Genomic DNA, 72,089 nt, shown 5'->3' on the forward strand with positions numbered 1-72,089 from the left:
CCTGGGCAGAGGGCAGGAGGCCCAAGGCCTGTGTTCCCAGGGGCGGGAGAGGGCCCTGTGAGTATCAGCCACTGGGGTGAGAGTGCTCTGGGTCCTTCCAGCCCAGCCTTCGCTGTCCCTGTCAGCTCACTCTCTCCCTGCTTGGGTGTCTCTTCTCTGCAGGAGAAACAGGGGAGGAAGGAATAAAGGGGAGAAAGAGGAAACAACACAGAGCCTTTCAGAGCTGCCTGTTCCCCCAACACACATGCGTGCACACACATGCACACACATGCACACACATGCACACACCTACACACGCACACACACTCTCCCTATCTTCCACTAGGCAGAAGAGACTAGCTTCCCCCTTACAGGACCCACCCGCACTCTGTGTAAGCATTCCCACTTCTGGAATGGAGGGGTCTTCCGGGTGGTCTCGGTGGATCCCAGGTCTGAGGCCTGTGTGGCAGTCCTGGGGTGAAAGAATCCCTTATATTGACCGCGGCACGCTCTCAGAACAATGACTACATTACTGCAGAGCAGAGCGGAAAGGGGGCCAGGTGACACGGTTCTCCTGGGTGTGTCCCCACACCTACAGGCCCTGCATCCCCTACCATGTAGAGGAGCTCTGGTCCACACTGCCTTCCATTCTGAGTTGTATGAGACTCCGATGAGGTGACGCACGCACGCCCCGCTCTGCCCCATAAGGCCCATGGAACTGGTGGGCTTAGGACCCTGTGTCTTCCCTCAGCAGAATGTCAGGTGAGTTCCCGCCCCCCAGCTGTCTCACACTTGCACTCCCTGGTCCAGCTGTGAGGATTCACGCCCTTTTCTCACACAACTGGAGATAACAATTGGTTCCACTGGGAGAGGTGATGGGCTCTCATCCAGGACATGGTCACCCCACGTGGGCACATCCTGCCTCTGCCCTCAGGACATCCATGAGCAGATGATGGCGGGGCAAAGGGGCTTGGCATGTGCCCTTGGTCCTCGGAAGGGCACAGTGTGATGAAGCCCCAACTGCAATCATTGTTCAGGGGAACACCATATCTTCAGTGTTTTAAAACACACAATCTGCACAAACATGCCTTTAAAAATTACTTTTTGGTGCATCAAAGGGCCAAATTCACTGCTTGTCATTGTCATTTTAAGCCTACGTGATCAATTTGTGGTGGCAGAATAGAAGGGACTGAGACCCTGCCTGGGAGACAGCTATCAGGGCTGGTCAGCCACGTGTCCATCACAATGAGTCTGGACACCAAGGGGCCCAACTGTCAGGGACCAGTCCCTCGTCACCCACGGGCAGGCAGAATGGCTTTCAAAACACCAGGCTGCCTGTCTTATATAGTTTGTCCCCATGATGCCCCTTTCCTGGTTGTTCCTAGGAACACGCTGCTTTCCATCATCCGAAGAGAGTCTAGTTTTGACCGGTCAGGAAGACAAAACTTCAGGAGAAGCAATGAGAATTTTCAGTTTTTAGTGGGATATGTTGGCTTCACGTACACACAGTCATAAATCCAAGACTTTTATTTAAGTTTATTACTTGAACCAAGAGGGTGATGCAAGGAAAACTTACAGAAACATTGTCTACCCCCCACATGGATCTCTACAAATGCTGTGCTGTTTGTCACCCCAGTTCGCAAAAAGAAAGCCCCAAGGAGGTGACCCACGCTGTGCTGCATCCCAGGAAGCACGGAGCCCCCTGGGTGTCCGCTCTGGCTGTCTCTGCATCCAGTGGCCCCTCACTGAGGTGACAGGGGCCTAGGAGACAGGACTTTGTTGTGCTTTTTTGCTGATAGAAATATCAAGAAAGAAGTGATGGGACAAATTGAGAAATTAAATTGCAATAAATTACTGAGGCCAGATGGTATCCACCTGAGAGTTGTCGAGGAGGGAAAGAGGGCAGTAGCTACGCGACTATCACAATATAGAATTCAGCCTTTCAAGTCGCCGTGGTCACCAAAGCTGGCCAGTCATGGGGCCGACTCTGTAGAGAAATCACGGACACCGTCAATGTGTGAACCCTTCAGTTATTTTGCAGTGGATTCCTCACACCCGTGATGTGTGTGGAAATGCCCCCAAGTTTGTGCGTTAACGACTTGGAAGAGATGATACATATTTGTATGGACAGCACACCAATTTATTTCTATTAGGAGGGAAAAACAAACAAAACAGGTAACTTGAAAACCTCATAGAAGTCTCCAGTAGAAAAAGTGCTCAAAATGTTTGTACATGCAGAGGCTGAAGGCGGCGGGAAGACTGATGGCGTTATCTGAAGATACCAGCTCCTAAAACCCACAGCCACCAGCCTTCCTTGGTTGTCCCTTCTGCAATGAAACTAACTTGTCCTCTGGAAAATGCTTTTTCCTGTGGTGGAGATGTTTAATACCCTGGGCTAGTTTGAAAAATAAATACATAAAATTATCTTTAATTAAAATCAAACAACAAATTGGATGAAAATAATTGCCATAAACATGACCAAGGGTCAACCCTAATATGCAAAAGGCTCTTACAAATCAGTTAGAAAACCTGAATATTCCACCAGATAAATGGGCAAAGGCCATAAATAATTCAGTAAAGAGAAAGCATAGATAACTAATAAGCAGGAGAGAAAACACTCAGCCTCAACTAGATATCAAAAAAAATGTAAATGTAAACAAATTTATAAGACGTAATTTTCCACCCATGACATTAGCAAAATACTAATGATGATTGTCACTGCTAGTGCGGGGACCATGGGGGACCCTCTCAGAGGGGGCCCGTGTGGGTGTGAAGCATCACAACCTCAGACGGATACCTTCTCGTAAGTTCCACAAGTCTGTCAGTGCTTATACCATTTAACTCAGGATAGAAGCACATGTCTAAGGATATAAGGACATAACCTCAAGTACACGACATGCTTTAGGCACCAAAGTGCTCAGCCCAATAATGGAAATTAACTATTTTTCATGACAGTGAATAGTTAGAAAGTGTGGTCTGTCCAGACAACGCAGTATTTGTTGGCCATTGAAAAACCTAAGTGAAAACACAGGTTGGAAGTCATATCTGGTTGCCAATTGTTGAAGGAAATAAACGGGAATATAAATGGTGGCCTCTTTAGTGGTCAATTTGTAGATGACTTGTTTGCTGGGCACTTGCTGGTCCAGGAGTCGGGAGTAGCATCACTTTGACACTGAGGAAAATCAACTTCACCAGCAAATCTGACGCCTTCAGACCCTACTTTCCAAAATGCAGTAAACCACATGCAACGCGGTGGATGGAGACGAGGGAGATTAAGCTGTTACCAGAGTCACAGACCAAGTCAACTGCTGAGTTTGGTTATTTTGTCTAATTATATCCGTTTATGCTTGTTTTCGTTGTTTTTCATTTCAGCTCCCATTTAGCCCAGGCTTACGGAGTGCCAGGTGTTCTGCTAAACACTTTAAAAACATTATCTCATTTAGCCGCAAGATGGGACCATTCCAATTTTACGGTTGTGAATACTGAGGGCGAGAGAGATGCACTGGCAGGGCTGCCTCTTTGCACAACTCTTGGCACTTCCTGCAGTGACCCTGGAGCCGGGCAGGGCTCCAACCACAGGGCAACCTGTCAAGGGGTTGGTGGTACGGCAGCCGTGTTCTTAACCTTCATGACTTGTCTGTCGCCCCTCCACCATGGAAAGGTCCCTTCAAAATGCTACTCTTTCTGAGATTCTCAAGGGCAAGGATATGTCTACACCGAGATGCGGGTCATCTCATCGACTGTCTGCTGAATGCCTGCTGTGTGCCTGGCACTGTGCTAAAAGCCGGGAACCCGCAGAGAACGGGAATGTGCAGTGTGTGACACACATTCAATCTAACACAATCTGAGAAATGCCATTTCTAAAGATGCAGGGTTGGAGGAGGCATCACGGTGACCCACGCAACGCCAAATCCAGGGCTGGGGCTTGGCCGAATCCATTCTTTCAACCCCAAATGCATAGATGCGGATGTGGCCCTTCCTTACGAGAGGGGGCAGCTAATGGAACTGAAAGGGGATGTGTTTCTGCTTATACGCACTGAGTGCTTACTGCACAAAGACCAGAAAGCCCACAGACAAGTGAGACTGTGCCCAAGCACTCACGATACTTCCAACCTACAGAAAAGAACAAACTTCCTTAATTAGGATTCTTTAGAATTAAACACTTAAAGGATTTCCAGAAGCTCTCTGCTTTGGGGCATAAGTTAATCGCAGGCTGTGATCAGGAAGAAACTGGCCTCTCTTTGTACAACTGCCACAGAAGCGACGGGGGACGTGCGTGCCCTCCTCTCGGACACTCAGCGCTGGTCACTGGCGCATTAGGACGGGAGGCAGGATGCTGCCTGATGAATCTGCCGGTTCTGATCTTGGATGTGATTAGTACAAAGTCAGCTGTCTCGCAACAACCAGACTTCCTGTGCCTTTGCACTTCTCATCTGATAGGTAAGCACACAACTAGTTAACTCTCCCCTTTCTTTCTCCTTTTCTCACCGACTCTGCTGGAGGCAATTACAGCAATGCTGCATTTGTCAATCACATTCATTCGTGCATGGTTTCCTGAAATAATTATCAGGTGAGTGGCATCTCTGTGCCTGGAGAACCGGCTTGGAAACCACAAGCCCCAGAGTATTAATTACTGAGCGCAAAAATTTGCAGAGAAGCAAGTCTTTTAATGGTAGAACTGACGTAACATGATTGTTTTGATTTTTTTTACTAACATGACAATCATTGCCGTCCCCCTGGTCATCACCACAGATCAGCTCGAATTATCTGGGGAGGCCATTACCAAGCCGGGTACCATTTGATACAATGAGGCGCATGCTTCCTGGCACGGTGTTTGTTGATTTTCAGAACACAGCAAAGCCTGAGAGTCAACAACTGGAATAAAAGTGGACTTCCACCAAGCGAGCCAGAGGGACACGCTTTGGCATGGCAGGGCGGATTCTTTGGTGGTTCCATTTTGCTGGAAGAAACACTTTTAAGAGGGTGTCTTTTTACATCCCTCACTACCGTGCTCTCTCCACAGGCCTTGGTTCCTGATTTAGGGGATGTAGGACACCAGCATTTTGTTAAATTTAACATGAAAGGTAGATTACACCTTTTTCTAGAGGCTCAGTTCACGCATGTTATCAAAACCCATATATCACAACACTCGGTCCCCTGGTAAGGAGAGGAAATGTTTTCTGGTCTGTGTGTTCTCTTCTTGAAGAGGAATCTATCGAACTGAGGAAAGTGAGGAGAAAACATTAAAAGAAAGTGATTTAAAAAATCTGTTTGGAGGACTCGGCAGAGGGTGGAGGCTGGTGTTCTAGGTCTTCCAGCTCGCAGCAATCGTTCTGCTTTCCTCTCGGATTGCTGTCTCATCCATCTTCCACTATAGGCTTTCTCCAAAGGGTCCTGCCTCTCTCTTTCTCATTCTTGGATTCCATTCTCTCTCTCTCTCTCTCTCTCTCTCTCTCTCTCTCTGTTTATTTTTCCTAGGCTTGAAATAGACTTGTATTCCCTTGGCACTGATCTCACTTTCAGAGTCTGAGCCCTCTGTTTGGCCAGTCTCTAGAGCACTTTCTCAAGCACCCACACTTTGCAGCCTTAATTTCCTGGGTTTTCTTAGTCAAGGGCCAGTTGCAAGAATGAGAGGTACAGTGTCCTCTAGCATGTACAGGAAGGGCTCCCCATAAGTGCAGGTCCTCAGCTGGCTGTGTCCCTCGCGAGTGGCTCTCCCTCCTCAGACTCCAGGTGGAAGGATGAAGAGTGAGCTGGGAGACCTGGTCCCGGCGCCGAGGGTCCTCCCCACACCTGGGCTGCCCAGACCTTCCTTTGCTGCCTATCACCGCATCTCTTCTGATTAAGATGAAAGTCACTCTCTTCAGTTTATGCTGTTTTGGGTCCTACTTTTGTATCCTCACACAATTTGAAACTTTACCTGTTGTTGTTGTTTTGTTGTGGGTTTTTTTTTTTGGGGGGGGAGAGGGTATTGGAAATTACATCTTTCAGTCCCCACATGTTACCTGCTAGAAGTTGCCCTGCCCCCATCAGCCACCTAATTCCTTCTGAAGTCTCCGAGTTTATTAGGATCAACAATCAGGCCACCAACTGAGGCTTAATGGTCACAGAAGTTCCCCCTCCTCCAGCAAAATGCCCAGTGAATTCAGCAGGCTCCTCACATCTCATTCTTATGAAAAACAGAAGCCCAGAAGGGGCAGAGACAATCCTGACAGGTGGGCAGACATAATAGACATAGTAGCTGAGTAGACCTGGGTCTGGCCACCAGGGCAGCCGTCCCTGACCCCGGCCTCCCTGTCTTTGGATCCAGCTCACAGACACTGCTCTGTTTGCAAAAGATGAGATGGGAAAACCCACCTCCTGGCAAATAGAAAGCACCCACTGAACTTCCCATTTGCAAATTCAAAAAGCAAAGGATGGAATTCCCTAAGATTTCCTTCCAATCAGAATCAAAATGCTACCTAGAGGTAGCCCCTAAACACTGAACCTGATGCTTATCCCTCAAGCACCCCTTCAACCCCAAGAAGCACAGAGAGCCCTGAGCTCTGCCTTAAAGACGGAGGTCAAAATGAGCAACCAGTGGAGCGGAAACCAAAGGGGCCTGCGCCCCCTCGCTCCGCCCCTGCGGTGCATGTCCAGGGGAGGCCTTAGTGTCCCATCTCACACTGCATGGACTGGATACTCATGTCCAGCTCTGCACACTGAGGCCTGTAACAAACACACCCCAGAGAGACAGATTGAATCCATGGATGCCCCACCCACCGTGAGACTGGAGAAGACTGATGGCTGTGATGGCTGGGCAGGTATTAGAAGCCTAAAACCTGCCCAGGTGAAGCAGGTGAAACTCACCTGCTGTGACTCACCTGCTGTGACCCAGAGTGTCTGGCTGGTGAGCTTCCGACGTGTCCAGTAGGAGCCAAGAGGAAGCAGAGGGCGTTGGCGCATAGACCTGGGCCTGGCCGCGGGCAGCCTCCGTCTTCCCCTCACCCGCACACTGGGCATGTGGCCCACGCCCTGCAGCAGGTACAAGGCCAGCAGTCTCAGCCAGGGCAAGGCTCCCGTGGTGCCCTCCACCCGGGAACAGAGAAAGCCCAGGACCAGCTGCAGGGCCTCAGGTCCCGTAGCTCTTGGTCCCTGCTTGTGGGCACCCCATCAGGCTCAGCCTCCACCCTGCCCTGCTCAGAGGTGGGGAGCTGGCCCCCCTCGGGGTGTGAATGCTGGGAAGTTTCGGTTTGAAATCCATCCTGCCCCTGCTCCCAGCTGAAGCCCTGGTGTCAGGAGCGTCACAGATGAGTGCCCTTTCCTAAGGTGCACGAATGCCCTGTGGGCAGCTGTGGCCAGCACAGGTGATGGCAGAACCTTCCAAAAAAGGTGAGTCCCTTAGAGAGTGTGCCTGGCCCCAAGCTCCACCTCTTACATGTTTGAAAGAAGCAACGCTTTATATTTGGCTTCTTCTAGACAAGAGTGGTAATTGCTCCCACATCCCTCTTAAGAGCAGATTGGATTAAAAACTGTGCCCTACAACCACCCATGACTATTTCCAGTTCCCAGAACTACGGCCTGGCCTGGCCTGGCATCATTCTAGCCTGGGCACTGCCTCCTGTTCAGCAGCTGAGGCAGAACCAGCTGACCTCGGCCAGGACAGCTGCAATGCCCAATCTGTCCTATACACATAGGGCACTGGCTGCTGGTGGCGGGCGCCAGGCATGAGATGAACAGGGAACTTCTACGGTGCCAGACCAGGTGCCACAGACCCTACGTACATTCCCTCTTTTAATCAGAATAGCTCCATAACTTGCAGAGTGTGTGTGAGACAAAAACACAGGGCCTCTTGTTCAAAAAATTATTAAACATTTCAAGACCATGAGAACAGAGCATTAAGTCTTGTGAGTTCAGGGCCTTGAGCGACCAGTTTGGATTCTAAGCTACTTCCATTACTTTCTCCAGGAAATGGGGTAATTTAAAGACCAGGAGATGGGAAGAGGGAGCCCAGAGCCCAAGGAGCTCCTGGGGCGTGGGGGTGATGTGGGACATCAGGAATGAAGCACGCCCACCTGCCAAGTGGTTCCCACCTCGGGGCCTTTGCACTGCTGTGCCCTTTTCCCAAATATCTTTTCCCCAGACTCCCCACCCCCGCATCCTCACACCTTTCTTCAATCTGCTGTACTTGGGTTCAGGGGAGCCAAGGGTTTTCCATGTCTCAGAAAACATTGTTTTCAAAGTCAAACAATCTGCACTTCTAATTGTTTAAACATATCCAGGAAGGGTGTGTGTGTCCTTATAGAAAAAGTATGTTGGTTCTCGCCCCCGGTCAGACTTCTTCTCTGACTAGAGGAGATCAAGGTGAGAATAGGCGCAGATTGGAGCGGAAGTTAGAACCCGCTAGGGAACGGCACCAGGGCGAGGACACATAAGCAGGTCCTGTGGTGCGAAGGAGCAGCCCTGACTTTGCCCACATCACCCTGAGCGAGTCACTCAAGCTCTCCTAGAAGCAGAGGTTCAGTGCCTGCCGGTGAGGCCCAGGGCCCTGGCCCCAGCGCTATGCGATGCCCAGCCAGCGAGCCAGGCTGCTCACTGCCCCTACCTTTGGAGGGCACACGGGCAGGGCATAGACAGAGCCCTTGCCTGGGCTGCCTAAGGGCCACTCGGCTCGGAACTGCCTGCTATTGATCTTTCTTGGGCTCCAGACATCTCTTCATAGTCCCCGGCCACCTCTCCCCGCTGGTCGGGGTGCTCTGGACTGGGGGTGATACACATGCACCTCCCGTTTGCAACTTAGCATCACCAGTGGAAGCCTACAATCTGACTGAGCTTCTGGACGGTTTTCTCCACCATCTGTGGGGTCAGGGTGCCCCTTCTCGCTAAGGAGCCCTGGGAAAACTTTAGTGCTGCTTTTTATAATCTGCAGGGCTCTTGGGATCCATAAGAATCTTTTATTTCCTCTCTTTTCTCCAGAATGGCACACTGATTCTTTCCATGAAAGCTGTCTCGTCCCTTCAAACCCACTCGTGGCTCCCACATTGAAGGGCAGCCATCAGGGGCTTTGGAAACTGGAACAGGGCTACCATTCAATGGACGGTGGCCTCAAAGGGTAACTTCTGCTTTGGGTTTGGTTTCTTAAAATCTCACCCAGCACCACTCCTGGGGAGAAGCTCCAGGTAACATCAGTTATGCCACCTGGGCTGGGGGTGGGGGGGAAGCTGACTGCCCAGGGAGCTTTGCGACAGCAAAGTCCTACTCTGAGGAGGGGGCAATCCCACAACCAGCGTCACCAGGTTAGCCAGAGTGGGTCCTGGGCATAGCTGAGTCCCCACTCATCCTGAGTGACAGCCAGGGCAGTGGCATCCGTGGTGGTCCAGCCCATGCCTGAAGCCCAGAGAGCTGAGCATGCTGGGAGCCTAGCACAGCACACAGATTAGACTTAAGCCTTTAGTCTCTCTCAAGTGCTTAAATAACCACCTCTCCAGACTCCTGGCAGCGCTCTTCAGACCAGCCACCTGCAGCAGCATTTTACCTCCATTCTTTACCAATCACTTTCCAGGTCTGTGTTGTACTCACCTCTGCTAAGGTAACAGCAAGAACTGCCCAAGTCTTGCCCTCCTATTTAATGAGCTGGTTCTCACACCGCCTCCCTCACATAAGAAGGAAAGCAAGGCAACACCTTAGAATCCCTTAAAGTGCCTTGGGGCCTGTAGGGACCAACCCCAAGAGACACTCCACGAGCACCTGCCAAGACCCCTCTGCCGGAAGCCACCAGGAATTCAGCTATCTCTCTAGCAGCTTCCATCAGAGGACTCACACCCATTTTGCCTCTTGGCGGAAGGAGACTCACAGAACTTTTCCTGCACATGTATATCCTTTCTTCCCAAGCAGACTGCACGGTCCCTGTGGGGAGGACCCTATGTCACATGCCTGCACTAGTGCAGATCTGCACATAGAGTTTGGACATGGTTTTGTTGGAGAGAGAGAAAGAGAGAGGAGGCAACCTCAGCTGAAGGAGGGCGTGTGGACAGGCTGCCTCTGGTTTAGCAGCAGGCAACTAGGGCAACTCACGGAAACTCGGAGTCTCTTCTCTACATTGGAAATAATCACGGGAAGGTCTACACCGCACGGGGGCGTTAAGGGTCAAACGGGCAATGGTTCAGTGGAAGAAATGTGTAATTCATAAAATCTAAGCTGAGGGTTGGCAGCCGCTGACCCTCGGAGGGCAGAGGACCCACAACTCCTTACCATACTGAGATGCCAGGTCTGTCTGCCTCTTGGAAGGTGCTTTCCCAATACACGGTTCTCAGGCTATGAGTGGATTCTTCCCACCTTGTGCTTCAGACCAAGACTGAGAAGAAGGTTGGAGTCTCTGGACCTGAAGGTAACTTCCAGAGACACAGCTGAAGGGCAGTGTGAACACAGAGCAGGTGGGAGCCCCAGGCCACGCTCCTTGCCCCACCTTATCCCAGGTGAGCTACTCGCCCAGGACAGGAAGCTGTGGGCGGAGCTCAGGTTACTCACCTGGAGCCAATCCAAAGGTGTACATCACTGAGCTGATCCACAGGGGTTCAATCCTGGGGACTGATGGGCTGTGGAGAAGACACCTAAGAAGGCGTTGCCTGTGGGGAAGAAGATAGGTTCCATCCACTGCCTCCCATCCCCGATTGGTCAGGAGCTGTCCCACGGGGTGTCAACTGCCTCACACTTGCCAGATGGCACACATATTTGAAAGGGTAGGGGAGTGCCCCATGGGGTGGTGCAGAAAGCTCGGGATGCCTGCCGCAGCTGAGGACAGGTACACCTGCCATTCCTGGCCGTGTCCACAGTGGCTGGAGTGAGCAGGTGAGGCCAGAGGATGTGACGTGAGTGAGAAGGGTATCTAACCCATTCCACAAGGAGGTTGTCATAGCTCAGGGGTTGAAAGGAAGCCATGCAATGGAAAAGTACTTCCTACGCCAGTTACCAGGACCTGAATGTATTGTGGCGGCTGAATCAGCAGACTCCATGACTAGGAGATAGAGCAAATTGAAACGGAATTCAAAATAAGTAGTTGGTAAAGCCTCCACAGGATAAAGAATACATTAATATCAGGGTTGCCAAAAAATATATACTAGGGGACACGTTAGTCAACATTGCTCAAGCAGTAGTTCGCCGTAATCAGAAGTGTCTGGACACTGATGGTAACCACTTTGAGCACCTCTTGTAATTGCAGAAGTCAAACGTGACGTGTATTCATCTTTTGTTATTGGTATATATTGAGTAGTACAATTTTAATACAGTTTTTCTTTCTTAAAATGTGTATACATTTTTTGGCACCCTCTGTATATGTAGAATAATAACAAGTGGTTATAAAAAAAAGACTAGGTGGTTACAAAACAAGAAGACATAGTTATAAAAAAACAAAATCAATTAGAAATTATTCAAATGAAAAGTGCTGTTATGGAAAAACTCAATAGATGACTAAATAGTTAATGAGTCACTAATGAAACTTAATTAATTAACTATGAGACAGAACCAAGAAAATTACCTGGACTACAGCACAGAGAGTCACAGATACAGACACAAAAAAATCCATGGAAGAGAGTGAAGAGGAATGAAGCTATAATAGATTGAGCCGATCCAACATACATACATCTTTGAGATTTGGTGAGTGAAAACAGAAAGATGATGGTGAGACAATATTTGAACTGACGATAACAGAACTTCCTAGAATACAGGTATGAAATGAGTTAGATTTAAGACTCCAACCAAGTGCCTAGCAGGATCAATAAGAAGAACCCACATGCAGACATGCCAAGGTGTAACTGCAGAACAGCAGGAAAGGAGAAAGTAAAGACACAGGTTAATTACAAAATAACAATCCAATCAATGGGAGATGTCTGCCAGCTTCAACAGAGACTAGGAAACAATGAACTGACATCACCAAGATGCTGAAAGAGAAAAACTGTGGACCTCAGATTCCATCTTCAAGTCACCATTCAAGAATGAGGTTAAAATAAGGAGGTTTTCAGACAGAGGAGTCAGAAAGTCAGATCCCTGCTGGAAAATACTTAGGGATGCCTTGCAGCAAAAACAAAACAAGCAAAAAAATCTCACAAAAAAATATTCAGGAATCAATGATGAACAGCACAAAAATAAGTAAGTAAATAAATAAATAATATGCTTTAGAAAAACGGCAAAAACAAACTGACATAAAGTAGCATCATAATAATGAAATAATAACATAGGTATTAACTTCTAGGTCTGCGTGATGGACTGAATGTTTGTGTGCCCCCCAATTCATATGGAGAAGCCCTAGCCCTGAGGTGAGGCCTGCATTTGGAGGTGAAGCCTCTAAAGAAGTAATTAAGTTAAAATGAGGTCATAAGTGTGGGGCCCTGATCTGGTATCATTAGTGTCCTTATAAGAAGAGACCCCAGAGAGGTTCCTTTCTTATTCTCTCTCTCTCTCTCTCTCTCTCTCTCTCTCTCCACGTGAGGACACAGCAAGAATGTGGCTATCTGCAAGCCAGGAAGAGAGCTCTCACCAGAAACCAACACTCTGGACCTTGACCTGGGACATCTCTCCTTCAGAACTGTGAGAAAATAAATATCTGTTGTTTATTTAAGCTGCCCAGTCTGTGCTATTTTGCTGTGGCAGCCTGAGCTAAGACAGTATATGTCAAGAAGCTCAAAATAAACTCCCAGGCAATAGTGTGGGAGTTGGGAGAAGGTTTAGGAGGAAATAAAAGTATGCTGAGGTTCTTGTCGATTCACATTTAATCTTTGCTAGAATGTGTGTTTAAATTTGAAAGCTTACCACTAAAATTAGTAATAAAAGATATTATCCTCCATCCGGTAAAGGGAAAATGGGTCAGGATATGTGCAGATTGAGTGAACAAGCAACAAGGTGACACATTTTGAATATATTTTGTGGGAAATGCATATAAAACACTATGGCCACATGGAAAGAATAGTGGATGTGAAGATAAAATGTCTGACTTTAAAGACATAATCATTCTTTAAAAAGAAGAGAAATAACAGTAAGTATAATTAGGTATTCTTCTCTGCTTTGTGTATTCTTTGGTTTGAGATACCCACAAGTCCAGACTGCCCCAGTGTCAGTATAAAGCCTAGAAATTGGTATGGATTCTGACACTCATCACTCCTGACAAACCAGTATCTGCATTTTATGGTCAAGGTGAATCTCATAACTGATCGTATTTTCTTTATTGCTTTGGCTGCTGGGAAAAAACAGATTTTTATTTGTGACTAGTCTAGTGGCTGTGAAAGACATTACAAGATCCACTTACCCTGCATACGTTTTCTCCACTTTGCTATTCAAAATCCATTTTCCCTTTGAGCTAATGTCTTCATCTCATCAATTTGTCTTGCTCTCCCAACTACTGGCTGTGTGACCTTGGGCAAGTAACTTACTTCCTTGCACCTCACGTCTATAAAACTACAGTAATTAATAGTTGTGTGTGTGTGTGCGCGCATGCGTGTCACTCAGAATAGGTGGGCAGGTAGGCAGGGTACAGGTGGGCTCAGTAAAATGCGGGCCCTCGACCTCTCGTCGCCCCCTTCTTGACGACACAGTTTTGCTGCCGCTTCAGGCAATGGGATGGGCTGGAGTATAAATTAATGATAAGACTTATTTGTCAAAGACCCGGTAAGAATGGGCTGCACAGAGCTGGGCATGAAGGATTTTCCAGGAAGGACTTGTCATGCTCTCTGTCATGCTCCTAGGAGACAGATGAACAGACAAATAAGTAAATAAGTAAATTCATAGAGAGGGATGAGAGGTTGTGCAAAGACACAGCAGCCATCACGTGGTGTTGGAAAGTGAGAGAGGTGGAAACTTGAATGCGTACTGTGCGCCTGGCCAGCGAGCGTGAAAACAACGCTGCTGTGCTGTGAGTAAATCGTGTGGGTGCCAGCCCTCAGAGCCCAGACGAAACCCACGCTCAAGGGCCAAGAAATCCAAGCTTTTTCTAAGCATTTTGCCCATGTCTGGCACTGTGCTAATATGTCACATAGATTATTCTATTTCATCCAGGACCTGACTAAGGAATGAAGAGTTTAGGTAACGTTCCCAAGGTCAGACAGCTGCACCCCAAAGCTGTGGCCCCAGGGTCCCAGCCTGCAGCCATGGTGAGCCCAGGGCCTGGTCCTTGGAACATCTGGGCTTCCCACAGCATCATGCCTGTGTCCCCCGTGCCTCTTGCCAAGTAGAGGGGAAACACCAGCCTTGTCAAGGTCAGTTTCCCCCAGCGGTGACAGCGGTGCCCTTGTGGGCTGTGCAGGGCTTGGCCATACGCTGTTCATTGCCAGCTGGGAAAGTGGAGCTCAGAGGAACAGGAGGTCTGGGAGCCCGTGGTACCGTCCCTCCCAGGATCAGGACAGGTCCATCCTGTGCTCCTGGGCTGACCATCGCCCCGGTGAGCCCCACGCCTAACCATGACATGAGAACTGTACAGTGGAACTAATGAGCTTTGGGCAAAGACTCAGCAATTGCAGTTGTGCAGTTCCAAAGCAGCACGTGTTTTCAAGACAGTGTGGTAGCTGTGGTTGTCACCTAGGGGTTACAGAGCCTGTGTTGTCCCCTCCCTTAGGGACTCCCAGGGCCTGAACACCCTCCCCACCCCAGGGCCCCCTCTCCATACACCTCTGCCTCCAACCCTGCTTCTGCATCACTCGCCTCTTCATTTCTCTAAATCGTACATCCTCTCCTTACTTTGGAGGGAAGCTGTCAGCTAGGTCAGTTCATACTATCATGTGAACGATGGCTCCCAAGCAGCCCTGTTTGAAAAGAAAACATCTGTCCCACTGTCATATATTTCAATAATTCATTCCTTTTTATTGCCGACCAGTGTTTCATTCTGCGGCTTGTATCACTGGCCTTTTTTCCCTGTACCTGGTGATGGCAGTTGGGTTGTTTCCATCCTTTTGGCCCTTAAAAAATAAAGCCACTGTGCACTTTGCATATTTCTGCTTTTCAAAAACAAAAATCTCTTAAGAAAGAAATAGCCCTGACAAGACAGCTTGTCTGAATACGCCTGGCCAGGAGACCAGCACCCACCACCTCCGTCCCACCCACGCTTTGGCGTGTCAGAGGCCTTCTGAGGGCCCGATAGCTCAGCTTTCTTCCATGACCCTAGGCCCTCGCTCTCACTTTCAGCCTTGGACCAGCCCCTTCCCCAGAACCAGCCCCTTTGAAGCTGCGCTACTACTTAGAGCCAAAGGACGTGGACGAGCCCTGATGTGCACAATTTACATGGGGCTTGTACAGCTGGGAAAACAGGCCAAGGCATATTTTAGGAAGTACATCGGACTTGATGAATTGGAAATGCATTTGCCATTGTTTGTTCCTGGGAAGTCCGCGTCATCGCTCTCCAGCCAGTCTGACTCAGTTTCCTCTCTGGAGCCATCTGAATTTTCCAGGATTCTTTTTCCAGTCAGACCCCTCATGCCGGTGGCTGCAGGATGCCGTGGCCTCTGAGGCTGCATGCTCTGCCCTCACAGGGGCACAGGCCTGAATGTTACCGTGACACTCTAAGATCCGAATCGCTGGTTCCTGCAAAAAGCCAGGAAAGGGGCCGCGGCCGTACAACCTTACCAGGGCAGGGCCGCCACAAACAGGGCCATGCGCCTTTAAGAAGCAAAAATTAATGCAAAGCTTATTACAATCCCAGTGGTTGCTAGCGCTCTCTCTCTTCCACTGCCCAAGTGTCTGAATTTCAGCTTCAGATGAGTGTGGCCTGTTGGGATTTGAGCTGCCAGTTTAATTAGTGTTCAGTAATTTCAATAATGAGTGACAATTCATCGGGGCTTTTAGGTTGGTCTTCTGTTCAGAAGCAAATCAATAATCCACAGTTTTTCCCCTTCTTTACAGACAAGAAAGTGGCATGTGAGTTACATCAGATGAGAGAAAATAAATGAGGAAACGTTGCAGTCCCTCAGTAACTTGAGAGGCAATTGGCTTTAATGGCATGGGCAGCCTCCCGGTTTGTTGATGTTATTGGAGGAACAGAAAGGTCATTAGTAGCGGGGAAGAGGCTCTAGGATTCTCACAGTAAACAGTTTGCCCTAGCTGTAACCATAGTGATTTGGGTAAATGAACACAGGTATACGGATTACTACTGTATTCCCCAGGCTGCCTGTATTATTGCCTCCCAAGATATAAAAACAATTGAGGCTAATTGTATGAGAGTCAGTTTATTACAAACATAAATGGAAAGAAAAAAAGAAAACCAGAGATGTTCTTTTCAAAGACGCCCCCACCTCTCTATGGCGCCTCCATCTGTATCTCTAATCTGCGCTTTTGCTGGTGTCTGATGTTCGCCGGCCACCAGCTCGACCTCAGTCACGTGTGGAGAGGCAGATACCAAGCCTGCAGACGAAGTGTGGCTGAAGTCAGGGCTTTGTGGATTTGGAGATCTGGCTGTACGTGGGCTGTCACCATGCCCTGAAGTGCACAGGACCAGCAATTACTTTTGTACCGCTGGTGGCTGCACCGGGCAGAGGTGCTTCAAAGCCAAGGAAAGGCATTTATCTCAGCTGAGGCAGGGGTGGCACGTCTTTCCCCAGCCAGTGGCTGAAAAGTTCCCTGCATCACGGCAGTGCCCTGCCAGTCTGCCAGAGCTGCGGCTTTTTTGTAAACTCACATGATCTCTTTTGTTACAGCTACAAAGACTCCGTCTTCATAAGGTGTTGTGATTTGCGGTATACAAACCCATTAAAAAACCACAAATGAAATCCCCAGCTGGGAAGGTCAAGTCTAATGAGGTGGGCTGTTGTGAGGGGTGGTAGCTCACAGCATCCCCCATGTAGGCCAGAGGTGCTGCTAGGGAACAGCTGCTTATAATTATTATCATCTGACACTTTTCATCCACCTCAGGTGCGACGTTTTTTCTCACAAGAGAACAGATTAATTGTATATCAACTGATATCCATAAAAAAGGGTTTGATAGAAGGCTTAATAAAGTAACTTTAAATAGGCGATCCCACTGAAATTCTAATGTGTATATTCTTAATTAATTTACCCTCTACTGTACCGTCACTCAGGTGCATTCTGTTTTCTTTTGCACCCATTGACAAGAGGGCCTGAAATGACAGAGGAAACCAGGACAGGTGCACCAGGAACTCACACTCGCCTCCTGTCACACCTGCCCACACAGGAAAAGGCAGAAGAGGACAAATGGAAAACGCAACTCGGAGGCCATGCTCAAATTGTCACTGGGGTCTGTGTCCACACAGACGCAGAGCGTCCTGAGGCCAAAGCACCCACTTCTGCCTGTTAGAATTGCCACAATTCCTCTGTCTCTGGTGAGAAGTCACAACCACATGAAAATATAGTATTGAAACAAGAGGAGGAGAAAGAGGAGACGAGGAGGAGGAGACGAGAGAGAGAGAGAGAGAGAGAGAGAGAGAGAGAGAGGAAGAGGTGAAGAAGGAGAACGAGGAGAAGGAGGCGCAGGAGGAGACGCAGGAGGAGACGCAGGAGGAGACGCAGGAGGAGGCGCAGGAGGAAAGGAGAGGCACCCCAGCCCTGATCACTCTGGAGAGTAACCGTTGAGCCAGAGAAGAATCAACATGTGTTGGAAGCCAGCCTGTGGGGTGATGTGTGCCTGCAGTTCATCAGCTGCCATGGAGGGAGCCGAGCAGACGCACTTGGCCCTGCTCTAGAACAGCCTCACCAAGAACCAGCCCTTGAGCAACGCTCTTGAATGGCCTGATTCTGCTGCGCTGGCGAAACTGCAGACTTTCCTCGCAGGGCTAAAAGCCACTCCTACGTTGTAAGGGAAAGGAGAGTAATAAAACAAGGCAGGTGGGATGAAGTGCTTTTGTCCAAAAGATCTGGGTGGAAATCAACATGGGGTTGATCCAGACAGAAGCTACCACTGCGTTGTCCAAAAACCAGCATGGTCTTGGTCAGTCACATGCAAGCTTACAGCACCATGTGAAAAACAAGACTATTAAAACTCCACACCCAGTATCCCACCTCATGCACTTCCCTAAGGGGAGCCAAGATGATTTTTCTAGTTGTCAGAAAGAACAGGACCCTGAAGAGGTTGCCAGGAGTACCTGTGGGGAAAAAGGAGACCCTCCCACATAGCTTCTGAAGCCACTGGTCTCCTGGCCTGAGAGGTGAACACCGCCTGCAGGAAGAACAATCTAGAACCCTCAGCGCCCACACTGAGGCTGGCGCCACCTACCTTATAGGATGTCTGGTTCCCCATATATGCAGCCATCAATGATTTGCTGAGTCCCTACATGGTGCCAGGAGCTGCCATGTACACTGGGAAGGTGACACGACCCCATCCTGCCTTCATGGAGCTCACATTCTACCTGTGGATTCAAAAAAGACAAAAAGTATAATCTCTGAGAGTCATCAGTGCTGTGGGAGCACAGATTACTTACAGCACTGGTGGGCATGAGCGGTCTCTGCCCGGGGACCTGGCCTGGCAAGGGTGGCCAGCAGGAGCAGCAAGGTACAGTGAGATGGGCACGTGGCTCACAGTGACGCGAAACCTCTGGAACTTCATGAGCTGAAGAGGGCCACACCCAGGCACTAGGGAACAGTGATGACAACAACTCCGGCTGCCATGGGAACAGCGCTGTGCTCAGGGGAGAGCAGAGCAGAGGGCCCTCTAAGACACGGACAGTGGAGCTGCAGAAAGGTGCCAGTGATGTGACCGAGGGCTCTGGCTACAGGATAGAAAGACAGGGCCAGATCGGGACCCTTGGGGACAGAGAACCACACTACGGGAATGTGGGGAGCTCTCCCTGGGTTGTGTCCTGAGTCCTCACGGACAGAGAGAAGAAAACTGGGAGAGGAGCTGGCTGGAGGTATCAGAAGCTCAATTTGAGATGCTATGAGACAGCGGGGGGGGGGGTGCTAAGGCAGGCAGGCAGGCAGTCAGGAGGCGTGATGCAGGCGTTCCTGGTCAGTGCTAACACGGAAAACAAGGAAGGGAGGCGTGAGAACAGACGGCCACATTTGTGATTCCTGTCACCGTTAATCTGGCCTAGAACCGAGTGTCACCTAAAACATGTGTCAATGAAACCTGAAAAATAATTAGACACACACACACACACCCATGTACACACAGAGACATAGATGCACACAGGTACACACACATGCACACATACACATACCCACGTGCATATACACATGTGTACATCTGTACATGTGCACATACACACATATGTGTGTGCACATATATACACAGCTACAGGGCGCGCGCACACACGCTTAGGGCCCTCAGGTCCTTTGGCAGTCAGTTTACCACTGAGACAAGATTTGTTCCGGCAAAACTCATGCAGGTGCGACGTTTGGAGGCTTTTTCCTCCTGCGACTGGGAGTGATGTCTCCCGCTCTTGCATAGTGCTGCCCTAAGGAACTTTGACTGAGTGGACCCCCCGAGATGGGACTCCAGGAAGACACAGGAGCTGGGATGGAGCTTTCCTGTCCCCTTCCTGAGAAGACACAAGGGTCGCTTTGCCAAGGGACTTGCATAGGAAAACCGAAATCTCCTTGCCAGTCAGGAACCTGGAAACAAGGGGAGGCCCACGGCTGGTTTGCTGTGCTCTGGCCTGGAGACTCGGTGGCAAGCGCTCAGGTCCCTTGAAGGGCAGTTGGCCGCCCGCCACCCCACTCACAGCCTGTGTTGCCACAGGCCCAGCCAAGGGCAACGAGAGCAGGCCACGCGGGCATCTTCTAGGAGATGCCCTCGGGCTCCCTTAGGCCCTCATTGCAGCTCTCCTGCCTGCCAGATAGACTCCATGCTGAGCACCCTCCCGCCCATTGTGTGACCCCACACCTGTCTGACCTCCACCACGGACGTTCGTAACCCTGATACTTGGCCAAGCTGAGTTACTGACTGTTCCATAGACGCTGCCTACTTTGTGCCCCACAGGCCTTGGCTCAGGCTGCTCCCTCATTACCACAAACATCCCATGACTCTCACTGACTCAACAGACCTTATGCTGAAGACAGCCACTGAGCCTGGATCTCTCAGACCAGCGGCCAGGCCAGGGCCAGCGTGACACCCCAAAGCTGGGCAAAAACTGAAGACATCCACTAGTACTGTGTCTCCTAGATGGACTTTCCCCAACAACTAGATGTTCAATTTTACGGAGAAAAACAATGAGACGTTGTTTACGTTGAAAAACAATGAGATGGTGGAAACCCTTCAGCCAGAGACATGGCATTGTACTAACAGCTACCGGGGACTGCATCTTGGAAGGAATCAGGGCCGCCAGTGCATCAGCAATACGGTGCCTCTTGAACCGAAAGGATATGGAGGTGCTACGTTGAGTGTTGGATGACTCTGAGGAATCCATCTGCCAAGGGGAAGACTGAAGAATCTTCACCATGACTGCCTGCCATCCTGTTGTCTATTTGGTATCTACCCACAAGCTGTTCCTGCGGGCAGGGGAGGTGGGGGCCCAGAGCTCTCCAGATAGGGAAGTGCTGTGCTATGTTCTTTCCCAGATATATCTCGTGAAATCTTCACCAACCTTCTGAAAAGCGCCGTGGTTATCCCATTTTGCAGATGAGGAAACTGAGTCTCAGCTAGAGCAAATAAACTATCTGGAGTCACCTGACATGGTGGAAAAGGCGGAGTCTTAACAGTGGGATTGGTGCCGTCAAGGAATGTCTTAAGGCTGCCCCTGACTCTGAGCAAATGGAAGCATATTGTCTACCTAACATCACGGTTGATAATGTAGCTCCTTGTAGCCAATCAAAGAGAAAAATGAATAATAAGAATTGAAAAACACAATCCACAAAACACATTTTATTCTGTGGAGGTGAAATAACCAGCTATGGCTCACTTTGACTCTCAGCTGACAGGTCTGAAGAGACCTCCGTAAGCTTCAACCTCTGCGTCACGCAAGAACCCAGACAAGAGTGCTCAGTGACAGAGATGTGATCCCCCGGAACTCAGGAAGAATCAGAGGCCACACAGGTGTGCTGGGCCTCCCCTGCGGTGACTGTGGAAGTCACATCAACGGCGACCAGTTCATCAACAATTAGGGCTTTGGTGAGCGTGCCTCACCCTGACAATACTTCTCACATAACGAGTTGCCCTTCTAGTCTGACTGCCTTGTTCTTTCATGCCGAACTTCTTGTCTCAGCAGGATGTGACAGAATCTGCTGACCTTCCCGGCAAGCTCCCCCATCATGTTCTCCTGTGAAGCAGAAAGATGCAACAAACACAGGCTCCAACGGGGAGTGGGGCAGAGTGCTCAGAGAGATAGATTCAGCAAATACTGGGCATGGCTGCCTGTGAGGCAACAGGCACCCATAGTGTGTGAAGAATGGGTGCCCACTGTGTGTGAGAAATAGGCCCCTACTATGTGTGAGGAATAGACACCCACTGTGTGAGAAATAGGGCACCCACTGTGTGTGAGAAATAGGGCACCCATTGTGAGAAATGGGCATCCACTGTGTGTGAGGCTGGCCTCTGGATGCCCCCTACTTTGTAGAACACTCTCTTTTCATCCAGGCCTTTTTCTAGGAGACACGGGATAGTACAGAGAAGTTTCCAGATGGAATGCATGGAAGTCAGAACCTGTCCCTAGGCCTCAAGGTCTGCAGCCTATGGGACAAAGACTAGGCGGCAGTGTGCCCTCTCCAGGCATGTGATGCAGGGCAGGGAGAGTGGGGGACACCTGGGCTCTGCCCCTCTCCTGCCAGGCTAGGCTTCAGTTCTTTGGGCTTCAACTTGCCTGTCCTAAAGTAAGGGATTTGAAAGAGGGGGTGTCTACGTCCCCCATCCCCACGCCACCTGAAGCCCCTTCTTGTCCCTTTATCAGTCCCTCCTGTGAGGTTCTTCCAGGCTTCAGGCTGCAGGGACCCAGCCCAGGAACGGTCCTAGGAGGCCACATCGGCCTGCTCTCCGGGGCTGGGCTGTGATGGGGTGTGGGGGTCAGAGCTGCGGGAAGAGCCGTAGGAGGGGGCAGTATAGAACTCTCTCCACAAGGGCATCTCTGTGGGCAATTTCCACCATCTTCCTGGCTGCAATCAGAGGGAAGCAATGAGACCCAGTCTTTGTTTTAAATATGTGCCCTCTGAGGGTAGGGTCGGGAGGCAGTAGTGGGGTGGGGGCCACAGCTGAGAGAGAAGGCAAAAGTCGTGCAGGCGTTTTGAAAACTGTCACTTTAAAATATGGGTAACTGCACACAGGCTTCCAGGCAGGGCCAGCCCCCTGCTGATGGGGAAAGGAGCTGGTGGGAAGGAAAGCCTGCAAACCCCCCGAATTAGACCTGAGCCTGCGCTTGGGGAAACTTACATTTGTTTTCAAAAAGAGAAAGCGAACTGGCCAGCCAAGGCCGGCATGTGCATGCTTTCTCATCAGATCAGATGTACAACAGAGAGAGTGTGAATAAAGCACATACGAACACACACGCGTGTACATCACCACGGCTGTACCTTGACGCCTATACCTAAAACTCTTCCCTGTTACCCTAGAAATACGAAATGATCAATGATTTTGAACTTCAAGCTGGATGATGGCTTTGGAGAACTTCAAAAGTCCACCATGTGGCCATGAGTTGTCCTTTATAAACTGGCCACAAGTGGGGTCAAATGATTAAATTTCATGATCTGAGGTGCATTGAAATCACGTGCATGGCTTTTAAATCCCAGTAGTTGGTTTCTTTCTTTTTTTTTTTTTTAATATCTGCCAAACAGAACAATGAGACCCTTTTAAATTCCCCAGTGAGCAACTATTAAAACCACAATTTACAACTGTGCATATCATCTAACGTGTTAACCAGGTGTTCCAGTGTTATTGTTTGAAATTCTACCTTGTTTTAAATCAAATGAAGAAAAGCCAAAAGTCCAATTAAAGTCCCACATTGCCTCTTTATCGTGGGTAGGTGAAAGACATTTGTTATAGATTTAATGGCAGAAATCTCATAAAATGCTAGACCATCCTTTTTTTCTTCTCAGTTTCTTATTTCTTGCTTAGATTCCCACAGCTTACTGGCATTTCCTGTTCCTAACTGAAGAAAAAATAGAATAAATCTAGGAATTTCTGGCTTAATTTTAGTAGCATCCTGGACACTCTCGCTGAATTCGACAATTGAGTGTTGTCATGGGATATTAAAATCGTGCAGTGGGCCCATTTAGGAGATTATTCCCCTTAATAAGTTCCATGCCTCTCTGGACCCTCTCTGCCAACATGTGTCCATTGTATTTAATAGTTCAGTGACAACAAATTTATGTTGCTAAGCTCCAAAAAGTAAACCCACCCCAAATACCTCCCCAAGCTGCAGACATCGACCAAGGTAATATGGAATTCAGTTGTCCTCACTGGACCATAATTATTTCCAGACTCGAACTGCCTGTTTTTGTCTTTGGCCATTTTCCCCGTTCCATTTTGACCCTGCCATACTTCGCCTTTGTGGTTTTCTACTTAGAGTTCATTGTCACCTCCCCGCCCATCACTGACTCTTCTGCAGACCTTTCCCTTCGCGGCCCATCTAGCTCACCTCGCTCTTTCGCCTGTTTGGCCATCAAGCAAACACACCTGGTTCCCTTGGACCGACGACCACCTTCCTTCTCTAGGGAAAGGAAGGACATGAGACAAAAATTTTCTGTAGTCCTCGCTGCACTATAATAAGTAGGATAATCTGATAAATCAGATCCATTTTTTCCTTTTCACAGGGATTGTGAAACTGCAAAAAAAAAAAAAAAAAGTGTCAGTTACAGCACATCTGTTCTCCTTTACGCCTTATTTAAGAAAATAATTCTTGCCAGATTTTTACCCACCCATAATAATTACCCCATTTTTACAGATGTGGTTTTTAACAGCTTCATTTTGGCCCCAAATCTTTTATACAATTTGCAATGAATTTGCTTCTTGGCTTGCACTTCATTATGCTTTGGCAATAAAGGGACGGAGGAACAGGAACTTGTTCCCAGAACTAAACTTTTTAGTGATGTTTTTACAAACCAGTTGGCCAGGGTAGAAATGATCACTGTCACCGTGGTCGTTATTATTATTACCATCATCAGCATCATCATTAGCAGCACTACAAGCTTTGCACTTGAGCATTTAATTTGGCAGTCACCCTGCGATTGTTTTTCTTTATTCTTAATTATCTACTCCCTTTTTGAGCTCCAGCCCAGAGCAGGGCTGCTCTTGCAATTCCCCTGATGCTGTTAACGATGGCAGGACTTTCCCCCACAGACGTGTCCAGCAGCACCAATACCTGCCACGGGCTGCACACAGACTTAATTTAGCACCGAGGGTGCTGCAAAGGGGCCTCAGACACAGCCCTGCTCTTGATGAGCTCCCAGCACCCTGGGGGTTGCAGACAGGGACAGGATATGGGACAGTTCACAGCAGGACTCAAACCCAGAGCCAGCTAAGAACTAATGAAGTCAAGCAGCGTCAGTCACTGCCAGGAAACTCTGAGCACATCCGGAGGAGCAGCCATGAGCGATGTGGGGCCTCAGCTGGAATAATTGTTGAAGGGAACAAAGGACAGACCGTGTTTTAAGTACAAGGCACTTGGAAATGGGTTGTGTCATTTAATGACCATGGTAAATGTCGGTGGCAAATGTAGATGGGGAAACTGAGGCTCAGAGACGTCACATGTTGCGAGAAGCTCCTGTGGCCTGCAGGTGTCATGCTGTGGCACACTGGGGCTCAGGCCGTTCTGGGGAACTTCCCTGTGTATTGTATCTCTTGAGAGACTAGAATTGGGGCCCTGACCAGAACCTATGCAAGCAGCCTTGGGTGATACAGGTCTCAAATGGCAGGGCCTTCCTTGGACAGCATGAGCTCCCTGCTAGCCGGGTAGCCACTTGAGGATACAGAACAGGAGAAATAGGAAACAACTCTAAATAAAATAGGCTACAGTCAGAGAAAGGCACTCATGCCACCTGGGCCAGCTGTGGTCCTTTCCCCACAATCACAGGGTGGGTGCTCACACTGGGCCATCAAAAGCCTCCCCCAGTCACCCACAATTCCCAGGAACTGATGGTCCCAGAATGGCTAGACATCCCTACTTCTGATGAATTTCATTGGATCTTTTCTTCCCTTATGTTTTGCACCAGGTTGACACAGGCATGAAAATTATTCTTTCCTTTAATTTCCACTAAAAAACTAAAATCAAACATACAAAAAGTCACACAAGCAAATGAAATTCACTCTCAGGAGAATCAGAGTTTCCTGACTAGGGATAGATGGGTGTATCCCACATCCCGGGTAATAGGACAGATCCCACATCTGGAGTAGATGGAAAGGCTGCCATCACCGGAAGGAAACCAGAAATGGAGTATTTGATGACCCTATTCCTTTAAACACATTTCTCAACTGTTTTCAGAACTCAGAACCTCCGCCTCCCAAACTGCGGTTGGACCTTGGACTCTCACCTCTTCTTTTCCTGCCTCTTCCCTCCCAGAATCCCCCACAAAGTCCCTCCATTTCCTCCTCCTGGTCGAGTCCGCCTTTGCCAGCTGCTACTTTCAGTCGGGCGCCAGACCTCCCCAAGTGGAAGCTGAGAAATCAAGTTCTTGGGCCCATGGCCCCTAGGCTTGGTCTAGGCTGGCAGGCTTGCCTTTTCCCAGGTAGGAAGGCATTGTTCAAAGCGTGCAAAGAAGAACCCGGAAGAATCAAGCAAAGCCCTTGACTGAGATGCACAGGCAGCTGCAAGGTGAGTCCTCATCCCAAGTCTCCCAGCACAGAGGGCTCTTAGGACGGCTTCCGATGGCCTCTGCTGCTGTTGACCCGGGCCCTCTGCAGGCACCTGTTGTTGGGTCAGCCCAGCGCCCAGGTCTGGGGCCGCGGCAGGACAGCGGCAGGCCCACGTGGGCAGTGGGGGGCATCCAGAGTGACAGGGAGTGCAGCTTGCGGGGGGGTGGAGAGGACTCACTCCCTTAATGAATTTAGATGAGATTCAGCTGCCTCTGCTACTTAATTCACTCCGCGGCCTTGGTGTTGGAAGCGATGAGCAGAGGGAGCCGGAGTAAATCTCGTGACTTGGTGTTAGAGTGGCTCCGACAACAGGCACGGGAGCTCCTGGCCCCGGGCGCCCCCCGCCCCGGCTCGGCTCGGCAGGGCTCCGCCCCCACCCCCGGGGTCCCCCCCCCAAGCCCCGACCAGTAGAGCAGCAGCGCGGCTGACGTTCCCGTGCCCTGCGCTGGGTGGTCTGGGGACTGCGCCCGCTTCCGAGCTCATTTGCCTGCAAACGCCCTCACCTTGTCAGCGCCAATAATTATCCAGTCGGCGCTACTCAGAGCTGCCATTCCTTAAGATTGGATTAGATTGAAGAGGCTGAGGCCCCGCTCCTCTGCGCATTTTCTCAGTCAGTTAGCTAGTCACTGGGGGCTCGCCGAGGCCTACAGCAGAGTTACACTAACTTTCTCTCCCCTTCCTTATTACGGAGCTTAATAACAGCAGGCAGTGTATTAATATGTAAGAGATCAAGAGATTATTGATTAGAGTCACTTGCCTAATATCCCCTGTCCGTCATGTAGTTCAGCAGCCCTTTCATGATTTTTTGTGTCAGGCCATTTAAATATTCATGACCGAGTTGCTTTGTACCTCCACGGCTGAATTTCTAATTAATCTGTCAAAAGAAATACAATATGCCCGGAAGCCTTATTATTATAAGGGTCAGCTGAAACAGAGATGGCCTGGCGAGGCCTAAGGGGTAATTAATTATAACAATACAGTGTTTACCTTGTGTGGTACCTGCGGCCTAAATGAGCGCTAAATTAGACTCAAACCACTGCAGTCTGCGTTTGAAGCGCCCTGATCTGCCAGCCTAGATTGTAATGACGGGAGGAGAGAGCCGAGAGCGCGGCTATGTAACAACATAATCAGCAATTATAGCTGCGAAATGGGGAGAAGGGGGAATTTTATCTCATTAGAAAAGCCCAAGTAGAAAGTTTTTTTTTCTGTCACCAGCTCTTTTCTTTAGAATTCAAATGAATCCACTCTAAAGGTGAGGGATCTCAACTCTAATTCCAGTGCAGAGAGCTGGCCTAATTAGTGGTATACTTTGGCTAAAATATGAATGACATTTGTTCCAGCTTGCAGAGGCCTATTAATAGAGGGTGTCAGAGTGAAACATTAAGTGTATCATTCTTCTGTCAATTTATTTCTGTCATTATTGTTTCTTTATTTCCTCTGCCACATTATGGTCACTAATTTCTTCTCACTTTTATGAGATTCTTAATGTGGGCCTTTAATGAACTCCAAAAACTCAACCACAACTCTGAAATTAAAATACTAGGCTGCTGTCAGGGTGGCATGGCAGAGTAAAACTTGAATAGTATCATTCTTCTGTCAATTTATTTCTGTCATGATTTTTCTTTATACCCTGCCACATTATGCCCACTAGTTTAATTCCATTTTTATGTGACTTGTTAATGTGAATTTTAGGTGGCTTTTAATCACCTCCAAATTTGTAGAATATCACAATAAATCATAACTGTATCCTCTCTTATGACAATTTATTTCTGTCATTATTTTTTATTTCTCCTTCCTTATTACAACTCCGAGTTTCATCTCCTCCTCTGTGACCTTTACATTGTTGCATTTTAAAAAGAAGCACATCGAAACTTTGCTCTTTCTCTAACTAAAAGAGGGAAGCCATTTTATGGGGCTTTGGCTTTCCTGGCCCTGGCAGTCACAGGTGAGCTCCGGCCAGCAGGATGTGTGTCTCCGAGGAGTGGAGCACTAACTGGGAATCAGGGAGGCAAGTGTTGCTGGGGAAAAACAAAACAAAACAAAACAAACTGGTATTGTTAAGTGATAGACGGAGGGGGAGACAATGGGTTGAGTTCTGAAAAGATTGCTTATTTCATTCCTGCAAAGAGTCTGGTGATTGTGCTACTTGGGGAAGAGAAAATCGCTCACATGAATGAGTTGTACGATGACTATTGATTTTGGTCTCTCAAGTTCATTTTTTAAAACAGGTGTGCACAGTATGGCCCCTTGTCCAAATCTACCCCCCCACCTTTTTTTAAATAGCTATGTACTAAGAATAGGGTTTACATTTTTAAATGGTTAGAAAAATGCAGCAAAAGAAGAAGAATATTTTTTTACATGCGAAAATCATAGGAAATCCAAATTTTGGTGTCCATAAATAAAGATTTACTAGAACCCCATGGGACATTCCTTTAAGTATTGTCTATGGCAGCTTTCATGTTACAATGACAGAGTTGAGTAGTTATGACAGAGAGTATACGGCCCCAGTGCCTAAAATATGTACTCTCTGGTCCTTTACAAATAAAGTCTATTGGCCCTATTTTAAGGAAAACGAAATAGTTTAGCAGTACTAATATTTCTTCAGATGGACTTTGACAAAGACTTTGGGTGCAAAATTCAGAGAGAATTTGCAAATTGGTTCAAACAAGCCGAGTAGCTAGAATGCTGAGCTTCTATGTCTGTTCTCTGAGCTGCATTCTGGGTGGTTGAACTCATATTTCAGGAAGGGCTTCCATTCATTTATGGCTTCATAAACCATTTGCTGTGTTTCAAGTCTGCAGCAGGGATTGATCACATCAGGGTACCAGGCCCTTGAGAAATGGAGGTGTTGAAGGCGTGGTCTCTTCGGGTCCTCCTCCCCCGCAGGAACACCCATTTCAGTCCTTTAAGAGGAAGAAGTCCAAATAGCCCTTATTAATATGAGTTAAAATGTTTAGGTGGGGGCAGCAGGGAGGCTGGGCCATCATAGCCTAAAGCTGATACACAATTTACCTTAACAAAACTTGTGGAGCACATGACATTGTCCAGGTACTTGCTTGGCAGTGGGAGTTCAAGAATGCAGCACTTGAAAGACACCCTGCCTTCAAGGAACTCCCATTGTCACCTTTTACCATGAAGGATCCTACCTATGGCACTTCTTACATTGTTTTCAACTCTTATTTTACCTTCAGGAATGGGAAGGATTGAATTTAAAACTTGACGCAAATACCTACCAGCCTGCTCAAGCCATGGAACCCATGGTTTTCTAGACTCATTTCCAGGGCATCCAAAACAACAAAGGTTATGGCTCCCCTTGCTATATGATTAAGTTCCCAGTCCTGTTCCCACCACAGGCTGACCCCATTCCAACCCCTAAAGGAAGCTTCTGGCTGCTAAACTCTGATAGACTCTCCCTCCAACCTGTGACTTGGGACTTGCTGTCCCTTGATCTCACTCCCAGGAGCACCTGCCTTCCCTTCAGTCTTTTGTGCTTGTGGGCTCCAACTGCTCCAGAACTTTCTGATTTTCTCACCCAGAAACCGAGACATAGGATCTCAATCCAGCTGCTTAGAATATATCCTCACAGCTGGGCTGCCCTGAGCTCACACACCGTGCTCACTCTCGTCATATCTCGTTCTTGCTCTGGCTCTCACACAGAATAATTGGGTTTATTTTTCAATGATTCCTCACATATTGTTAATTCCATGTTATTTCTGTCCATGCTTTGCTCCATTTATAATTGATGTCGACTAGATAATAACTTTTACATTTTAAGTCACCAACTTAAGATTGTATGAGATACATTTTCCTGCGTTAAAGATTTCCACCAACATGTTTTTCAAAAGGCTTCAAATAATAATAATAATAAATAATACTCAAGAAACTAGCATTTGATTGGAACACCCTCAACATGATAAAGGACATCTATGAGTTACCTACAAGTGACATCACACGTAAAATAACACTTCCCCCTGTGATCAGGAATAGGACAAGCATGTCCACTCTCCCAGCTGTTACTCAGCATTTTGCTGGAGCTTCTATCAGGGCAATTAGGCAAGAAAAAGAAATAAAAGATATTCAGATTGGACAGAATGATGTAAACTTACCTCTATTTTCAGATGACAACATTTTATATGTATACTTAAAGAATTCATAGAAAAGTATTAGAGCTAATAAATGAGTTCAGCAAAGTTGCAGGATACAAGGTTTATAGAAAATATCAATTATATCTATACACTAGTGAGGAACGACCTAAAAACAAAATTAAGAAAATAATTCAACCTACAATAAAATAAAAAACAAATAAAATACTTAGGAGTCAATTTAACAAAATAAATAGAAGATTTATGCACTGGAAACTACAAAAAAAATCACTGGAAGGCATTAAGGAAGACTTAAGTAAATGGAAAGATACCCAATGTTGATGGATTAGATAACTTCATATTGTTAAAATGGCAATATTCCCCAAGTTGATCTACAGAATCAGTGCAATCTCTATCAAAATTCCAGCTGGCTTTTTTTGCAGAAATTGACAAGCTGACCCTAAATTCATATGGAAATACAAGGGACTCAGAATAGTTAAAACAACCTTGAAAAAAAATCTAAGTTGGAAACTAACGCGTTTCGATTTTCAAACTTAATATATAGCTACAAAAATCAAGACAGTGTGGTGCTGGCGTAAGGGTAGACACATAAATCAATGGAATACAATTGAGAGTCCAGAAATATATCCACACGTGTATGGTCAATTGATTTTTCACAAGTGCCAAGACATTTCTATGGAGAAAGAACAGTCTTTTCGACAAACAGAGTGCCAAATGAATTTCTACATGCGACAAATGGAGTGTGACCCCCTACCTCACACCATATACAAGGATTATCTCAATTGGATCAAATACCTAAATGTAAGAACTAAAGCTGTAAAATTCTTAGAAGGAAACATAGGTTTGAATCTTTGTAACCTTGGATTAGCAAATGTTTCTTAGATATGACACCTAAAGCATAAGTAAAAAATAAAATAAAATAAAATAAATTTGACTTCATCAAAATGGAAAAGTTTTGTGCTTCAAAGGACACTACCAAGAAAGTGAGAAGAGCACAAAGAATGGGATAAAAAGTCGAAAATCGTTCATTGTAGGGCTGTATTATCCAGAATATATAAAGAATTTTACAATTCAACAATCAAAATGCAAATAACCCAATTTAAAACATGCAAAGAATGTGAATAGACATTTCTCTAAATAATATGTAAAATGGCCAATAAGCATATGCAAAGATGCTCAACATTAGTCATTAGGAAAATGCAAATCAAAACTGCTTCACACCATCAAGGTTGGCTGTAATAAAGAAGGCAGGAAATAACCAGTGTTGGCGAGAATGTGGAGAAACTGGGACCCTCACATATTCCTGGTGGGAATGAAAATGGTGCAGCTACTTTGGAAAAGTCTGGAAGTTCCTCATATGAGTCAGAAATTCATTCCACTCCAAGGTATACAGCTAAGAGAAGCGAAAACATGTATACACACACACACAATTTACACAAGTGTTCATGGCAGTATTATTCCTAATAGCCAAAAAGTGGAAACAACTGCCAAATGAATAAACAAAATGTGACTTGTCCAGCCAAACAGAGGAATGAAGTACTGACACCTGCTTTGATATTGTTGAACCTTGAAAACATCATGCTAAGTGAAAGAAGCCAGAAACAAAAGGTTTCAAGTTGTGTGAGTGCACCTGTTTGAAATGTCCACAGCAGGCAAATCCGTGGAGATAGGAGGTAGATCAGTGGTTGCTGGGTGGAGGAGAAATCAAGGAGTCTCTGCTAATGGGTACAGAGTTCTGGGGGGGAGTGAGGGCAATGTTCTGGCATTAAATGGTGGTGATGGTGGCATAAACTTGTGAAAATACAAAACTCTCATTGAAGTATGCGTTGTAAGAGTGTGAATGTTATGCTATGTGAATTATATCTTTTAAAAAGGTCATGCAATTATATCATAGGACTAAAATTTTAGTGATTACTCTCTGATTATTGGGCATTTCTGTGTCCCTTGTACACCCCCCACTGGAGGCACCTCTTTCTACTGTTAGTCCCTGACATGACCACATTTCCACAGGACCACCTTCCCCAGGGGTTCCCTTGGAGGTCCCAGTCCAGTTGTTCGTTTGAGTGGTTACCCTGCCTGCCTTCCAGCACCTCCACCCCAACACACACACACACACACACACACACACACACACACAGACGCACACACACGATTTCCCCTGGAGGATACAGAGAAGTTGAAAATCAATGTGGGCCTTTTCAAAAATAGTACTGTCCATGAACACCAGGGCATCTGTGGACGCTGTGCTGGTTTCTATATGTATATACAGAAAAAAATATGTAGATATGATATAAGTGTATATGCTTTTTTGTATATATACACATTTGTATTATACATACATATTATGAAAATTTCCAAACACACAGAAATGATGGAAAAACACCATGCAATAAACGGCTGTGAACCTTCACTCTAGCTCTAATTGTTCACATTTTGCCACATTTGTTATCTCCCTCTGTGTGTTTCTATACACATATTTTTTCTGTATTTGAAAATTTTCTTACTATTAGAAAGTTGGAAGCCTCATGATATTTAAATTATAAATATTTCACCGTGTATCACTGAAGAATATACCCTTCTGCATAGTCACTGCTAAACTGAAAACAATTATAGATAAGTTCATAGTATTATCTGATACCCAGATCAAAGTCTAATTGTCCTAATTATCCCAAGAATGTCATTGATAAAATCCAATTTAGAACCACATTAATTTCTGGTTGTTTCTATGTCACTCCAGTCTCTTTTAGTCTGGAATATTCCACCCCCTACTTTTTTTTGTTTTTTTTTTTTCCTATGGCAATATCTTTTTGAAAAATCCAAGGTAGTTATCTTGTAGAATATCTTATAGTCCGAATTTTTTTTTTTAATTATTCCCTCACCATTATAGTTTAACTCTTTCCTCCAGGCCTGTATTACCTCTAGGCTGGACGTTTGGTTTAGAAATAGATTATAATTTAATTATTCTTAAATATTGGATTAATATAGATTTTTTTTTTAATTTAGAAAGTAGTGAAAAATTTTAAATCACCCATATTCTCTTTCCTTCTCAAAATTATTTTCCGTATTTTCTCGAGTCTTTTCTAAACATTCACTTGGTGTTCATTCATTCATTCATTCAATAAATACACTTTATTTACTTTACGGTCTATCTATTAAATACCTCACACATACCAGGAATGGTACGGCCTCGTTTCAGTGATTGAACTCAGGCTATCTAAACACATTTTAATTCTGCTTTTTTCGCTACACATTTTACTGTAAGCAATTTTCTGTGTTTTCACGCAATCTGTAATCTTCATTGTATTTAATTTATATATTCTTAATATTCTTCCAAAATTCAAAAGCAAATGTTATCACTACAACCAGTGAAATAGTACAAAGATACAAAAATAAAAAATAGTAATATCTGTTTTCTGTTTCCTCAGCCTTTCCAGGTGGCCTATGCCAACCCACCCTAGCCTGGCTTCCGGGTGTTTCCGGCTTTGAATGGCTACAAAGCATGGACTCCATTGGGTAGGTGAGGCAGTGGTGGTTCAAGGTAAGCCAAGGGCCTGGGATCTACTGTAATGTATCCTGCACATTGGACTCCTTGTGATATACCTTTACTGATAGAACCACCTTGCTCATTAAACAGCAGCTGCTGCAGTGTCTGTTCACCCCCAGACATGAACCACCTAGAAATTCTAGAGACTGGAGACTGGCTGGCCTTAGACTCAGAATATGGGGGTAGGATCCCGGGGTCTACATTGAAAACAAGCTCAGCCAAGGAGACCTGAAACTTTCCTGGGGGTACTGACTCCTTGGCATTTAATTCGAAGTTCCCATTTCTTGGCAGCTTTGTCCTATGTCTATTCACAAGCCAGCAGGAAACAGAGCAAAGGGAGTGGGCTGGCATCGCAAGCACACTGATGGTGGTGGTGATGAGGTAGGAGGGTGAGACTGAATCAGCATCTGGATACTCAGAGGCAGCGAGGGGTGGGACTAGAGGGGTGCACAAGGAGAGGGCTCCCCCATGCTCGCCACACTCTGTCCACCCCCCATCTCCTGCTTGGCTGGAGCATCCGTTCTCTGCCTCTGAAATCACCGTGCATTGAATGGCCACTATACTTGTCCATGATGCTGGGCCAGCCAGGCCCCTGACCACAGACCAAAACATGGTTGCCTGCCAACGCACGGCGACATCCTGGCATCTTTATTCAGGTTTGTTGCCTAGACCCCTAACAGGATTGTTGACAGTCACTACTGTTTTCAGAATGATGTCATTTTAATCTGAACAAAACATTTTCCTCAAAGATAGCATAAAGATTTTTCTAATGATAAAAGAATGGCATGTTCATTGCCAAGCCATTCAAAGTTACGCAGACACTGTCGCTACCATTTGATGTACATAATTCCACTGCATATGGTTCATGGGTATGCACAATACACAAATACACAATAACACAATATAGGGTTGTATGATATTAACTACAAACCTACAACCTCATTTTAATCTTACATGGCATTTTATTTTATGCTTATTTCATAATTTGCCCTACCAGTTCTTTGCTATATAAAGTTTCAGTCTCTTAAAATAGTTCTTCTTTTAAAAACAATGTAGAGAAAAACCTTGTCTCTATGGTTATCGTTCATGAATTCCCTGAAGTTGACCATTGAAAATAAAATGAATGACTATGAACAATACTGAAGTTTACACCACACTGTGGTCATTTCCTTTCACTAAATCTGTACACATTTCTTTCTTCCTGATAGTTGAAAATATCCATTTCTTCATATCATATTCAACATTGCATTTTATTTTATTTCTCACAGCTTAATTTTTGCATGTTTCATTTTTGCACCTTTTTATTATGTTTTCATTCTAATAGCAAAAATACAATCTCAGGTTAATTTTTATTTTCTTATTACAAGTGATTCTTAACATCTTTCCATTTGCTTAACTCCGTTTCTATTTCTCTGACCATTTTTATCCCGCATTAACCTTTTTGAATTGATCTGTAGGAAGCCTTTCTGCAGTAAGCCTACTGGCTTTCTCTGTACTCTCTGGGATGCATTTTCCGTACAGATTTTTGCATTGTGTTTGTTTGTTTTGATTGTTTTTGCTTGTTTGTTAAGGTATGTATGATTTTTATTTTCCTAGCTAAATCTCTTTATTTCTTTTTGCTTATGGTTTCACCCTCTGATTTAAGCTTAAAAATACTCTCCTTCTCAAGATCATGTATTTATTTCTTCTATTTCATCTGTAGCTTTACTTTTCATATTAAAGCTGTAATACATCTGGACTTAATTTTGGTATATACAGAAGGTGCCCCCAAAAATGTGTACACATTTTAAGACAGGAAAAAAACTGTATTAAAATTGTAATGCTTAATATATACCGATGACAAAAGATGAATACAAGTCATGTGTATATATTTTTTTGGCAACCTCTGTATTATGAGGCATTAGGAAGCTTCTAGCCCACAGAGTACCATTGTGCCAATAAGAAAAAGGGAAAACATAAGTTAGCATATTATTATTTATCAATAATAATAGTAAGCACAAATTACAATTTTTACAAAATAAATTAATAGAAAATGAATATTAGTACTTACATAGTGATTCATGACACTGAAAGTACTTGTAGTTTCTGTTGGAAGCACAGCAATATTATTGTGATAAATTAAACAAATAGCTATAGCATGAAGTGTTCACATTCTTAGGCAGGACACTAACCGGAATAGGTTTGTAGTTGTGAGGTGCTTTTGTTGTTTGTTTGTTTGTTTGTTTGTTCCACTTACTTTCTTCCTCACTTACGTTTACAACAAATCACCGTGGATGTGGACATCAATGGACGTGATCCTCATTGGTAGAGACTCTGGTCCTACTGGATGTTTCTAGATTAACAAGATTGTTCAATAATTGAACCCGTTCTTCCCCTTAAGTCAGAAGCGCACTGATACATATCTACCATGTCAGAACGAGGCACTTGACTGTCATATGCGAGGAAATAGCCATGATGCACGAGCTTGTGTTCAACCAGGATTCTTTACTGCCATCTGCTTGAAAATTCTCAGTGCAAACATACAGGCACCCATCTCTGGAGTCAACAAAGGCAAAATACAAATGTGCAAAACTTTGATAAAATAACAGTTATGTGAAAGACAGCCCTTTTGTTGTCCTTGTGAAAGACACACCTGGACATCTATGTGTGGCACCCCAAAGACGCTGGGCTCCTTCCACCTCACTCCCCAAAGGTCTATTGAGGGCCTCCTCGTCATTTATTAAACAACTTATTTCTCACATTGATTTAAAATGCCACCTAAAAGCACATACTTAATTACTTCACACACTCGGGGTTTTTTCATTCTTTCTTGTTTTGTTGATCTCGTTTTGCACCATCCCTGCCTTGCATTGGTTAGTTCCACAGTGTGTCTAGTATCTGGTACAGCCTGCCCCTCCTCAATATTCATACTGTTGGTCCAGAAATGTTCTGACTATTTTGCATGTTTATCTTTTACATTAACCTTAGAACTCATTTTGTCCATTGCTACAACCTACCCCACAAAAAAATGCCCTGTTGGAATTTTATTGGGATGATGTGGAGCCTAGAAAATCATTTGGGGAGGATTCTCATCTCTACAGTATTGAGTCTTTCTAAAAGCATGGTTTGCATATCATTTATTCAAATCCTGTTTTATGTCTCTTATTAGGTTTTCATTGTTTTCTTCGTGTATTTTCCTCTGCGTTTCTTGGTAATTATTATATTGCTCAGTGGTTTATACAGCGGTGTCGCTATTGTCACTGGACCCTTATCTCTATTTTATTATCAAATGATGATTGTTGGCATATAAAAAGGTAAATTGATTTTTGTTTATTTATTTTAAATTATGTCACTGAAATCTTATTATTTCTAATATTTATAGTAATTCTTTTAAATTCTTAAATTTTGCAAGTATACAACGTTGAGGTTTTTTTTTTCAAATAATGAAAAATGTGCTCCCCCATCCTAATGGTTATTTCCTTTTGCTCTTCTGAACTCACTGCATTGAGTTAGCATATCCTAAACAATGTGAGAAAGTAGTGGGTAGCAAATGAGCAAGCTTTGGTGACCTGATATTTTTTCTAGAACACCTCCATCCAATGACACAGGTTGCCCTCCATCCTCTGGTAATTTTCCCTTTCCTCCACCAACCTTAACCAGCCAAGTTTTCCCAGAATGCACAGGGTGGGGAACCTCGGCAGGCTGAGGATGGCTAAGGGCCCCCCAATACTTCACCTGCTTGCAGTTGAGGTCATGGGGCAACACCCCGGACTCAGCTCCTTCCGCAGAGCATCTGAGCTAAGAGGCCCCTTCTACTCATAAGAAGTTGAGGCCCCCCAAAGTATGTTGGAGGGTCTCCCTCAAAATGCCAGCAGTTAAGGGGAGCAGGAGTCTCCCCCTCATCCAGTGATGGTGGGATAGAAGGGAGGCAGGTGCTTCTGAGGGGCTGGGTGGGTCTTAAGACCAAGTTCAAGTTCTGGGTCATCTGCTCCATTGTCTGTTCACTGACAGGTGAAACACCTACTATTGCCTTGTGCTGGATTCTGGGGATGTAGAAACAAAGACAAGTTCTCACCGGCAGAGCGGAAGCTTAGCTGGAGCTGGGGGTCCTCTGACACGCAGGTATTGGAGGCAGGCCTATCTGAGGACTTGGCATCCATGCAGCGAGGTTGCACATTCACCAGGCACACATGGGAAGTGTTCTGGGGTGTCAGAGGCGGGGACCGGGATGAAGATCAAGGGCACGGCAGGAGAGAACAGCCACCAGTAACTTGCCTTGGGACCTGAGATCATGCCCCACGTCTCAGGAGCCTGTGCATTTCCTTATCCTGGATGCTGGCACGTGAGTCCACCTTCCTGCATGGGTTTTCTGGGACCCTCTACATGGGTGTTTAAACTAGAAAGGCCATAGGTTCTAGAGTGTTTAATCTTTACAGGATAAACTCAGCAATCTTCAGGCTTAACTTTAAAATACATTTGTCTTTTAGAATGTCATCCCTTTTAGAATGTGGAGATATTTGCTGGGACTTGGAGCAAAGCCTAAGGGGCCTCGGACTGCATTCCGAACACAGGCTGCCCTGGGAACTTCCCAAGTTCTGTTGACAATCCGGGGAGTTAACTGAGTGCTGGGAGGGATTCGGGAATCCAGGGGTTCCTTTGCCCCTGGAGTTTCATTACACGCAACCCCCCAAATATCTAGCAAGTTGCTCCCTTATCCTACACGACCTCATCCTTTTAACTAACTACAGGCTGAGGACTGTGAAAGGGGATTAAAGCCCCTGATTTTAAAGAAAGACTACTTCCCATTTGAATTACTTTTAAACACACCACTTTGCCTCTAATTTAAAATGAATAATAGGCTTAGAGCAGACAACAAAAGATAAGTGTATCAGGAATCTCGTGATTTGCCAGCAAGTGGAATAGAATGGTAGAAATGTGCTAATGCAGAGATTTTTTTTTTCCTTTTCTTTTTTTAAGCATCATTATCTGAGGGACACCTTTTTTGGTATTCAAATAAGAAAACTGACTTCTCTCCAATGCCCACTTGAGCTTTTGTTCTGCCCTAATTGAAAGCAAACCTGTACATGGAAAATGACCCTTACAGATAGGAAAGGTTTAGGTTGGGTTAAAAAAAAAAAAAAAAAAAAAATTAATCTTTTTTTTTTTTTTTTTTTTTGCAGTGAACACTGAACTTAAGACGGTAGCTTTCATCTTGTTGTTTGTGCTTTTTTATTTCATTTTCTGTCTTAATGACCGATCAGAATAGAAGAGGCATTCCACAGTCCCAGGTTTGCCTAGGAAGATGCAAAATTCAGCCACCAAGCCTGGAGGGCCCTGAAATTAAAGATTCTAAAATTTTGTTTTTAATTAAACATGTGTTTTTGGAAAACTTCTGGCCTTTAAAATACTTTCATATTCAATCCTCTTTTGAATCTGTCCGTGGATAGAGAGAAAGCCATAAGAAGGGTGCTTTTTAAAAATGCAGAGGAAGACGAGCCACTTTGGAAATAAAAGTAGAACCAGGTGGACACAGTGGGCCAGCATATGCACCTAGAGGTGTGTGTGTGTGGAGAAGGTAGAGGGTCCAACGCAGAAGCTGGGCGGGTGGCCGTGCCTCCAGGGTGGCCAGCCCACGAACACTCTAGATTCTGCTTCTCCAGGTCCAGCCTTTGCCTGGAGCTTCTACACAGGACTGGCTCGTCACTGTGTGTGCAGGGCTCCCGGAAGAAGCCAGCAGATACCCGGCAAGGCTGAGCAGCTGTCTCTTCGGGGCTTTCAGAAACTCCAGTCAGTTGGCTACTGACTGACTTCCTAATGCACACTCTTCTAATTCTTAATTAGAGTGACATAGCTAATTAATAAGTTTTTTCCAATTATAAATTAACTTAGGATCAGAACTCTGGCTTTGCATGTAATTTCCTATAATCGCTAAAGCTACTGCAAAAACATGCCTCCTGCCAACCGTAACTTTTAACACAGACAGACAAGTTCTCACTGGGTTTACATTTTACAGCAAATTATCTCTGTTGGGATTTATGAAGAGAAAATTTTTTTTTTAAATCAGAGGGGGTTTTTTTGTTGTTGTTCCCCCCACACACACTCTCCCTCCCCTTTTCTTTAGCACCCCCTTTGGATCATTCCTTTCAAAGATTTGAGGGGAGTTCATCTCAATATTTTAATGTTGTTAGGGGGTAGGAAAAGAGAAAGAACAGGTGATAATTCGTTTTTGCTCATAACCGTTGCCACCTTTTCATGGTTCCTGCAAAAATGATTTGGGAGGTGCTGGCATGCTGCTCATTTATAGAATCTTAACTGGAGAGACACTTATCTCTTTAGTAATGAAGCGGTGTAATTAAAGGTGGGCCTGCAGACCGGGCCAGCCCTGGCAACATGTCACATCCCTAGCTGCCACAATTCCTCAGTGGTTTATCAAAGACTACTTCTTTAATATGGAGATTACACTTATGTACTTGTCTGAACTTGAAAGGCATTTGCCTAATTTACTTATTAATGAGATGTAAATCTATTTGTATGGCACGTCACAAGTTTCCCCCCCGAAATCGCTGCTACTTAAACGGTGATAAACCCTATGATTTAAACGAAAAATAATACATTTAGCTTTCCACATTCATTCTGTTAAAAATTGATATAGTCTATGTTAAATTTATTAATATTGCTTGCTGTCATTCAGTTTGCAGCTCTGGCTGAAATATGGCTTGACAGCGGCCGCATTAAAGATGTATGCCATTGTATTCAACAAAGATTAATGAAGCCCGGTAAAAATAGCTGTAAAAGAGAAAGTGATCCGAATGTAAAACCAGTGAATTAAATGAGGCCGCGCATACCATTTGTTAATATGCATGAGGAGGGAGGCAGCGAATGAAAATGTCTCTATGCAAAGTTCATTTGGGAATGTTTCAATATTGTCTGGATATCCCCCAACTACTGAAGAGCAGCATAATGGAGCCCAGCGGTCCACAGGGCCGGGCGTGCCTGTGCCCTGACCCCCTCCGTGCCACAGGCTGGGGTGGGGCCTCTGGCCAGAGACCCGCCTGCACCCAGCCACCTACGTGTTTCACTGTCCTTGGTTTTCTCCAGGTCGCCCTTCAAAGCACCCACCTCAAGACCACTGGCCTGCCTCAGCCTCTGTCTGCGTGAAGAATGCACAAGAAGCATTTCTTCTGGGGTTTCGGCTCCAAGTTCAGATCCTGTAGCATCATGTCTGTACCAGGCTGGGCGCCCAGTAGCACACCGGAGATTGAATCTTTCAGGGCCTCGGTCCTTTTCTTTCCCCAAGTGAAGAGAGAAGTTAGCCCTTCACCATCCAAGCATTTGGACCTCATCAGATGAAGGAGCTACCCAAGCCCAAATCGTCCTTCGAGTGTTTCAGGGGCTTAGGTCTGGGGGGCATCGCAGGCTGTGCCTGGCCAGCCGCGTGCACGTTGAGCCCACCGGGAGACTGGCACCTGTGATCTGAATGACTGGGGAGCGCTTTCTTTGTGCTGTTTGGGGGGTGATTTATTTCCACAGTTCTCATTATAAAATACTGCTGGTGTCAGACCCACCAGGTTAAGACTTCCAAATAAATTAACAGTGACAGAAAATTGTATGCAGTAATCATAATATAAACCCGGCATGTTTATCAATCCAGAAGGTGTTTTGATAGATTGAAGCCATTCCTGATAGGTATTTCTCCCCAAGGTTTGCCTGGATGGAGGTCAAAGGCTGTCCAGAAGGAAATATTTTGAAGTATTGTTTTCCTTTTAGAATTTGCTTGGGATGGGTGTTGTCTGCATGTGTGTGTTGGTTTTAATTGGGAGTCAGTGACAACAGAGGAGTTCGTGTTTCTGCCTGACTGGCAGCTTGGAGGCAGTTGGGGGGCAGGGTACACACACGGAGGGTGACACCCCGTAGAAAGTGCTGCCTGGAGCACAGGATTTCCCAGAAGGGTGAATACAGGTGTTCCTGCTCAGAACAGTTTAGAAGGATTGTTGTTCCATGGCTCAGCAAATGTCACTCCATTCTGCAGTCTCAACAGGTAGCGAGCTTCCCCAAGAATGCCCCAGGCTGTGCAAGGACTCCGTGCGTGGGCATGTTCTGGGGCCTTCCCGTGCTAGGCCTCCAGGAAAGATGTGCGGGGCTCACTCCAACAGTGGCTGCAGCTAGGGCTGAAGACAGGAAAGTGGCTGCCTTCCCTGGGGATGTCCCCCAAAAGGGGTGACGTAGGCCAGTATTTTAAGGTGACAGATTGACACAGAGAGGTCGATGCTGTGATTAAAAGCCATGAGAGGCAGCAGTGTGGAGGAAATTACTTTTCAACTGTTGGCTCCCCTGCCTACTAAAGTCACCTGCCATCTCCCCTGGGCCTGACCCCAATCCCAAATTCACCACTCACCCTGCCATCTCCACCAGGAATTGAACCTGCCAGGCCTCGGGCTCACTGCTACTCCAGAAGCCAGGTCAGCTGGTGTCCTCGCACCTGGAGAGCCACTGAGCCTCACAACCTGCAGCTGTCATCTAAGGAGGATGCCTCGGAAGCAGGCTTCCATTGAAGGAAGTCCTGCTCACAGCTGGGTCTGTGGCTGGGAACTTTTGCTTGGCCATCCTCATCCAGTGAAAACACTGCCCTGTGGGGTGCCATGGTGGCCCTGCCCAGGCTCGCTGTGGCATCAGAGATGATGGAGGTCTAGGCCGTCCGCAGGCCACTTCTGGAAGCAGAGAGCCAGGAGAACCAGGTGGACCCAGCGACAGTCCCATGACGACAGGATATTGAGTCGTCTGTCCCAGGACTGCAGGGACCTTAAAAGTCACTTTTGACGCCTCCCCATACTTTCCCAGACTCGTAGATGGGTTGCCCTTTCTGATTTGAGGGCTGTCTGCTAGGATAGCTGTAAAAGGCCTGTTCGCTATGGAATGTGAAAACAGTGAATCCATATTTACAAGATTTACCCCAGTTGTTCAGTTTTTCTAAATCAAAGGAATGGAGGTAGGAAGATCTGACCTCCTGCATTATACCAAACACACTCTGAGGTCGTCCCTTGCTTTGGGGCCAGTGCCCTACACAAATCCCCACAGAAGAGCATGGCTGTTTCAAGGCGAGTTTGATGAAGCAAGAATACCTAGGTGTGTACGTCTCCTGCAATTGTCCGAAAGATTTCTCTCCATGGTTTCCTGGGAGCAGGAAGGCAAGGCCTCACCCTGTAATCACACTGCAGGCTGATTATTTGGTTCTGCTCATTTGTTGTCTAGTCATTTCCACAGGAGGCCCGTGGACCCGCAGAGACCGCAACGCCACAAGTCCCCAGCCCCTCCCAGCCTTCTCCCGCCAGAGCAGGGCCGAGCATCGTGAATGAGTTCACCCATTTGGGTGCCTCTAGCAAAGCCCTGCAGACTGGGAGGCTCATGGCAACAGAAAGTTTCTTTCTCCCAGTTCTGGAAGCTGGAAGTCTAAGATCGGGGCGCCTGGTGAGAGCCCCCCTCACGGCCTGCAGACAAACACCATCTTGCTGTGTCCTCACACGGCGGAGGGAGGGGGGTGAACAAGCTCTGGTGACTCTACAAGGGCGCCAAGCTCGCCCCTGAGGGTCCCACCCTCATAACCTCATCTAATCCTAGTCACTTGCAAAGGCCCCACCTCTTAATGCCACCACATTGGGGGGGAGTAGGGTTTCAATGTGTGAATTTGGGGGGACACAGACATTCAGTCCACAGTACATCCCTCGGATCACGTTGGCAATGCAAGTCCCACCCGCCAGCTTCTGCACAGTGACTGCAAACTTAACGATCTTTAGCTGAAAGGGGCTATAGGGGTCACTGTGGGGACAAAGCCAGGAGTGCAGTTTCCGGGCCCTCAGCCTCACATGGAAAGGTGCTCACTCCGGTAGTAAGTGGCCATCAACTGTGATTGAATGGTCATCAGCTGTGGCTAAACCAGTGAGCCATTGGCCACTAATGTAACTGCTGTGGCTACGCTAGCAGCAAATGGGGGCTAGCAAGAAAAATGGGGGCTAGCAAGAAGATGGTGGCTAAGCTAGCAAGAGCGGATTGCAGTTAGCAAGGGGTTGGTTGGTTGGCAGAGAAGCGGGTGGCAGGTTGCGGATTGTGTGGCTCCTGCTTCCTGTGTCTCCAACCCAGCCTCCAGTGAGACTATAGTGGTATGGACCCCCCTATCTATGGCTCTGTGGGTGTTCCTTTTTGGCCTCACCATATCCTGCATTCTTATGTGGGGCGTGAGACCAGAGTCCCCGCATGCCACCTGGCATGACACACTGTGTAACAGTCACTTAGCCGAAATTCCATTTCAAAGAGAAGGCTGCTGAAACACAAACATGTTTTGCGATGTACCCAAGGTCCCATAGTGGATTTAAACAGAGCACCTACCAACCCAAGTTCAGGGTCTTGACCAACCAAGTTTTCAGAGTTTGGGACCACGATGGTGATTCAGTCTCTGACCTGGAAAGGCAGGTGTTGTTGTCAAGAAGAACTGAGACTGAATTGCGAACACCTAAGAGCAGTTGTCTTTACGCCATAAGCCTCAGCTATAGTCACCAGATTGTTAAAGTAATAAACATTTGTGTGGCTTGGATTCAACGTTACGTTTTAGGGAATACATTGAAAATAAACATTCAGATGTTATTCGCTTGACTGACCTCTGAGCAATTAAATAAAATGAGTTTATGATGTAAAATGCTGTCTTAACAACTTCAAACGTACTGCAGAGCAGGCCACATTCAAGTAGCAAAGAGTCTTAGACTGAAAGAAACACAGTGGCACTGACTGTGTAGCCGAGTGCCTCAGAAACACCAGGGCTGCACGTGTGGTGTGGCTTGGTAGTTAGGACATTAATTAATGACCACATAGAGGAATGTCTGTGTGCCCAGCAGATGGTCAACAAGCCCAGGAGAACATTATCATCTGAATTGCAAAGAAGGCTGGCAGCTTCCTGTCCCTACCCCCTGCCCAGATCTGCCAGCCTGCCGGAAGAGTGCTGGCTATCACCAGGGCTGGTGTCAAGCAGGGTTGGGACAGGCTGCCAGGGGCTGCCATCTCAGCATCATGGGCGTGCCCAAGGGAGGACAGGTGAGTGAGTGAGCCAAGATGCGGAGTCATCAGCTTCTGTTTTGGGAGGGGTTTTTGTTTTGTTTTCATTTAAAACTGCAAAGGGGCCACTCAGGCAAGGCTGACCTCTGAGAACCAGGTTCACTTTTCTCTCTTTTTGAGCTCAGGAGCCTTGCTGCAAATGGGGTAAGGAAAACACAAATACGACAGAGGAAATCAATGCCAAGGACCCGCCCTGCAGGCATTTGGGGCTTCCGAGCAGGTATCCCCCTCTGCAGCACCCTTGTCCCATCAAGCTGAGCAGCTGCCCTCCCAAGGAGACGTCCAGGGCTGCTGTGCAGGGCGTGTGCTTCTGGCCTGGGGAGGTGGCCAGCTGGGTGACAGGCAGTGCTCAGGAGACAGGGCACCACGTTTTGTAGCTAAGCACCACAGGACGAGTTGAATAATGGTTGGTATTAGCAGAACTCATGGGTCCTGAGAAGCCTGTGGAATAATCTGCTCTGTCCTGAACTGAAGCAAGTATCACTCAATCAAAAGTGTAAGGGCAAAGGATGAAGAAAAAACTTTCTTTTACTCTCAAGTGGAGAGTGAATTTGAGATTCTGATTTATGAGTGACCATCCTGTTTACTCTTTAAACAAATCATTTCACTCAATTACTAGCTATGCAAAATATACACAGGATTACTGCATGCTTAGGTATTGGAATCCTGGTCTGCTTATAAAAAGTTCAAGGTAGAAACACATTAATTGGATGATTCAAAAATTAAACACAGACTTGCCTTAGGTGTTTAGAATTCAGTATACTTTGTTCTTACCTATTTTTATACTTACTTCTCTTCTTTATTTCATCTGTCTCTGGAATACAGCCCTTATAATATAGTTATTCCTCTGCATTTTATTTCCAAATATTTACTTTCCCTGATTTTTTAACTAAAACAACCGCAGAGTTTAAAAATAAGCAATGTGGGTCTAATCAGTGGACACAAACAATTCATTAATAATTAAGGCACCCATCAGGCAGCGTGTGTGGCCAGCATCAACAGGGACATACATTTTTTAAGCCCCAAAGTAGAAAAACAAAAGATCCAGAAATTAGAAATTTCTAGAAATGATTGGAAAAAAAGCCAGAGACAGGACTATATGGCAAGTGTCTTAACTGCAGGAATCGTTTCCCACCCAGCAGCACTGCCCATTTGGTTATGAGATAAAGTTTCTGTTTGTTTGCTTGTTTGTTTGGACTGAAGAGGCTGTTAATGAAAAGTATGTCTCACAAGGACAAGTCGTATAACATCGATAGTGACAGGTGACGAAAGCTGCTTTGCTGTTCAGAGAAAGGTTTGTCCCCCTCCATTGTCACATCCAGCCTCAAACCAGCCACAAGTTTCACTATTATGATCTCAAAGCCCCTTTTATGGATGGAGGAACTGAGACTTAAGACTCAAAAACAAAGCAGAAAAGTCCAATAGCACCACTCTGCCCAGAGCGATGTCTCCACCCATATTTACTGAGGAAATGAGAAAATTAGCCTCAGCAGAGACAGCGGGCTGTCCCATGCACAGAGCTGGGCTGCAGTCACTGCTTTGCATTGGCCAGTTTAGCTGCCCTGAGAGAGCCCCACAGAAGCATCTGCCCGCACCAAACTGTGAGCTCAGTGAGAGCAACCAAGGGTACGACACGTTACCAGGCCTGGTGTGTTTGCAAATACAGAACTAGCCCCCCTTTGAGCGGAGTTGTGGGGCTGACGCTGGATGTAAACCACACTCACTAGCTCCCACTTTTTTGGCAGCCACCCCTCTGCTGCGACTTCCAGATGAGGGCAGGTGAGTCATGTGTCTGCATGTGCACTCGGCACTCGGTGACAAATCATTTTTATGCCACTTGTCATCGCTAGGAGGAACCTGACTTCTCTCTTCCATGGGAAGTCCATTGTCGAGGTTTGCGAACCCAGATAAAAGCAGAATCCCATTTCTCCTGGGCTTTTAGTTCGTGAAGCTGACAGTAATGGCAATACCATCTAACGGGTGTGCTCTCCATGCACAAATCCCATGCACTTATCAGCCTTGCACTTAAGCCTAAAGCAACACACCCAGGAGGATACTGGCCACATTTTTTGAGGTGAGACTCAGAGAAGATGAGCGCTGTGTCCAGGTAATGCAACGGGAAGGGGACAAGCTGACGTCCATCCATGCTTGTAGGCTGGGCTCTCTGAGAAGGGAGACAGAGCTTAAGGGAACTGTTCACTCTGTACTTTAAAACGGCACCTCCCTCCTGTGAAGGATGGGGCATCTGCTTACGACACCAAAGGCTGCCCAGGAAGGCCACATTCAGGCCTCACCAGTCTCTGTCCTCAGGCACGTTCTCCTCCAGGGAGCCATCCCCAGGGACAGGGTTTCTCAAGACACCAAGGGCTCACCAGGGTCCCACAAGTCCCCTCTGGGACACAGGGGTCCCCATTTCAGAACTAAAACCTGGCACAGAATATGGACATTCCAACAAGACTGATCAGGGAGGAGGGCAGCCAGCAGCACACGCCCCTGCGGTTGGGTGAGTCCCATTCCTCGTGGACAGCCTGAACCCTTGGCCAACACAAGAGAGCACAAAGGCCTGGCTGTGGTGGCCCCACTGGGGACAGCTCTCGACAGCAGGTCTAGCTCCAGAGCTCACTACGGAGTCGCCAAGGCTATTGTGTGACCTGCATGGCAGCTCCACTTCTTGCTCTGTGCAGCTCTGCCTCCTTACCCCCTTCCACAGGCACCGGTCCCCAGTCTGCTTCCTGGTCCCTAACCTGAGATGCATGTGTCTCTCAGTGATTTCATTTGGATGCATAGGGTCCCCATCAACCTTGCATCAGAAATGTGTTGACACCCCTGCTCTTCCTTCTAGAATGACAGCAAACTGTCACGGCCCTCCTTTGCTGGCATTCCTTTGTCTTCAGTGCCTGGACCCCCAGAGCACGACTCACGTGGCCTGTCCAGCACCTCCCTCTCCAGGCGTGTCCACTGATTAAGGGAGTTTTTTGTCTCCAGTTCTGTTTGCCTGTGTTGACATCTACACTGAAGCCGTCTCTGAGTAATCACCCAAAGTTTCTTCTTTGCAGCAAGAATGTTCAAAACCCCCTTGTCATTGGGGGGAACCAGGGCAAGACAGCCAGTAGCCCTTTGCCCATGCTGAAGGAAAAACCGGTATTGCTAATAGCAACAACAAAACCTCTTTCCAAATCCTGCTTTGACGAAAGTGAAATCATTCAAGGGGGGGAGTGTAGCTTGAATTCTGAAGGCTGATTTCTGAGTTCCCTGCGTCTGCAGCCTTGGTGCCAGCCGGGAGCCCAAGCGCCAGGCCCCGTCACTTCTGGGTGTGGGCTTGGACAACCAGTGAGGCTGGGAAGGAGCTCCTGGGCGTCCTGGAACAAGTGGGCGTCAGGCACACGGGGCACAAAGAGAAAGAAAGCAACACCCTGTTTTCTTCCATCGTTGCCTTTTCATGAGTTGTGAATGTTTGCTGTGTGCCAATCGCCTGCGTGGTGTTAGTTCGTTAGTTAATTAGTTTTTTAGAATTAGTTAACAGCGGAGCCATGTAAGGTCATAAAAAGGGCCACAGGGTAGAAAAAAATGTCTGTGACAGTGAACACAAACCAAAAACCTAACCAAATTACAAGGTGAAACACTGTTACCGGAGTTGTTGACCTGCTAGAAATCCGATGCACTCAGGGGCTGGCTCATTCCAGGGCCCCGCTTCTAAGTGGGGTCCATGCCAGGCAGGTGGGCCCATCAGAGGTGCTACTGGCCATGTTCGAGGAATCCTGCCTCGTTCCTGAAGAGCATGGAAAATTCTTCCTACTTCCAACACATTTCTGATGCAAGGTTGATGGGGACCCTATGCATCCAAATGAAATCACTGAGAGACACATGCATCTCAGTTTGGGGACCAGGAAGCAGACAGAGAGCGGGCACGCCTCCACTGAAAGTCATAGGTGAGAACTAAGTTTTCTATTTCCACCTCTGCGTGGAGGTTTTGGAGAAAAGGCACTCTCAGTGCCTCAGCCAGGAGCACGATGCCGAGCTGGTCCTGTGCGGAGAGGACTGTCATCCTCCAGTACAACAGTCACTGCATTTGTATGACACACTTTAGAGGGAGCTGGTAGGTATGACTGACTTGTCCTCACATTTTAAATCCAAGAGTCCCCACCGGCAGTTTCCATCACCAAAATCACCAATGAAGTGAATTTAATGGCCCAAGTTTGGTCTCCAGACATGCGCGTGGGAGTTTCACTAGCCCAATGTTTTGGCAGTTTTTTAATATTAGGCTTGAACCAATCGAAGTTTAGAGAAGACAGGAGACAGGCCCATTGAAGAGACGGTTCCGGACAAGCCGGGAATTCCGGCCTGGGGCGTGCAGCATGTCCAGTGCCGGGTCAGTGCTGCGATGTCTCAGGCCCACCGCTTGGCCCTGCAGTAAAAGGGCTCATCCGTGGGACTCACCCCACCAGCGCATCCACTGTGGGTCTTTGCTTAAGGACTTAGAGGCAAAGCACTTACAGGTTCCCAAGCCAGTGACATTTGAAGCTCACTGTACATTATTGAATATTGTCCAGAGAGCAAACACAGGGCTTATCCTAGTAGCATCTAGTTAGGTTATAGATGTTTGTTATTTACCACAAATAGAAGGAAAGAGCAGGACAGTGACATTGGGAGAAACTGAAGGGGAGAGAGGGAGGGATTCCGAGATGGAAAGATGCAGAAAGAGAAACAGGGAGGGTTCGGCTCTGGTGATCCCGGGAAACACGGTGACCTCGTCTGGCGCCACTGTCCTTTCCACTTTTGGATCTGCCTCCCATTCACTCTCCACTCTCTCTGCTCGTGGGCGGCTCTGAATAGCACACGTTTGCCAAGTCGCGGTGACAGTGTCCTATCCCTCGCGCAGGGCTCACTGAGAGCCTGGCTCAGAGGGGTCCTTTTCTACATCCCTGAGGATAGTTCAGGAATGTCCCACTCTCCTCATTATGTAACCAGAGGATACTACAGGAATAAAGGTTCTTGGGGGGCTCAATAAAGGTGCAGGAGGGGCTGACTAAGGTCATCTCATTTTAGAAACTAGATCAGTTATTTGATAAAGTTCAAAAGAAACAGCCAGATTCAGCTTGTTTAGCTCTTCAGGAATTGCAAATTAAAACCACAATGGGATATCAGTACACACCTATCAGAATGTCAAAATAAAACAATAGTGAAGATATCAAATGCTAGCATGAACAATGAGCGAACGGAGGTGGGGAAACAGTCTCTTAAAAAGTAAACTCGCAATTATCAGACAATCCAGGAATTGGGTTCCTGACTATTGTCCCAGAAAAATGAAGATCTTATGTTCGTACAAAAACCTGGACACCTATATTTATAGCAGATCTATTTGTAATAGCACAAAACTGGACAAGACCCAGTAGTTCTTCAGTAGGCGAGAAGCTCAACAAAGTGCCTATGTGGAATACTACTCGGCAACAGAAAAGAAAGAAGTATCAATACACACAGCCACTGGACACATCTTAAGGGAACTGTCCTGAGGGAAAGGAGCCAGTCTCAGGTCACACACTGGATGGTTCTGTTTATATGACACTCTACATATTACAAATTACAGCTACGGAGGAGAGAGTAGTGCTTGTCAAGGGTTAGAGATGGAGGAGGACAGAGGGTGTGGCTATAAAAGGGGGGCCCTAGGGAGGCTAGAACAGGTCTGCATTCCGACATGGTGGTGGCTGCTTTCATGAATCTATGCACGGATACAATGGCAAAGAATTCTCACACAGACGCACACACTCACACACACTCACACACTCACACACTCATGCATGCATGTAAAACAGATGAACCTGAAAAAGCTCTCTGGGTTCTGCCAATGCCAGTGTCCTGGGTCTGATAATGTACTGTAGTTACGTAAGATGTAACCTTTGGAGGGAATGTGGTGCAGGGTCTGTGAGACTCTCTCTACATTTGGTAACTAGCTGTGAATGTGTAACTATTTAAAACCAAAATAAATAAGCAAATAAGGAAGAAGGGAGAGGAGAGAGAGAGAAAGAAAGGGAAGAAGACGGAGAAGGAGGAGGCGAGGAGGGAGGCAGAGGGCAGGAGGGCGGGACGGCGAGTGGCAGGCTGCGTCAGTGACCCCCTGGCCCATTCTACCTTTGCAGGGATGAGCCTGTTTTGATAAATAGCATCAGCTCGTGCACGAAGACCTCATTACTTATCAGGTAGCAACAGCCCTCAGTAAATATGTGTTGTTTGTTCACTACATGGTAATTATCAAGAAAAGATCAGACGATCACTAAAACAGGTTATCGCGACGAACAAAAAGTCATTAGAACAGACATTTCTTTGGTCCTTACAGGGGAGAAGGGTTTTTATAAAGAATTATGCAGCTTAAAAATGTTCTTAATTCAATAAAGAAGCAGCTAGTTTTAATGTTTTTAACTATGAATGACATGAAATAATTTTAATACCATCACAGTAAGTGGCATTTAAAGGTGGGTGAGAGGTTTGTCTGCAACTGACATACCCTGTCATCTTGCCAACCTCAGGGACCAGGCTCCCATCCCATCTACCAGATAATTTCCCATTTGTTTCAGGGGCTCAATGTAGGTAGAGTTGATGAAAAATGTGAGTTCCTTGCTATTATAAATAATTTCTTTCCTGGTAATATAATTTCAAAAACAAATATATTGATAGTTGGATCAAGAATTTTGAAAATGTTAAGTTACAGAGACTTAAAATCTGGTACAGCTGGTTATGACCCATGACCCACTTGTGTTGTCATGAAATCAATTTAGAGAGCTGCAGCCAGCGTTTTTTTAAAAAATAAAACTAAATTTAAAAAATAGAAAATATTAAAGATCTTGGCTTATACTAGAGATAAGCAGTGTTCTGTGAAACTTTTCTTAATTAGGGATGTGTGTGTGTACACTCACACACACTGCGTAGTGATGTCAGAAAGTTTACAAATAGTTATAAAGTATATATTCCAGAATACATACATATATATATATATATAAAACAATCGGATTAGTGACTTCTCTCACATTTTTAATTTGCCCATTCTGCTCCTGAGTTTAAATTCACTAAGCCCCAATATGCCCGTGTTAGCATATTAAATATTGAGTTTGAATATCCTTGTGAAAGTTAAATGTGGTGATGTTTATAAAAGGACTTTGTAAACGCTAAAGCTTTGCCCAGATGTGGGGCCTTCTGCTGCTGATACTCTTGGAAAACTGAGGATGTTCTAAAGGGCAACAACTTTGAACACTCAGTGCTTTGCGGGTTTCAGGCCTGAGAAGGCAGAGCATCAAAATGGTATAGTTCCAGGGCAAGGTCTAACTTCCCTCCATGTTAGCCTTGTTAGCGTGATGGGTTCAGCCAACTGGCTGCTTTTTTTTTTGTTTTTCATTTGCAGCCCAATCTCCTTGTAAGTTTCCAGGGGGGAATCATAGGCTTTTTCTCCTGCTCCCAGCGAGCAGTCCTGTAGGGATCACCAGGTTTGCTGTGGTAACTTCCCTGTGTTGCATCATCTCCACTGCCCCTCACTGTCAGCCAGGGCCCTAGTCAGGTGGGGCCCCACCCTCATCCACAGCGCTGTCTGCATCCACCAAGTCCTGGGATTCTGGACGGTTTCCCTGAGGAATGCCAGCTGCCTGGGGAGAGCTCAGAGTGCCCATCTGACACGTGTGACAGCTACACTTGGCCACCATTCTGTGGCTTTATCTCTCCCTCCCTCCCTAGACTTTGAGAGCGTGACATGATAAGTCTTCTCTCATTTGACAGATGCAAAGACTGAGGCTCAGAGAGACCACAGCAGAATCAGTCGATGGCCAAGTTTAAATTCAAAACCTAGCATTCTGCCTACGCACGCTCGTCCATCTCTGCAACACCAGGAATGTTGGTACCATGTTTGTTTGTGAATGTCAGCTAGAGCTCCTGGAAGCACAGGACACTGAGAGCTCTACCTGTAGCCTGAAAGCCTTGGACAGTCAAAGTGCAAATGCACCGTTATATCCAAAATCTCTTAAGAAAGCTAAGTATTTAATTCCCCTTTATTTTCAAGAGACTCTAGGTTCATGTCTGGATGTTCTACACATGTGTAACATCCCAAGGTGAAAGGCAGGGCATGTGTGAAACCCATTTTTAAAATGTGAAAAATTGGAGGAAGGTGGTCAAAAGGTCCAAACGTCCAGTTACAAGATAAATACGTGCTAGGGATGTCATGTGCAGCGTGGGGACTGTCACTGACACTGCTGTATGCTACACGGGAAAGTTGTTAAGAAAGTACGTCCTGTGAGTTTCTAGGTACATCCGAGGAGAGAATGCTTTCCTTTCTTCCTTTCTTTCTCTTCTTTTTCTTGCATCTGGACGAGGAGATGGGTGTTAGCCGAGCCTATGGTGGTGATCGTGTCCCAATATGTGTAAACCAGATCGTCATGCTGTGCGCCTCAAACTTATACAGTGATGGATGTCAATTAAACTCGAAAAAAGGAAACTAAAAATAGTCTCAGCAAGAAATCTTGAAATAATAAAAGTCTACTCATCATTATGCAACAATGTTCTTTTTAAATAAAAGAATGAGGCCGGAAAAGGTGACTTGTGCAAGGTCACAGGGCAAATTAGCCCAAAGCCATGACCCAGGTAGTAGGACCCACTGACCCAGGCGAGAGGACCAGAGGGCTCAGCGACCCGTGCAGACCTGAGAGGCACAGTGGGGCGCACTCTCTGCTCCGCTCTCTTTGTTTTCAGTTCTCCTTGAGGTCCAAGGAGCACGTGTCTGCTGACATACAACACTCCAATCATTTCACAAATTACATATTACAAAATTGGTAGCCTCTCAGTCTTCTGGATATGCATAACAATTGTGGGCTCTTCCATATTTCTCTGACTTCTGGTCTTACAAGTGACACCATGTTGATGACCTGGAGACATACAACAAAATCTACATTCTTAATTCAAATTAACATGGAGGAGGATGGATGGGCAGACACCACAGTTTCTATGACAGATTCATATGGTACATGAGTCCCCATGGCCTCCCGTTCTGTGAGACCAGAGCCTGTGTGTCTTTCACTTTTATGGGAACCAAGCATTTCTCTGGGTGAAGTGCGTCCTGCTGTCACACCTGATGGGTAGGTTTTGAACCCCTACATCGGGCTCTCCTTAGGTTTCTCCCATGGGTCCCACGCACACTCACGCTGACGTGGCCCATCTCCACTGGCTGATACGTCACAAGGCTCTTTCAGGGTTTATGCGTTTGGGGAATGTGCACACTTTTCCTGACCATGGTCCCATTTGAATAGTAGCTAATACTAGTACCAGAAGGTCCCAGAGCTTTTCCTGGGAAGCAGATAGAAATGCCCTGGCTTGGTGCCATGCAAAGCTAATCCGACTCACTTCAACCCAGAAACTCGTTTTGTGCAATAACAATTCCTTATAGTGGATTAAACTTAAGAAGATGAAAGTGAGACTAGTTTATTTTTCATGTTTATACATTTTGATGAAAGCCTTCTGTGGAAGAAAACTCGGTGATACATGTCCCCACACAGATTTCCATCAAGGCCATGACAACACAGGATCCCCCCGAGCCTTGGGGGCCTAGATTCTGCCTCTTAAACAGGTGTCAGAGAGCAAGACTGGCCTCCCAGGGCCAGAGCCCTCCACTCCCACCCTCACAGGGAAAAGGGCGCTCGGAGTGGGGGGTGTGCTCTGCTGGCAGCCACGTGTCCTCAGTCCACGGCCCCGCACACCAAGTTGAAGGAAGCACCTGGGTGCTCTCAGCTTCCTGGGCTGCAATTTATCGTCCCACATTCACCCTTGATCTGTGTTTTCCAAACTTCACAACAAAACTTCAAGAAAAAAACTATTAGCTGCAAATTAGATATTCTGGTGGAAGCCTAGAATTATTTTTCAGGACAGAGGGCTCAATTTCCCACTCTCAGGTGTATGATTAAAATCAATTAAATCACTCTTCCAATGTCAGCCGCAAGATTCTCCTGACAAATGAAATTATCCGAGGAAAGAGTTCTCCTCACTCTTCAGCCCTTCTCAGCCGTGCTCTCACCGCAGAGGAGATCAAAATGCTCAGCTCAGGGATTTCCGAGATATTTTCCATAAGAACAGGAGCAATCTCTGGACCCCTGTGTACGTCGTCGCGGACGTCTCTGGTGGCCAGATTTGATGGCCTCTGTACGTGGAGATGGATTCACAACTAACGAACAGGAAACACGACTACAGAAGTTTAACCATTTGGGGGCTGAGCGGCCTTCTTTACATAAATTCATGTGGGTTTTTTTTGTTTTTTTGCAGGAATATGAACAAGCCCTTCACATTCAGGATGTAACCTTTGCATGTCTCTTTTTATGCAGAAGACAATTCTCGGTGCCTTTTTCCAACTGAAAAAGCTGTCTTTTCAGCCCCAAGAGGTCATTGGTGGGTTTTTTAAACCACCACAGAAGCACACCGACACCTTACTGTCCTTCTGGAGGCTCTGAGGGCTGGCACAACTCAGCCAGTGCGCTCCTTGAAAAATCGAGCCAGAGAGCTCTTTCCACGGGAAAATACAACGGAGAATATTCCCATGGAAATCAGGAGTTTAGTGACAAAGATTTCTGGCTGACAGAGGTGCTCAGGTGTGGTTCCACATTACCTGCAGCAAATTATTTACCTCTTAATTCGTCAAAACATACGGGTTTGGGTGTGACATTTTGCCCAAGAGACATTATCAATATGATACTGTGCTCATTTGGTTTGGCATTCTGTTTCCCCAAAGAGGATTGAACAAATGTTTGCTGCCTTCTGGAAGTTTCCTTCCCCGGCATCACCCCCGCCCATCCCTCCCTTCTTGTCAAGCTCATGGGTGAAAGGCCTGCTGCTGATGTCTTTGTTTCCCCTCTCTGTGTTTCCAGTCCAGGACTTCACACCAGAAAACACTCCCACAGACGGGCACACCACATCCTGAGTATCTGGCCGGACAGGTGCCACCTGCAGTGTGGCTTTGCTGGCTCTGAGCTGTCCCTCCCATGGCACCTCCCTCAGCCAAGAGTCCCTCTCTCTCATCCTGTGTGAACTCAGTCCTTCTTCACACGGAGGCTAGCGCAGCGATGTTCCAACAACATTCATTCAGCAAGTCACTGCCCCCTGTCACTCCACCAGGCTTTGTGCAGAAGCCCGGGCCGGGCCAGCTCTCCCCTACGGCCTTCCTCACCCGCCCTGCTCCTCACTCAGGCTCACCTCCCATCCTCTCTCCGCACACCACCCGGTTGGCTGGCCACACCACACCTGAACAGTCCCCAGATGCCCACAGCCCTTCTCAACTTGATTGTCTGCCGTTGCCATCCTGTGTGGAATGCTCAACCTCTTGGCTGTTGTTCAAGGAAAAATTCACATGTGGAGTCCTGGGTTCCGGGGTAAGCCCGTGTGTGCCCGCCAGCACTAAACCTCACTGTTGGTGATCATGCGTGTGTCACTTAAAGACGCTTAACGTCCCTACGACTCTGTCTCATCTGAACCACGGCGGCAAGGGCACGTCTAACTCCACTTCATGTGAAGATTAAATGAGACCCACTGTGGGGCTCAGCACAGAAGCCCCCTGGTAACTTCTCAGTGGGTGCTCCTGGACCTCTACATGCCATGTCCTTGGTGAACCCTCCCAGAGGCTCCCAGGCACAGGGCACCTCCGCGCTGCACAATTTTGTTGCAGAATCTTTGGCTGTCTCTGGTCTGGGGGCTCCTGAGGCCAGGCCTTTTCTATGCGCATAGTTTTATTCCTGTAGTGTGGAGCAGTGCCTGGCACCTGGTGAATGGCAATGAATAAAGGAATGTTCAATTTTCTGAAATTTCAACTTGATTCGGAAAGACAATGGCCAAATGCAGACCTCTCCACTTTCGAGCGGAACATTGTACAACAATCTCTACAGCAGAAGACTGGCCAGTGGTGCGCAGAGGTCAAATCCCAGTCCTTGCTGTCCACTAAGGCTGCTGAGTGTGGGAAGACCCCCAAGGACAGCCCCAGCCCCAGGCTTGACAGAGAGGGCAGTTAGACGCCAGCAGAGCAGCGTTTGTTGGGCAAACTGAAGCAATGGTAACTGTGACAGCCATGTCGCCCTGTGCCAAGGCCAGTCATGACAAAGGCCTCCAGTTCCTCCTCCAAGGACATTCCAGAGTCCTCCATTTTCATTCATTTTAGCAGCCACTACCAGCCCATCCCACCCCCACATTTCTTGACTGAATTACATCAAGAGCTCCCTAACTAGCTTTCTGCTTCATTCTTGCCCACACCTGCCCCTTCAACAGCCTACTCATCCCCCCTCAATGGCTCACACTTCCCCTTCAATGGCCCACTCCTCCCCCCTCAACGGCCCACTCCTCCCCTTTCAATGACCCACTTCTCCCCCCCAATGGCCCACTCATCCCCCCTCAATGGCCCACTCCTCCCCTTCAATGGCCCACTTCTCCCCCTCAATGGCCCACTCATCCCCCATCAATGGCCCACTCCTCCCCTTCAGACGCCCACTCCTCCCCTTCAATGGCCCACTTCTCCCCCCCAATGGCCCACTCATCCCCTCTCAATGGCCCACTCCTCCCCTTCAATGGCCCACTCCTCCCCTTCAATGGCCCACTTCTCCCCTTCAATGGCCCACTCCTCCCCTTCAATGGCCCCTCTCCTCCCCTTCAATGGCCCACTTCTCCCCTTCAATGGCCCACTCCTCCCCTTCAATGGCCCCTCTCCTCCCCTTCAATGGCCCACTCCTCCCCTTCAATGGCCCACTCCTCCCCTTCAATGGCCCACTTCTCCCCCCAATGGCCCACTCATCCCCCCTCAATGGCCCACTCCTCCCCTTCAATGGCCCACTCCTCCCCTTCAATGGCCCACTTCTCCCCCCCCAATGGCCCACTCATTCCCCCTCAATGGCCCACTTCTCCCCCCAATGGCCCACTCATCCCCCCTCAATGGCCCACTCCTCCCCTTCAATGGCCCACTCCTCCCCTTCAATGGCCCACTTCTCCCCCCAATGGCCCACTCATCCCCCCTCAATGGCCCACTCCTCCCCTTCAATGGCCCACTTCTCCCCTTCAATGGCCCACCCCTCCCCTTCAATGGCCCCTCTCCTCCCCTTCAATGGCCCACTCCTCCCCCTCAATGGCCCACTCCTCCCCTTCAATGGCCCACTCCTCCCCCTCAATGGCCCACTTCTCACCCCCAATGGCCCACTCATCCCCCCTCAATGGCCCACTCCTCCCCTTCAATGGCCCACTCCTCCCCTTCAATGGCCCACTCCTCCCCTTCAATGGCCCACTCCTCCCCTTCAATGGCCCACTCCTCCCCTTCAATGGCCCCTCTCCTCCCCTTCAATGGCCCACTCCTCCCCTTCAATGGCCCACTCCTCCCCCTCAATGGCCCACTCCTCCCCTTCAGTGGCCCACTCCTCCCCTTCAATGGCCCCTCTCCTCCCCTTCAATGGCCCCTCTCCTCCCCTTCAATGGCCCCTCTCCTCCCCTTCAATGGCCCACTCCTCCCCTTCAATGGCCCCTCTCCTCCCCTTCAATGGCCCACTCCTCCCCTTCAATGGCCCCTCTCCTCCCCTTCAATGGCCCACTCCTCCCCTTCAATGGCCCACTCCTCCCCTTCAATGGCCCCTCTCCTCCCCTTCAATGGCCCACTCCTCCCCGGATGCCTCCATCCCCAAATGTTACATTAGTCTCTGAATATAGTCCAAATCCTCACCCTGGCTGCAAAATTGTTTCATCAGCACTGAATCTGACTCTTTTGATGTTCTCATTCACGCATTTCCTTCTTCTACTATGACTTTCCTTTGTATATGTGTACATGTGTGTACATGAATGAGGATCATTTCTCAGCTGAGAAATTTGAAGGCTACAAAGGCTACAATTTTAATTCCAAAGAGATCTTTACATATGAATGATGTTAGCCCTCCTTGGTCATGTCCCTTGGCATTTCCATATTGTCAGACTTTTCAGTTTTTCCTTTTTATGTAGTTATTATTTTTACCATCTGGTTTCTGCCATGCCATTGGCTAAACATTTAGAAAGTCCGCAGATGTCTCAATATTATGAAAATATTTCCTGCTTTTACAGTTTTTGTGTTGATTATATAAATGGATATATATTATCATATGAGTATGTATATGTATATACGTAACATTAACACACAAGTTAACATTAGTTAACTAGTTTTCATAACTAATTATTTATTAAATTAACTATTCTTTACCTGTTGATTTCAAATCCCTTTGTCCTTTTAAAATTCTATATTTCCTTCCATTTTAGAGTTTTCATTCTAATCTATTGATTCATCTGTTGTTTCTGGACCTGTCCTACACTGTTAATTATTGTATCTTAAAAATAAGTTCTAATATTCCCTACTAATGTTTCTTCCTTTTAATTTTTTTTCTTATATGATTCTTCTGTCTATTCTACCAAGTGAATTTTAGAATAATTTTGTCTAGTTCCCTACCCCTCAAAAATAACTTTTCTAGGAAATAATATTACTCAATAATAAAAAGGGATAAAATATTAACACACACTACAACATGGATAAATCTTAAAATAATTATTCTGGGTGAAATAAAGCAGACCAGGAAAAAAAAAAAAGAGTACATGTTATCTGATTTCATTTATATAAAATCCAGGAAATGCAAACTAATATGCAGTGACAGAAAGCAGACCAGTGGTTGTCTGGAGAGTGAGGGAGCAGACAGGGGGAAAAGAGACAGATTACAGAAGGACACCAGGAGACTTTGGGGGTCATGGATATGTGCATTATCGTGTACACGTATGTGAAAACCTACCAATTTTTATACTTTTAGTATGTGCAGTTTATTGTATGTCAGTGGTACCTCATCAAAAATCTTAAAACCCATAGTGGACTTAGAAAAAAATCACGTAAGGAGAAGTGATAGCATATTTGATCCTGCGTGAAATTCTCATAACCCTCTCTGCTGTGCCTTCACTTACATCCGTGGTGTGCGGTTTAAAACATGGGCCTGCATCTTACTTAGTAACTTTATTTTATATACTGTACTTATTTTTTAATTATAAATAGATTTTTATTATTTTTTACTGATTAGTGCAGAAGTATGAGTAAGTGCTTTTTAGATTTTTTCTCACAACATAAACACTCTCCCTATTAAAATATATATATATATATATATATATATATATATAAAGAAGAAAGTCTTATGACTTGGTTTTATAACCTGAAGCTGTTGCTTTTAAATGTTTACCTTATCATTGATCACCTTATTGAACACGCTGATTTGTTCCATTTTTTTTTCTTTCTGGTAGATTCTCTTTCATTTTGTGGGGGACTGGACTATAAGCAAGCAATTATGGTAGGTGCACATATGGTCATTTTGTCTCTTTCTTGGGGGAGTATGCCTCTCAGGTCAACTCTTATATCTCGGTCTATTTCAATCAGTAGAATTTTCTGAAAGCGTTAAATTTAAGTGGAGAAAATAGACATCCTTAATCTGGTCCTAATTTCAGTAGAAATGCCTCAAATTTTTCACTCTACATATTGGCCAATTATATATCTAAAATGGTCTCAATACTTAGGAACTGTGATTTTAATCTTACTGTTCTGAGGCAACGTGAGGATTCAATGCTGATTTTCTTTCTCCTGTATTTTGGATATCTAACCAAAAACATGATGTGCATGATAGTGGTCAGATATATGGGTGTGCTTATAGACTTTCTACCTTCCTCCACTTCTCTATTGTTCTAGCTGTACAAATTATAAGCCCTGGTATCTGGTAATCGCTCTACCCGATTCTTTTTCAAAATTATCTTGGTCCTGGCCCTTGACACACTTTTCAAAAATTCTTATGGAGAGCAAGTTTCCAGAGAAAACCACTCTTGGGGTTTTTATTCAAATTGAATTATTTTTCGATTAACTCACCTTTTTGATTAACCGTGAAATTATCATCTTTCTTTACTGAGTCTTTCCTTCCATGAACTTTCTATCTGTTCATTTATTTAGGTCTAAATTCTTTAATACAGTTTAATATTGTTTCCATAAATGTCTTACTCATCTTAGATTAAGTTTAGGTAATTTATAAATTATGCAGCTATAGTAAAATATATTTAATTGTATCTTATTTATAATTACTTGTTGCAGGTATATGGAAATGTTAATTTGGGGGTAAAACTTTGATTCTTGTAAACTTCTGGACTCTCTTGTTCGTTCTAATAATGTCTCTGTAGATGTTCTATAATGCTTATGTTGATAATTGTATCCACTGGGATTGAGGAGGGATGTCTGTCCTCCTTTTGAATTCTCATAATGTCCCTTCCCCTTCCCCTTCCCCTCTTTCTGTTGCACTGGTTAGGGTCTTTAGTATAACGCTTAAATAAGAGTGGTGATAGGGTGGCCCCGTTTCTTGTTCCTGATTTCCTCACCTAAAAGGACGTGCTTCCAATGTGTCTTACTCTTAAGTATGACTTTTGCCATAGAATTTTTTGGTAGTTGAGAAACGTATCTTCTTTTTGTAGTGTGCTAAGAGTTTAAAAAAAAAAAAAGTCTTCTGGATATTATTAATTTTTTTCTGAATGTAGGAAGTTGGTCATAGTTTACCCCTCTAACCTGTTAATTTGGCAAACTACCCGAATACATTTCTCTATTATTATATCATTTTTACACGTGTAGGATTAAAACCTTACTAGGTCATAATGAGCTTCTGAGAAACATTTCTAGATAAGCTTTTTTTGTTCTTTTGTTAATATTCCTTTTAGTATTTTAAAATCTATGTTTAGGAGCTAGCGTGGTCTAAGCTTTTCCTTTATTGTGTAATTCTCATCCCACTTTTGGTATCAGTGTAATGTGAGCACCATGAAATGAATTGTAAGGATTCCACTCCTAGCTGGTGCCTGAGACAGTCTGAATGAGGTTCCACATTCGTTTATCTGAGACAATGAGTGAGATTTCCCTTCAAGTTTTTGGTAAAATTCAAATTCACCTGCAGAACTATCTGAAGCTGGTGATGTTTTTGGAGTAGGTTTTTAAAATTTTATTTCGTTTACTTAATCATTATAGATTCATTCAGAGTTTCTATTTATCTTTATGTAAATTTACAAAATTTCAATTTTTCTACAAAAGTATCCATTTTTTATCCAAGGTAAGCTTCCTGATGTACTGGCACAAACTTTCCACAGTAATCACTTTGTTGTTTTATTGACATATGTAACATGAATACAGAAAGGGCATACAGTGATACAACATAAGAATGGAATTAATGAAAAAGCCATGTAACTATTCCTAGGTTTTAAGAAGAGAGACTATGTCCAGCCCTCCAGAGTTCCAAATTATTCCTTCTTAGCCACAAACTCTTCCCTCTAGAGGTAACCACCATTCTGATTTTTGTGAAAATCATTTCCTTGCTTTTCCTTATAGTTTTATAACTTACAAATATATCAACAAGGTATATGCTGTGGATATTTGTGTATTTTTGAACTTTAATAAATAAACAGAATTGTGCTTTATGTAGTCGATTATGCCTTACTTCTTTTACTCAACATTGTTTGAAAAATCCATCTCCATTACTGTGTATAGCTGTAATGTGTAAATTTTCATTGAAGTATAGGATTCCATTATACACATATATCACAGTTTAGCTATCCGTTTTACTATTGATGGACATTTGGATTATAGCCAACGTATGCCAATTACTAATCGTGTTGCTATGAACAGTCTTGCAAATGTCTCCACACCTACAGCACATTGTTGCGTGTTAAGAAATCGCGTTTTTTTCAACTATATCAGGTAGTATGAAAATGTTCTTCAAAACAGTCATACTGTTTACACTCTCAGCATGTTTCGTTGATTCACATAACTTAAAATTGCGGACTTCTTAACTTCCATCAATCAGTTGTACGTTGACAGAAATAAAATTATAATCTTACTTTGCATTTCCAATAGTACTAATAAAATATATCACCTTTACATATTTTATTGCACATTTGGATTTCCTCTTTTGTGAGATATTTGAGCAACTCTTTTGCCCATATTTATAATGGGTTGTCTATTTCTTTCTTATTGAATAGTAGGAGTTCTTTATGTATTACAGATACTAGATTTTTTTGGTTATATGTGTCATATATCATCTCCAGTCTGTGATCTGTCTTTTCATTTTCTTTATGGTATCTTCGTTCTTTAATTAAGACTTTATTTTTTAGAGCAGTTTTAGGCTTATATGATCATTTGAAAGCTTTGTGGTTTGTCTCTCACAGTTCACACCTGAAATTGATTTCTGTGCAGGGTATAAAGTAATAGTTGCACTTCATTTTGAAATGTGGACACCCACTTGGCTCAGTACCATTCATAGAAAAGGTGTCCATCCCCACAGCTCTGGTGAGTCACCTCTGCCATGTACCATTCTGTACATTGATTGGTCTACTTCTGGGCTGCCTTTTTTATTCATTTTGTCAAGTTGTCTTTCCTTGTGTCAGTAAGACAATGTCTTATTTACTATGGCTTTGTAATAAATATTGATATTTGAGAGAGCAAAACCAACTTTCTTACTATAGTGAATGACATTAATTTATATGTAATGTTTTGGTAAATATTTCCTATGTTCTTAAAATAATGTATGGTATCTTATGATTGCATGTGGGCATCTAGGTCAGTTTATTATATAAAGACTAGTCATTGTTACTGTCAAGTCTTATATAGCCTTAAAAATATATTTTACCTTCTTTACCTATCAATTTCTAAGAGAAATCTAATATGCTTATGGATTTGTCACTTCTTCCTTATAAGTCTGTCAATTTTGTCTTATACATACTTACAGAATGGACACAGGAGCAGTTATGTTCAATATCGTTATTTTTTTTTTCTTTTTGCACAACTGCTTGTTGAGTTCCTACCATCTGATAGGATTTCTCTGGATACTACGGTTATGGCTGCAATATAACACACAGAAGCCCCTACCCACGTGGAGTCTACATTATTGTTATTTTATCTTGGTGATTTTTTTTCTTACTATTAATTAATTATAGACTTCTTAATAGTTAGTAACGGTGTTACATTAAATACTATTCTCTTTATTATAACTGCATTAGTTTTCTTTTTGCTAGTATTATCCTAGTATATCTTTCCCCACCTTTTTATTTTTAATCTTAGATGAGACATTATGCTTTAGATGAGTCTTTTAAAAATAAAATTAGCTAGATCTCTGTAATTTCTTCCTACAAATTTCAAACTTTTAACAGTGACCTTAACCTATTTAAATAAATACACTAGAGGAGACTGTCTCTTCCCATTCCTCTGACTTCATGAAGAAAAGTCCTATTTATTGGGTCCATGATCCCAACAATATTTATTATAATCAATTACATATTTGGATAATTTTTACCATATAATATGTTATAAATATATTTTTAGTATTTCTCTGTGGTTTGCCCTCTTTTATTATCTTGCACTAGATTTACAATTTTATTTACTTTCCTTTTTCCTCTTTATTGACTTCCAGAATCTCTAAAGACTTTTTATTTACTATTATTTTTATGGCCAATTTTAAAGACTTAATATACATAATTAATGCATAGCATCTAACACTTATCAATGCCTTTGAGTTATTCTAAAAAAATACATGATCTTTAACTTGTATCACTCCCCAAAACGTCCGTCTTAATTGCATTATATTTTAGTGCAGTCTTTTTTGTGAACCCTAATTATTATTTTTTGTTGTTGCTTTATAGCATGTGCTTGCTTAAATTTACAACTATTTAACTTGATAGCTTATCCTTGGACTGACTTCCTCCCTTCCTGTATCTGTTCCCTATTCCGCACTCCTGTTTCCTAGAATTAAATTCCCAAGGGAACTATTGGAACATAAGCTTTCATCTCAGCCTCTGCTCTGGGGGGAACCCCAGTTAAGACTTAAGGATGGAGTAGAGAAATTGGAAGGGTGAGAACAGAGTTAAATTTTCAAATCACTGATGGGAACAAAATGCTGACTTCAGAAACACAAAATATCTTATCATACAGTGAATGCTAATGTTGGTGACTTCGTCTTTATAGTGACACAAATTACTTGTTTGTACCATTTCCTCCAGTGACCCTCAGCTACCCAGGTGTAGATAATGAGGAGGTAGGAACTGGTCTAACTGAGGTTTGGAGATTGGCCAAGGAAGTATGACAGGGCAATCATGAGTGGCATGTGGGGGTCCTTGGAAAGAGAGTGAGTTAGAAAGTAGGCCATGAGCTCTAAGCCATTGAGAGATGGAATTAAAGACAAGAAGGAGGGTCAGTGATAACTGCGGAGAAAGTCGAGAGGTCTGGTCTATTGGGTGTGACGAGGGCGGAAAGAGGTGCAATAAGTAGACATGCAGGCACAGGTAGAGCAGAGGGAGATTGAAGTCATGTGCTGTCTTGCTGGATCGCAAAAGAAATGCACAATAGGAAACCAAGCAAGGCTAGTAGCTGGCAGGGGACCGCTGAGGTAACCTCTCACAGCCTCCTCCAGATGCAGACTCCACAGATTTTCAAATACCTTCTTTGGCAGTTGTTCCTACTGACACCTCATGCCTCATTTGGTACTTTGTATTTAAACTTATTTTTACCGAAAGAAACTTTCAGCTGAGAAATCAAATTCCTAGGCAGGAATTACATAACTTTCAGTTCATACATTGTCCTTTACTGTTGTTTTGAGGAGCAGTAATGAAATTTTATTTCTTTGCACTTGACTTACAGAAATCAAAATTCCCAAGAGGAAAAAAAAAAAAAAGAAAAAAGGAAAAGAATCCACCAGAGGGAGCTTAGAGTTGCAAATCCCTTAGAATTAACTTTCCTTCTTCCTTTCTTTCTCTCTCTCCCTCAAAAATCAACACCTCAAAGTATGTTTTGGTTTCCATTTGTTTTTGCAGTAGTAAATATTTTATTACTTAAAAAGGGAAGCAGTGTTTGTTCTTAATTGTTTTTGATTAAATATGCTAATTACATTTTGGAATACTAATGACACATGGTACTGAATGTTTTAATAATGCAGTGAAATAAGCTGGCAAATGTAACAACAAATTAACCTGAAATGGCTACACAGCTTTCCTCATTTTAAATGGTAATAATACAAAACAGACAAAAAAAGCAAAATTGTGTCATCTAATGCGGAGGGAAAACAAAACTTTATTAAGCAATTTTTGGCATTTTAATGTAAAATAATTCATTAAGAATCTCATCTTTTCTAGAACCCAGAGAACAGTCAGGTTGTTTGGCTGCCTCTAATCTGTCAGAATTCCTGTCCCACAAATCAAAATACAATCAGGTCCTTGGTGGTAACTGAGACCCCTTCTCCTTGCATGGTCATAGGAGGATGACACCAGCCCAGAACTCCGGACAGAGTGTGTCAGGGACAGCCCAGAAGCCCACGTGCCCCTCCAGCCCCAGGCAGTCCATCAAAAACCAGCATGCAATTCCTCTTTATGTCCATCCAAGGTGCGCCATTGCCAACAAGAAAGTGGGGAAGGGAGAATATTTGTCCTGGGGGACATGCGGTTTAAACTCTGTCTCCACTGTCTTGTGCCCTGAACACAGCCTCTGTGGACCAGGGCTGTGAGCGGGCCAGGACAGCAGCCCATCCCGTGAGGACGGAGGGCTGTGCAGAAAGCAGCTTCCCTACACTGTGCTTCACACGTGCTCCTGAGGGACACAGACACATGGACACCCTGGGAAGGGGTCTTGGGGAAAAAATCAAACCATCAACCTCTAGAGCAGTGGTTTTCAGCCAAGGGTGACTTGACCCCAGGGAACATTTGGTAATGTCTGGAGACATTCTGGGTTGTCACAGCTGAGGGTGCTCCTGGTATCTAATGAGCAGAGGCTAGGGATGCTGCTAAAAATCCCTCAATGTACTGGACAGCCCCCCATAGCAAAGGCCCCATCCCAAACGCCAGTGATGCAGCAGTCAGGAACACTACCTAGACCCAACTACCAAGTCCCAGCAGATGGTAAGGAAAGAGAAGCACGGGGGGTGACACGGATGCCCTCTGCAAACTGCCCACCTGGAGCTTCACAGGGCAAGCCACATGTTCCCTTCAGCATGAAATCACTAAGGAAAAAAGTGGGGAGGAAAGGAAAACTGAGAGGGAGAGGGAGGCGGAGGCAGTGGGAGAGGAAGAGGGGGAGAGGGAGGAGGGAGGGAGAAGGAGAGGGGGAGAGAGGGAGGGGGAGGGAAAGGGGGAGAGAAGGGGAGGAGATTAAAAGAGATTCCATAAACACCAACCAATTAAAATACATGGATCTTATTTTGATCCTGATTTGAACAGTAAATTGTTAAAGAGTTAGAAAGTTGCCAAAGAAATTTGAACCCAAATTGGGTATTTAATGGCAGTATAAGAAACACTGTAAAATGTTTAGGGGAATAATGGTATTTTGTGTGCATATGTGGGTGTATCCTTATTTTTACCAGTATAACCTAAAATTTTATTAGTTTGGTATTTGATTTAAAATATTCCAGAGTTGGGGGTGGAAGGATGCAGGATATCAATGAAGCAGGAAAACTATTGCTTAAGCTGAGTGATGGTGTATGGAGGGTTATCTCCTTCTATTTCTGTAAACATTTGAAATTTTGCAGAGTAATATGTTTCAAGGAAGTCTATTCTTGTTATTATTATTAAAATCAGAGAGCCCATGCATCGACTTCATGGAAAATTCCCCGAAGTGGCTGTCATCGTCCACAGGAGAATGGCTGCCTTAGTGACAGCCTGGCCAGAGACCTACGTCTGCAGGCAGGAGGCCAGAGAAGAGCAGTGGGAGCCAGGGGGCCTGGCCGGTGCCCATAGCCCGAGGCAGCGGAGTGCTCCCAGCTTCCATTGGCCGCTCTGTGAAGTGGACGGAGCCAATCACACCCCTCCCCTAGCCACTCTGAGACTCCCGCGAAGTTGTGGAGCCCAGTCCCACGGACTCCAAAGCCCCTCAAGGATGTGCCCCAGGCCCAGCCCTCCGAGGATGGCCAAGAGCCGGTGTCCAGAGCAAAGAGGCTCGTGTCACCCTTGAGGGGTTCAAGGACGTGCAGCCTTGTGGGACCAGTGCTGGAGAGTGCTGTGGACCCCAGAAGGGTGAGGTCCAGGCACGGGCCTGTGCGCTGGGAAGGGGCTGTGAGGGAGCTTGGGGAAGGCCAGGCGCACTACGTCTGAGCCTCTGAGCGTTTGGTGAACCTCAGGACTGTGCAGGGACCCTGGAGCGTGCCCCTCCCCAGGGGCTGGCCCACTCTGAGAGGCGGGACACCTGCTGAACACCGCTCTGCCAGGTAGCTTCATCAGCCTCGGAAATGGAGAACCAGGTCTGGACAAAGGTAAAAGCCTGGAGAGATTGATTTGGGGACTCGCTAAAGGATTCAGATCCTCCGTCCTCACCGCGGAGCCACTGAAGAATTCCGGAGAGGCCAGGCCAGAACTATGCTTAAGAAGGTCCTGAATATTTGTAGGGAACTATTGTTTAGGTAGCAGGTGACAAGGTCTTACACGATGGGCAACGGCACGCAAACTTTTCTGTTAAGAGGAAGTTCAAAGCTTAAGGAGTCGAAGGACCCATATGGTCTCTGTGGCATATTGTTCTACGTTAAACATTTTTTACAAACCTTTACAAGTATAAGCACTCTTAGCTCAAGGGCTGTACAAGACCAGGCTGTGGGGGCTGTGGTGCTCGGCCCTAAATGGGAGGATGGGTGGCGAGAAAGGCCACTGGGGGTCGGTTCACATACAGTCTGCAAGGCCTGCTCATCACCATGGTGACAGCCTCCCTTCTGCCCAGAGGACCGGTTTGGTGGACCTCCTGCGTGCTCAGCCCTACCTCCTGTCCCACCGGGGTTAGTCCTGGCAACTGCTCTGCTAGGAGGTCTGATTCAGCGGAAAACCCTGATGTCTGCAGGGCTAGCTGACCCTCTTCCTCTGCTCTGTGACCTTGGGCAGTGCGGGTAACCCCTGAACCTCAGTGTCCCAACTGTAAAACAGGCACAGCAGTCAAACCGTGGAGGTGAACTGTATCACGTGAGGGTCACAGGAGGTCATGGCTCTGAAGCACCAAGATATTAGCACTATCATCCGCAGGAACCTTAACGAGCAGTAAGTGACGTCTACAAGGGCTGTTCCAGGTGGTTATTATGCCTCAGTTCTCACAATAGCTTTGTGAAATAGGCACTCGTTTTACCAGTGGGAGAACTGAAGACACACAGAGCATGACCTGCCCAGTGGCTGCCGGGACCGTGTGCAGCTTTTCTGCTGCTTTCTCCAGCAGTCACAGGAAGATGATGTAAAGCTGAGCCTCACATGCACTGAATGCGCTGAGCACAGACCTGGTGACTTAGACAGGCTGAGTACACGGGATTCACATTCCTCTTCTTAGGAGGTGATTTTGCAAAATAGCGATCATCAGGGTTTGGCCCATGGGGGCTTGATGTGGCCACAATATGAGCTACATAGGGTGACCAAATTGTCCCCTTTGCCTAAGATGTTCCAGGTGCTAAAATGGAAGGGCCTGACGCCTAGGAGATCGGTCCCCCACCCCAGAGGCCCTCGTGGGGTGGTGAGACATGAGCTTGCAGACAACGCCCAGGCGTCAGTTGCTCACCACTCAGCCCAGGGCAGGGGTAAGGTGGATCTCCTCTCTGTGTCTGGGTAGATGGGGGCAGTGTGTCCGGTGGGGGCACTTCCATGACCAGTCTCCCCCAAGGCTCTGACCCCTGTGCCTGTTCCCCAGCTGCCTTCCCATATCAAAAGTTATTGATGATGTCTCTGATCTTATTCCAGATAAGTATTCATTTTATTCCAATTTTGTATCCTTTTCTTTAAAAACCTCTTCCAAATTGTATACACTTTAGGCCTCATCAAACCTCATCCACGTCTGGGTCTGGGGCAGGGGACAAGGGAGTGGGTTCAGGGTCTGGCATGGCCTGTACTTCTCAGGAGTCACAGATACACTCACATGTTTATATGATAAGGCGTGCAAATGTCTCGATTAGAAAATTAAGGACATGTTTGGGGTGGACATTGAGTTTCTCTTTTTCTTGTTAAAGCTCCTGTTACTTTGTCAGGCTTTCAACGAGAAAGACCAAAAAGTTACAAAATCTTAGCTGGTCTCCCTGCAACAAAGCCAGTTGTAAGCTTGCACGTGAGAGGGGGTTGCTAGGACTCAGCCCCCAGCTGGGCATCCGCAGGCGGGAGGGGCTGCCAAGCTTTTCCGGGGAAAGGACAGCCTGAAAGCTTCCATTCATAGGCTCAGAGCAGCCCAGCCTCTCCCCTCATGACTTCTGTGGCACCTGAGGTGTTTGCAAGGTGCCAAAAGAAATGACACACTCGAGTTATTGTAATAAAATAGCCTTTTTACTAGTGCGCCCTCTGTGATTTGGTTACAAGGCAAACACTCCCACGGTCATAGTTGTCCCCTCCAGGCAGCGCCCCCTCTTCTCAGTGACCCTCCCCTGCTTTGCATTCCCCAGGGGTGCTCCAATATGAGTTCTAAAGAAGGAATAACAATCACGTGTCCTCGGCAGACCCCACGACTGACGGAGCCCTGCAATGACCCAGGGGGAAGCCCAGCGGCTTCAGGGCTGTGCCTGAGTGGCAAGGGCTGGAAGGCAGGGGGTGTTTCTATCCCAGTGAGATTGTTGGGAGGACAGAGGGGACCCAAGGACACATTCGGCTGTCCCTGATACTTGGCAGCCATGAATAAAAATCAAAGGAGCAAAAGCAACTAACTACTCCAAGGTCCTTAGTGTCCCCACAGGTCTCATGGTGGGTTCTGAGCACCCCTGGTCCATGGGGGAGCAACACGTATGAAAAGAAAAGGAGGGGTGCAGGACTGAACGGGGAGCCCCCAGACCATGACTCAGAACTGACCAGAGACCAAGAAGTGGGGATAAATGGCCTGGCATTTGGACCATAACCCTGTTTGTGTCTGGGGGGAGGGGGGCCACGTCTAGGGGTCCATCACCTTGACCTTAAAGGTGAAGCTGACCCTTAAGGAAGAGCTGGAGGCTGTCAGCCAAGCACACGCCTCACAGCTGGCCAGCGTCCTTCCTGGAAGGGCAAGGGGACGACACATCCATGTCTGCCATGGGCACCTCGTTTGCAAAATAGGAGTAAGAACTGCCTGGCAACGTGGGTCTTAGTATTAGGCAAATAATACCTATAATACACGTGGCCTGGAAGAGGCCATCAGTACAAACAACCAAACGTGTGCTGAGTCACCCACAGCAGGGTTTTCTGCAGAAATGAAGCCATCGGGAGGTAAGTCCCAGATATGACTGTGGGACACCTGAGACCTGCAATTGGCAGGTCTTGCTAATCAGCTGATCAGAGGACCATCATTGCTGCATGACGCCCTCTGTCGCACTCTGATTGTTAATGTCTTCCTACCACACTGACGCCTATTCACCTGAGCACAGGTAGGGGCCCTCTGCCAACCCTCCTCCTACCTTGGGCAGGTTGGCGCTCCCTCAGACTCCTGTCCCTGCTGCCATTGCATACGTGTGCGGTTAGTGCCATGGGGACAGAGACCTCTGCCACTGTCATCACTGCTATGTTCCTTCAGTTCAGGCACCTGACAGATATTTCAGAATTGACTGCTCATTACTGAAATTTGCAAACAGCTATAGCTGTTTAGAACATGACTGGCTCTGAGACAGGACCGGGAAGGGCCGTCAGGTGTGTGGCGAAGATCTCGAAAAGGAAATCATGGGCCCAAAGAGAAGAAGCCTGCGGAGCCCTGACCAGGCGGTGCATCCGATACCAGTGGAGACATCACGCTTAACCGTGGAGCACAGACCACAGTCGGGCCCACAGGGAAGGCCCGCCCACAAGCAGAGTTTAGTCACCACTGTTTCTGCCCCGGTGAGCCTAACAACCAGCTAAGACAAGGGAAGGAAAAGACAGTGTAAATATTAGGAAGAAAGGATGAAATTCTCGCTCTTTCCTACCTAGAAAGTCAAAACGTTATCAACTGAAAGTAATGTTAATGTTGAGAAGGTATTTTACTGTTAATTTTGTACTGCGCCATTTTCCTGGTTTTCCTTATATGACCACTGTTAATGGAGGTGGACCCCTGAGTCGACGGGCTGTGATATCTCCCTACAGGACACAGTAAAAAACTCAACCTCCCTGATGAACAGAGAAATTCAAAATTTAAATGTAATGAGCCAGGGGGCTTTGCCCCTGATATTGGCACATTTTTTAAAGGTAGGGTAGGGAGGGTGTGCTGGACAGTATGCGTTTGTCCAAATGTTTGGGAAGTTGCATCCGTGAGTGAGTATACGTGATCATCAAACGCTTGTTGGTGTCTTTCCTGTGGAAATGTCAGCACGAGCCTGTTAATATATATGTACAAGGATACCATTGCAAACAGGTTTGGAAAAGCAAAAATCTCAATGAACCTAAATGGTAGACCCCTAGGTATCATATAAACGCAGAGTTATGGGATATTTATATGTCCACAGCATTTGTTAGATTTAAGAAAATAAAAAACACATTGCAGAATAAGATGTACTGGCATGATTTCATTTCTGTTTACAATGGGTCAGACACACTCATACACATATCACATGTGATCACCCAGATAAGCCTTGCCCAATTTTTAGAAAAGGGGTCCAACTTCTTTACAAAAATGGAAGCTCTTCTAGTTCAAATGTCCGTTCTCCATATTTCTACCAGGAATGGGTAAAATAGCTTTGACCCTTTGCTAATCACAGAAGTATAAAGTCACATTTCATCATTTCTGTAA

The 72,089-nt window shown here is 46.0% G+C and overlaps 1 long non-coding RNA gene across 1 annotated transcript; it reads left to right on the forward strand.

The window, feature by feature from the left end:
- The first annotated feature begins 25,334 nt into the window (after nucleotides 1-25,334).
- Nucleotides 25,335-40,895, forward strand: LOC141572874 (uncharacterized). The gene is made up of 3 exons (XR_012498353.1): nucleotides 25,335-25,619; nucleotides 33,189-33,301; nucleotides 40,385-40,895. It is a non-coding gene; the product is annotated as an uncharacterized LOC141572874 (long non-coding RNA).
- Nucleotides 40,896-72,089: the final 31,194 nt, after the last annotated feature.

Source organism: Rhinolophus sinicus, linkage group LG07 (assembly GCF_036562045.2).
Source record: "Rhinolophus sinicus isolate RSC01 linkage group LG07, ASM3656204v1, whole genome shotgun sequence".
Classification (NCBI taxonomy): Eukaryota; Metazoa; Chordata; class Mammalia; order Chiroptera; family Rhinolophidae; genus Rhinolophus; species Rhinolophus sinicus.